Genomic DNA, 72,089 nt, shown 5'->3' with positions numbered 1-72,089 from the left:
GAGACTTTTAGCTCAAAGTCCGTTTTCGTGGAATCATCCGACATCGACACTCGCTGCATGCTCTCGGCTTGCGGCGCCGTAAGAAGTTGTCTGAGTCCTGACAAGGCTGGTTATGAAAGTGGATTTTGCGGGATTTTTTCTTTTTTTTTTTCAAATTAAGTAAAAGAAAAAATGAGGCCATTTCTTCAGTTAAATGAACTCGCGAGCACGAGCTGTCCTTGCGCTTCGTGCGACTGTTTGCATGTATTTGTCAGGCAGTAAGGGACGGTATTTAAGAATTAAGGTAGCTGTAAAAGTTCAGCTTTGTCAATGTCACGGGGATTTTGTTGTGTGTGGCCAAATTGGACAAAATATTTGACGAGTTGGTAACTTTGCTCAAACATCAAACTGCTCTTAGAGTGCCAAGACGAGCATTTCAAGCGGGATTTCTAAAGCAAGAAACCATAACGATTAAAGCAAAATTTTCCAGTGCAAATCAGAAGAATTGAATTTAAAAAAATGGCCAATTGTTTCAAGCTGCAATCCATTCCTATTCTAACCATCTGCAGCCAAAGATTATAAATACTAGTTTCGGTGCACTAGTAAAGTTCATTTTTTAACAAAACTTGGGAATTATTTTAACGTTTTTCATCGATACAAATATATTTCTCGGCTATTCAAAGACACGCTGTCACTTGAAGCAGGAATTAGATTTTTGCGGTGCTCAGGTAAATAAACATCCTTGGCTACTGTCAAAGAATTTTACAAGCTGTGCGTTTGCGTCTAATTTCCTTCACCTGTAACCTTTGCGCGATTAGTTACTGAATTATTCCAACAAGATTAAATTTTTCTAGAATTCAGTTTGACGTCTTCTGAGATCACATATTTTCTGACGTTGTAGCAAATAACCACATTTCGTCGCTTGTCTGAGCACGAAATTAGCAAATTCAAAGTTGAGAATAACATATACCAGCCTTAAATACTCACACTTTTTCACTTTTAAGCCGGTCACTCCCATATCCAAATTTACTGTTGTAATGTGATCCTAACTTTTGGGCCAGCAGTAGACCAAGACCAGTAGGATGTTTTGTCATAGCTCTTCAACAGTTCTTCCCAATAGTGCTGTTTTATTATTGGGGAAAGATTTCTTCCTTGATTTTCAAATCTCCTGCCAACAAAGAAGATATAAAAGTTTCTGTTCCGGCCGCCTTTGATCAATATGTTAATAACAGATCATTAAACGGTGTTGTTTTTTTAAAACCATTAGATAAATATAGAACATGAATGTTATAAATAATTTTGCTTCAGGAATTTTACAATAGTTGTTTCCTCCAAAATTTCCGTTGTGTGTAGATTGAAGACCAAGGGATCATTTCCGCAGTCTCAAAAGTGGGGCGTCCCGGCCTAGCTATTAGTAATTTTACAGTGTCAAGTTCCTGTTGTGCATTTTCAGTTAGGTTACAGATATACCCGTCCCTAACATTATGAGGTTTTTTGTTTGGTTTTACTTTCCAATCTCGCTATTTCCGAAGTTGACTTTTGTTACTTTCCGCCACTTTGCCAGCTAAGTGTTTGTCTCGACCTACCGGTTTTGGCAAGGTACTCATCGGTGGCTGTTTGTCAGCCGCTTCCCACAAGTATACCCTGTCAGCAGTGCTTTCTTCGCGTCTGGTGGAGAAACAACTGCTCGTAGATCTTACCAGCCTTACCACAAAGGATCAAATGCCATACCGGTTCAGTTAAACTATCGTTTTCATTCTGCTTCACTTTCAAGATGCAAAAACAAAACCTTGATTCTGTGGAACCAGTAAAATGGGTGCAAAAAAAAAATCTCCTTTTTGGTCTGAGAAAATTTCTATATTATTCTTTAGGCGACTTTTAGCCGGTGCAATGTCGTTATCCCCCTTGAAAACTGTAGGGAATTAGTCAGTTCAAGGGGATTTGGTCAAAGAATAAAGCTATATAACAAAAATGGAAATATAAGCCTGGATAAAATGATTTAGTGGACATAGTAAACCCAATATTTTGAAGTCAGGGATATTAGGGTCAGGGTTTATTCACAACACTTAACTCAAACACAGTTCATGGATATAACGGATTTTGAACTTTGTACTTTCTCAATTTAGCGTATAGATAGATAGATATATACTTTATTGATACTTTACTTTGCAGCCAGAGGCTGGTACATGTTAATGCCTGTCATCTTGACAATTCAGTTTAGTGTCATAAGCATTGTGGGGATGTATGAGTCATAGATACGTTAAATACGTATTTCAATATAATTTTTGGTACCAGTGAAATTGAAAAAATAACCCAGCTTTGTGTTAGTCAGTCTCAACACTTTTAAGTGTTAATTCATTTTTTCGCTTACTAAAATTAGACACATGAAAATGTTTGACTAAACAGAGGTCAGAGATTCTAAATGTAGAGAAACACGCTCTGGTAATAACGAACATATGCCAGCTAGATTTAGTAATTCCTGTGCCACTAAACCATAATAACTGTAATATCGTATGTGTTAAGATATACTGACCTCGTGTTTTGCAATACTAGCGCACAGTCAAGGGAGAGTCCTGGCCAGCGAGTATAACCAAAAACGACGGTTTCGTAAAACCGAGGGAGTTTGAGTTATAGTTTGCCTAGTATAGCAGTGCTCGTATATTTCTAAAATTATGCCAATAATTATCCTGGTTTTTGTGAATTATGGTCATTTTAGCAAAAGATACAGAAATTATGCTTTTTATTTTCTTTAAATTTGGTAAAAACACCTCAATTAATAATAATAATAATAACAATAATAATAATAATAATAATAATAATAATAATAACAATAATAATAATAATTTGTAATAATAATAATTTGTATGAGTTTTAGAGTTTTAGACTTTCAGACATCTAGACTATGACTTTTATATATGTATATATATTTTATTGATTTATTCACGTGCTATTTTAAGTTTCGCTTGGCTCACAGGTTACGCTACGCGCCGTGTGGTGCTTTCTGAGACTGTGCATACAGATAGTTTTACTGCGCATAATAAATTAAAAATTGCGTTGAGTCCTGTGGAAAGAGTCCTGGGTCACTTTATGTAGGAATGTGACAACAAGAAGACAAAAATTGGGTATTTGGTCTAAAATATTATGTAGCGGGACGCTTGGGGCTAAGAAATAATAATGATCGAAACGGTGAGAAACAGAAAATAATTATGTATTTTTCGTTTCATCATGCAAAAGGATAGAAAATTTGATCGGGAAACTCATGAGATTGACTCTGAAATAAGCTTATTGCTTGCAGTCTGCGCCTAATAGCTTTTCTTCACCAACCCTAGCCCTACCCTGCTCCCCTCCCCTCCCCAGCACTCACAGACGCAAAACTTTAGGGGTACCCCATGCAAAAAGAGAGCATGGTCCAATAAAGGAAGGCAACCAGTGTGACGGACACAACGCAAAGAACGGGGAACTCGGCTGGAGAGCTGTCCTTACTGGTATAAGCAGTCACGCGGCACATAGTTTACAGTCCGCGCATGCAAGTTATGTAAAACGTTTGCCGGTATGGCACGCCAATATCGCCTGGATCTTGGATTCAAGTCGACCAACTAAAACCGATTTAAGATCGCCAGCTTAACTTTAAGAGTGTCTGCTAAGAATACCAGAATAGAATCATTTTGGTTGGCTGCAGTGCCCACTTGGTAGCAATTGAAAAACGGAACCGCACCACAGGAAAACATTTTATTTTAAATTTTTTATTCGGATTAGTAAATATTCAAGAATACAATTTTTACAATTACAGAAAGGGAAAAAAGTCTTAATACTAGCACATAGAGTTCGAGAGTCTTCAATGCAGCTAAACGTGGGAAATGAAATATAGGGTTTTTCCTAACTCGCTCTCAGATGTCCGCAGTGGCAATTATAGAAACACATTATTCTTGCTTGAACTCAAGGAAAGTTGAAAGTGGATATATACTATTTGAGAAATCAGGAGTGTGAAATTTCAGTTGACTTAAACAGGAATTGTGGCAATCAAAAATCATAAATATTTTACTTTTTGCAAAAGCCGAATTTTTCCTTTTGCGTCTGATTTTTCCATCACCTTTTGCGATTAGTTAAATTGCGTTACTCTAACAAGATTACTTGTTTGCCTTCTTGTAAGATCACATAACTTATTTCTGTGTAGACAGTGTTATAGCGAATAACTGCATTTGGTCGCTTGTTTGACTACAAAATTAACAAATTGAAAGTTGAGAATAACGTTTAACAGCCTTTTGTCGAGCCGTTAATTAATTGTTATATACTCTCACTCTCTGCATTTTAAACCATTTCTCTCCCCATATCCAAATCAGTTCTATTGTAACGTGATCCTAAGTTTTCTGTCAGTAGATGTGAATTCCACACCCTGGTCATTGAAGTGAAAGCTCTTCAGTGGTTCTTTCTAAAAGTGCAGATTCTTTAATAAGGAATGTCCTATTTCCTATGCTTCTTTTGACCAGTTTTGTAAGAGAAGAAGGTACATTAACAACTTCTTGTTCCAGATGATCTCAACACTTTAATTTTTCACTACTAAAGTCAGGCTGCAATCAGTTTTATGTTAGATCATTTAACGTCGTAGCTCAAGATAAGTCACAGACGTTTTCCTCATTTAATATACAAAGCTTCTTTCCGATATCCTGTAGATAAGCATTTCCCGGATATTTTCAAAATATTCAAAGAAACATGAATGGTGTAATAATTTTTGCTTCACTAAACTCACTTAATTGTAACGCTTAACGGGATGCTGGGGATATTTAAGGAAAATGTTGTATCCTTAGCGAATTAATAAGGATTTTAGCGGTCAATTTCTAGGAGGGTATGGAAGCCCAATATTCTGAGGCGGCATCAAGTTCAGGAAATTTCAAGAATGCTTACTGATCGCACAATAAAGTGAACTCAACGATGTTATTGATTTTGGACTTTGTACAGGGGATCACTTTGTCACGGTTTACAGCTCATAATTTACTAGTGAGCACTCACGGAGAGTTCAGCATGTATAAAGAGGTGAGAGTCTTCTTGTCAGTCGTTTTAAAACAGAGGCTAACCCTATCTGAGGGAGAGGGGTAGATTCTGCCAACGCTGACTTTTAACGTTTATAATCTTTGTAGTGAGCAAGCGACATTAAACTTTCAGTTGGGACTTTTTTTCGGGTATTTATCTTGGAATGTCAATTTGATGATACTGTACCATAAAACTAAATTTTGCCCCCATGCACCCCTCCCATAACCCTGAGTTACATTGCTCAATCTTTTTTTGCAATCAATACAGTCAGCTTTGCAATTTATCACACACTTTTTATTTTATCGGGTTTTCAATTTGAATCTACATGCAAGGCACTTACATATAGAAGGAGAACAATCCTTATGAGGACGCTTTGAAAGTTCCATCCGTTCCTTCCTACGTAAAGTCACCGCATCCAGACTCAGTGAACACGAGTTTTCGTCAGTCCAATGAAGACTAAGAGAAACTAAAGGGAAGGAACAACTTCTTGCCCGAACAATGAGGATCGAAATGTACCAATCACAGTCGAACATCGTGATATAAATGGTGCCGCGTAACCAGTCGACCGTCATGGCCTGATGCAGACTAGCAGTAAGCAGTCGAAACGTCGCGATTTAAATCTTAGAGTCATCGTGAGACAAACGATAATACACTTATTATTATTGTATCCAACCTCTCCCTCCGTAATCTTTGCACGTTACGAGCGGCCTCAAAGCGGTTTGCAAACTTCCCTTGGTCCCTAATATGATTTGAGGCTGGGATAGAAGGGAATATCAGGTACAATACTTACAGTGGCTTGAAAAGCCAACTGCAAGGCATCACCCTCATCAGCCGTGGCTGATAAAGATTATGACCTTTAGTAGAGTCAAAAACAGTATAATGTATGTTCAGTTGATGTTTTATCCAGCAGAAGGAACACTGCATCGGGAAAAGCCATATTATTTAGAGTAATATAGGCTAAGAGCCCTGATAGCTCTCCGTCACTCCACTCCCCTCGATCAAACACCCAATATTCAAAGGGTTACCTCCAGTAAAAAGGAGAATGCTCCAATATAGCGTCGCCCAATAAGAGGATCGAAGACAACGGTACTCTGGAGAATATCCACACACTCAAGGAACCACTGATACAAGTGATACAAGTGCCGGCAAATAGTTTACAGTCTATACATGCAAGTTATTCCAAACGTTTGCCGGCACGGCTTTAAAATTATCATGCACGTGTCATGTGGATCGCGCATTCAAGTGGATCAACTAGAGACTGATTTAAAATCGCCTTAAATTAGTCTGTGGCCTCTAAGAATACCAGAATAATTAAATAAAATTATCACGGCTCGGACCGGTCGTCGGCAGCATCCCACACTTGATTACAATTGAAAAACGGAACCGTGCAACAAGAAAACATTTCTCAGTCATTAATAGCTTTTATTAAAATAGTCACACCGGTAGGTTTTAATTCACAGATTCAAAAGAACCTGTTCAGGAAACATGACTTTTAAATTTTAACTCTTCGGGAGGAAAGCAATGTAACGATAAATTGTTAGATGATCTCAGGGCGCCTTTCTGACAAATTTCTCTAGGGCAGTTTGAATCTTTGGAACCAAGATTTTTTCTTCAGTTTTTGCTACAATGATGTTCCCTGAAAGTGCTCATGGTAAAGAATGAACAAAAGCCTAAATCAAGCTCAATAAATAAAATGTCTGTCGAATGGCTCTCGCCTCAAATTAGTGTTCTGTGTGAGTTCAAGGTTGGCAAATTTCTCAAGTGTGACTTACGTGATTTTAGAAGACGTTTCTAGATTTGCGGGTCTTTTTCTTTAATCTTCAAATGTGGTCATCAAAATTTTAGAACGAAGTGAGGATTACGTTGCCGAGATCAATGAAGGATTTGAGCGCTAAGTATCACCAAACAAACTTAAGATTTTTTTCATATTTTAAGCCAATAAAAAGACATATTCCCATTAACGAAGGATACAAAAGAAGAATGCTCCAGTTGTGTCTTTATTGCAGAAGTTGTTCTGTAAGATGGTTTGTTCATCCTCGCGGATTCATTTGATGATATCGTAGTTAAGAAATATTGTAGTTAAGAAATTTGCTGAATAAAGCCTATTCAGTTTGGCGTCGATAGTCAAATTTCTACCACATTTTTCACAATGACAAAAAAACGATTAAACTCCTGCAGTGGGACAATTTTAAGCTGGCAAATTTTCGACCTTTTACTAAGCACAGATAAGGGTTTCAGAAAACGTAATTTGTCTTCAATTTATTTGAACGGAACTCGCTCCAGCTCTTTCTGTTATTAATCGCTATCGGCAAATTAGAGACTGGCTAAGCAAGGTTTAAGTAATGTTTAAAAAAAGAGCAGGAGTGTTTTATCGGGTTTAAAACCACGAGGCCTATTTTAAGTGACGGTAGTTTAAAAAATGTTTCTAGATTTTACGTTTCCTTTTCTTTAATCCTGAGCTCACTTGACTCGTTTAAAGTGAGGATTAAATCTTACCGAGATTTACAATGAAATTTCAACCAGATAATATTACTCTATTAAAGTACCATGGGAAAAAACGAAAATAAAGCAATGTTTTTCGACCTATTTTTCGTGTGTGATGTTCCTGTCTTAATTTGCTTAATTCCAGTTCCTTTGAGGAGATTATTAGTTTAACGATGAGGGTTGCCATTATGGTCACAGGAAGTCTGTTCTGTCGCACTTTGTAATAATCATCGCACTTTGTAATACCTGTCGCACTTTGTAATAAAACTGTCAAACTTTGTAATACCTGTCGCACTTTGTAATAACACTTGTCACACTTTGTAATAAAATAGCTGTCGCACTTTGTAATAACAAGTTGTCGCACTTTGTAATAAATGAAGCTGTCACACTTTGTAATAACAAGTTGTCGCACTTTGTAATAAGCTTTCAAATTTCCTTTGAATAGGATATTTGGTAGAAAATATATGACTTAACTAATCCCCCCGGGGCACAAATACGTTCTTCCTTGATATTTTACTCTGCATACTTAACTGAGGGGACGAACCCGTTCTACTCCACGCTTCTCCCAATTGTTATTTTGGAGATCACATAGCTTGTTTAGCAACGATGGAGTGTAATAACTGAACAGAGGGGAAATAGCTCCAGGTAAAAATAAAAAGATGAGCGAGAGGGTTGAGTCCAAGGGTAAGCAAGGGAGACGGAGGCTTCAAGTGACTCGCTACTTGTTCTATATGAGGTTTTTTTTTGGGAGGGTAGTCACAAGATTTTAAATAGGTGCTACAATCGTGGCTAAAAGTCGGGATACCTTGGACGCCATTACAAGACAAATACCACAGTTCTTCGAAATTTACACGCAACGCAGTATAAATAGCCGATAGCTCTGCGCAGTAGATGCAAGCACGGTAAATAATCGAATTTATAGTTGTATCGTTCTTCGCTTGGTGTGTGCTGAGGTATTAGTAGATGGGAGTTGCAGTGAGGGGTGGGCCAAGAAAGAAAAGACTGGATAGGTTCTATCTATATACTGAATATCTGATGCATTATATCCTCAAGCTTGGAGGAATGGTCCTCGTGCCTTTTTGATGAAGAAACTCATTTTCTCACTGTTGCCTCTGGATCAAAATCCAGAACTGATGAACCCTTCAGTGAAATTCCCATGAGATCTGCAAGGGTTTCTCCACCAAGGGAGGAATGTGAATCATTCTTGAATCTGTTTTGGGCTGATTATGCCCTTTCCAAGCTGAGCAGCGGAGATATGAAGAACCAATACGATTTCTACCAAGTGGAGTCCATCTTCGAGATCATCTTTCTCGCGTTTCTTTGTTAGAAGGGTGGTCCACAGATCTGGGTATGCTTACCCCTTGAACTGAGTATTAACCAGAACCTTCAAAAGGATCCACTGGGGTGGAATGGATGCAATGTGACAGCCTTTCTCTTCGAGCATTAGTCGAAACCATTGTGTGAGATGTACAAATGCCTCCTGCCCTAGATCGATGAAGTCACTTTGAAGTGTGGGCATAGTAGTTAGACTAGCATGTCTTTAACCACTTGGTTGGGAGCAGAGAAAAACGTTTTGCCCGGGATTTGCACGAGAACACCAAATCTCTCCTTCTGTCCTGCGCCAGCTGAGCATCATCACAGGTTGCTTTCCAGTTTCTTCCTCTCTAAAACCCCAAGGAGACAAGCCCTTTTTATTTTCATCCGCAGGAGATGCCATTATATTTCAAATTCGGATCTTTATTTAAGATCTTAAGACCGGTTAATAAATACCTTTTTTGACACCTGAATTAAGCTATCATTTACAAATTAAACATGCAATAGGGTCATTTGCACGGTAAATTAGACTAGTACCGAGTCAATGGAGCGGCTTAACAAAACCGATTTTTAAAAGTCTTTACTCATGATGAGAAAGTCACGATACATCGTAGTCAAGATCTAGACAATTAACGGTTGCGAGAATCGTGGAGGATAAGGAGTTTTTCCTTTTTCATCCCCTCAGTTTAGTGTGGAAAGTAAAATACAAAAGAAGAACATATTTGTACCCTAGGTGATTAGTTAGTTCACTTATTTTCCACCAAACATCTTATTCAAAAGTAATTTAAAAGCTTATTACAAAGTGCGACAACTTGTTATTACAAAGTGTGACAGCTTCATTTATTACAAAGTGCGACAGGTATTACAAAGTGTGACAGTTTTATTACAAAGTGCGACAGGTATTACAAAGTGCGATGATTATTACAAAGTGCGACAGAACAAAGTCTCTTAATACTTTTTCAGCTGTCTGATACGGTGAACGAACTCGGTAAGAGGGAAATGATTCCTCAAGCTGTATGTCTCCAAATACTAAACATCAAACAGTTTTAATTTCATAAAATGAATAAAGGACAAATTCCACCTATTGATCCCTTCATTTCCAGGCTAATGGCTCATTTTTGACGATTTATATACTTTATACCTTTCTTTGGAAAGCATCTTTTAAGTCGTTCACATAAAGTCCCTTTTCGTCTTTCCGCCTGAAGATTTATCACAGTTGATGTAACGAGTTTCATTTCCTGTCTTCCCATACGATTTTAAGATCAGTAGTTTTATCTTCAGACAGTGCTCGAATTTTAGACAAACTGCATGTATCCATTATTTGATAAGATAAAATTTAAACTACTTATAATAATATCAAGTATTTGACAATATACGGCTTGGGGAACCTTTTTCCTTTTTCGGATTTTTTGTTGGCTTGGTCGGGAAGAATTAGAAAGCATACGATCTGGGATGAAAAATTCTTTAAAAAAAAGGAAATAACGACAAATAAATTAATTCATGGTGATGCCAGACTTGATATGCATATACTGCTTCCCCTCCATTTGACTTTAGTTATGACCAAAATATACAAACAAACATGCTGGGCTCGAGTCTCTATAAGTGAGATTTGATTTCATCCTGAGAGGCTTGAAAAAAACACCTCGCCTATAAAATTAACAAATAATCCCTTTGCCCATCGACAACTAATTTAAGGACGATATATAGAAGCTTGACTCCCAACAGAATGCTCCTGAAAGCTTACTTCACTATTTTGTACATAGAATTTCACCTATCCATGGCATTCAGAAGTACAGGAAATTTTTTAAGGTAGATTGATCAAATACCCGAAAGAGGAACTGATAGGAATGATATTTCAAAACGCCGAATCCGGCAATTTTCTGTGGCCGGATTCACAGTTACAGGCCCTCCGTTGCTCTCATGCTGTCTGAATTTGGCTTAAAAAATTAAGATAGCGATTTATAACAAACAGATCAGTCATTGTGTCGCTCTTCGCTCCGACAACTAAAACAGTCCATCAACGAGTTCTTTCATTTCAAAGTTTACTCAGAATCTCTCCTCAGATCTGAGTTTTGTGACAGGTCCAAAATTTGCTGGCTTCGCCTTTAGTTGTAAAAGGGACTATATTACATGGATTTTGCAGTCTTTTTCCTGTCAAACTTGTGGGAAGACTATGACTATCATCAACATCAAAAGGAAGCTTAGTAAGTTTAGCTCAATAAGTTTAGCTGTCGGTAAAAAAAATAGAAAATTCGATAACTGCTGCCTTTCATCACTTACAATGATATCTTTTACTATTGTATCCCTATCGAAAATAGTAACTCACAGTCGAATCCAATACCTGTGATTTCGCATTTGCCGCTATCGGTTTACTTTAAAATGGGGGTCGCCCGCGAGCTTTCAACTTTGTCTGGCTTTTGAAGCAAACGTATTATGCGACTGCACCTTTCCTAACACAAATTATATCTCAAATCTGATAATGGAATTTAAGGCTCATCAGTCTTCTTCTGATACAAAGTGCCAAATAAACTTCGTAAATAGTGTCGTTCACATACAGCCTCTCGTTCCAGGTGCCATCAATTTCACTGTTTTGTACGAATTTCTACAATTGTATGCTCTGTAAGGGTGGCTGCTAAGACAATGTCCCCGATGAAAGCCGTGATGGCTCAGTTCATGACGATCTGCCGTGACCACTATTTTGAGAGCAGTATCATTGGCATCAATCCACTGTGAAATATTTTCGTTCGAAATTTGCTTCCAAAAACGTCTCAACTCACAAACTTAGTAACACTCCGATGCACTGTGACGTGCTGCAAACATGTCTCGACCCGCTCGCATTGAAAGCTACATGAACTCAGAGCTGAGCATGCGCACCAATATTTGTTTTCAACTTCTCTGACTTCATTAGTCTCCTTTGGTAACAATTTTGGATTGCGTCCAACTTGAATCTCTTTCACGTACACCAGACTCCATCAGCGCTGTAAATCTCATCATCCCAAAGTAGCTATTTCCTATTTTTCAAGTAAAGGATTCTTGGCAGACATGTTGGGTGAGGCGAAAAATTCCGGATTTCCTGAAGGCAGTCTGTTTCCCTTCTTAAATCCTCGTGTGCAGTTTGTAAGTACTTAATTCTTTAAAAAGGAACATTTGACAGATGTTGTTGACAAGAAGGACGAAAGAGTAATATTGCTTTGTTGGCGCATTCCTTGGACATTAATGATAAACGTGTTTTGGCATATGCGTGCCGTGAGTTACGTCTCTGGATAAAATCCTTAAGTGCAACTGATGAAAGTTACTTTCATGTGGCATTTTTTAAAACCCTAGAGATACAATTCCGACGGTAGAACCCACAGTGGCATACTTCACATGCTAGTGACGAGAGGGTGCAAATGTAGCAAATTAGTTAGACCCCACAAAAAGTCCTATTAGGCTTAACTGGAACCCAAATCTCAGCCCAACGTAACTAAAAAAGTGCACTCTTCGCAACAATTTTCATATACAATGGAACCCCGCTCAACGGGCACCCGGATAATACGGACACTTTGATATGTCCCCTTGGTGTCCGCATCAACCGGGTTTCACTGCAAAGGAATTTTGGTCACCAGAACATTTGTATCTCCGTCTCCCCCCCCCCCCCCCCCACCCTTGCCCAAAAAAATTCAAAAAAATTACCACAATCTCTATAATTTCAAAGCCAGAAGCCTTCAGAACTAGTACTGCTCGTCAATATTGCACTTGTGTTCCCCACTCCGGGTGTTATAACCGCGAAGAAGCTACTATCAGTTAAGACAGTCCACGGAACTGCGATATTATCAGTTTTTCTATTTTTCTGACGATTTCATTAAGATTAGCTAACACAGACACAAAACGCAGAATGTTCTTTCTGAAAAGGTCAGCTTGGCCAGTACAGTAATTTTTTTTTTTAATTCCTGGTTTCGGTTATCTGAGAATCTATCTTTAAAAGGATAGGAGGCTCCTGTAAGGACTTAACTGTTTGACTTCACGCCTGACCACCTAGACCGTTCTTGTTCTTTGTTTGTTGACTTTATTTACAGTTTTTTAAGTGCTTAATTGGGGTTATCATTTCGTTGGCTTGTTGTTGTTGTTTTTCTTCATGTGTGTTTTCATGCTTTGGGGCCAGGTGCTCTATTTGTCTAGAAACTCGCGCAGTTTAGTCGGCATGGACATGTTTTTCATTAGCGTGTTTTGTGTTCTGGCTCTGATTGGGCTTTGGGCCCTTAGTTGTCTGGCTAAATTTTGTTGGTTGAAAAGGTGCATTGAGTCTCTTATTGACTTCGGGCCCTTCCTAGGGTATATTCGTTTGTCGAGAAGTCACGTTATGTCTCTGATTAGCTTCGGGCATCTGTCAGAGTGTGTGTGGTTTATTTTAACTTGCTCAAAACGCATGGAGGCTGATTGGCTTCGGGCCATTTTCTCAGGGTATTTTCGTTTTCTGAGAAGGTACATTGAGTCTGATTGGCTTTGGAATTGTTTTCAGAACGTTTTGCTCGTTGCGAACGTCTTGAGTCTCTGGTTGTCTTCGGAACCTTGTCGGAGTGTTGTTGATTTTGGTGAAAAAGCTTTTGGGCTCTGATTAGCCTCCGGCCCTTTCCAGAATGTTTTTGGTTTTGATAAAAGTAATTGGTCTTTATTTGGCTTCGGACTCTCGCTATCAGAATGTTGTTTGTTTTCCTGAAAACGCAGTGTTTCTCTGATTGGCTCCAGGCCCTTGTCAGACATTTTTGTTTTGATAGAGATGGCATTGAATCTGATTGGCATTGGACCCATTTCAGAAACGTTTTGCTTGTTGAGAACATTCTGAGTCTCACTTTGGACCTCTACCAGAGGGCTCGTGCTTGATGGAAACACATTGACGTTTTGATTGGCTGCAGCCTTAGGTCAGAGCTCAGCATTTTCTCACCAAGTTGGTTCCAAACCTTTCTCACGGTATATTTTTACTATCAGATCGACCTTTACCGGTATGCGTTTTATGTCAAAGCGTGCTACGTCTTTGTAAGGCTCAACGTAGCTATTTGCCTTTGTTTCCTTTTATTGTGATTTTAGAGCGAGATTTTGTCTCAGGTCTGTGGTGTTTTTAGAGTTCGCTCTTGATATGAGACCCTTTTCTTTCTGGGGTAATGTTTGATTGCTGGCTGCCCTCCTTCGACTCTACGTAGGCTCTGACCAGATTGCAGCTGTACGAAGACGTATAATCAAGCTGGAGGCTAACAAGATGCGTTACTGTTCAATAAACCAGAAGTTTGAATTCCGTTAAAAAACGCTCTTCAGTTTAATAACCCTGGTGAAAACATTCACAATCCCTTTTCTCGCTGTCCGCTCTCCTTTCAGGCTCCATAAGCTCTGACCAGATTGCAGGCCTAAGAGGACGTATAACCTGGGGTGCTTGCCATTTACGCAAACCACCCGGATAGAAATTTTCGGCATAAAAACGAAATGATTTAGCTTGTCTTAACAGAAGATGGATAACGTGCAAAATGTATGACCATCAGCTGTAAATCCCAAAAGGAGTAATAAAAATGCATCACTTTGACCAGAAGCCCATTATTTCAGAAGTACTCCAAATGGAATGATGCTTACCATTTGATTTTCCAACTGGAATTTCCGTGTTTTCCATGTAAATGGTAAGCACCCCAAGTTAGAGGTTAACAGGTAGAGCCCAACTGTGGACACCGAGTGCTTTCTTATATTGACCTAAAAGCCACCGCGTCGACTGAAAAGCACGAACACTCCCACACTTTTCACCAGTTTATTTGGCGATGAAACAAACTATGTCGGCCCCTCCAGAACAATCGAAAAAATATTTGGTGGCCCTCCTTGGCGACAAAGCGGTTGTCGACATCTTGACAATAGGGAGTTTAAGAAACGAGGACAGCAACGGTAATGAGAACGTCATTTAAAAATATAACTTCTCGTTTTTGTAACTCTTTCGTAATCATTTAAATTTGTTTGACTTGGAAAATGCTGGCGAACTCTCCAGGAACTAAATTGGTATCTAGAACGTCAAAGTAAGCAAAAATAAAGAAGATTTTGCGTCACACGCTCCCGTTCTCGACAAAACCTAAAATTTGGTCATTTCACGTTGTTGTTTTTCAGAGGAAGGGAAATAAATGTACCAAAATGTAAAACGCACGTGCAGAGCGATTGTTTTTGCTCATTACCGTCCTCGTTTCTTAAACTCCCTAATAGTGGACAAGACGTTGAGGTTGGATGGAGAGTTATCCTACAAGCGCGATGGTTATAAGCGGCACCCCCTATAGGCGCCCACACCCCAAGTAGCTACGGTGTTATTACTGCGGTTCCTCACGACCAGGCCACTTGCAATATCGTTGCTTTAAGAAGGAGAAAGATGAGGCCAGAGAAATACTCCGGCTTCAAGCGCATGCTCCGAGAAGAAGCAAATCCCGAGGATCTTAGACCGTCATTTTCTGTTGTCATATTTTTGCTCTTTTTGTCTTCTAATTTTGTTGCAATTTTGGATGTATTATGCACTACGTTTCTTTTATTTCAGAGTTTCTCCTGTTCCACTTTTTCGTCATTTTTGGGTTTTCGTTTTTTTGGCGCTCATATTGTAACAATTCTACTTCAGTTACTTCATTTTTTATTTTAAGTCTATTTCGCTTTACACTTTTGCCTACATAAAATATACTACTTCAAAAGTGAAAAGTTTTAATTTTAACAAACCCTTATTGTTAATTAACTAGTTATAGCGAAATGTTTTTAAAACTTCAACATCAAAGAACACAAAATGCCCCGAGGATGAGCACTGTTGTATTCGCAACAATACAATGTATTCAATAAACGTGTGGCTAAGTCTATTTTGCTTTACATTTTTGCCTACATAAAATATACTACTTCCAAAGTGGAATGTTTTAATTTTAACAAACCCTTATTGTTAATTAACTAGTTATAGCGAAATGTTTTTAAAACTTCAACATCAAAGAACACAAAATGCCATGAGGATGAGCATTGTTGTATTCGCAACAATACAATGTATTCGATAAACCTGTCTGAGTCTATTTTGCTTTACACTGGTTCCTACGTAAAATATACTACTTGAAAAGTGAAACGTTTTAATTTTAACAAACCCCTATTGTTAATTAACTAGTTATAGCGAAATGTTTTTAAAACTTCAACATCAAAGAACACAAAATGCCCCGAGGATGAGCATTGTTGTATTCGCAACAATACAATGTATTCAATAAACCTGTGTTTAGTAAAATGCAATATATCTTTTTACTTTATGTATTATGCACTAGGTTTCTTTTATTTGAGAGTTTCTCCTGTTCCACCTTTTCTTCATGTCGGGTTTTCGTTTTTTTTTCGCGCCTATACTGTTCCAATGTTTTCAGTAAACCTGTGTCTAAGTCTATTGTGCTTTACACTTTTGCCTACATAAATTATACTACCTCAAAAGTGAAAAGTTTTAATTTTAACAAATCCTTATTATTAATTAACTAGTTTAATAGCGAAATGTTTTAAAACTTCAACATCAAAGAACACAAAATGCCCCGAGGATGAGCATTGTTGTATTCGCAACAATACAATGTATTCAATAAACCTGTGTCTAAGTCTATTTTGCTTTACCTTTTTGCCTACATAAAATATACTACTTCCAAAGTGAAATGTTTTAAATAAATTTTAACAAGCCCTTATTGTTAATTAACTAGTTATAGCGAAATGTTTTTAAAACTTTAACATCAAGGAACACAAAATGCCCCGAGGATGAGCATTGTTGTATTCGCAAAAATACAACGTATTCAATAAACCTGTGTTAAGTAAAATGCAATATGGTTCTTGTATATTTAATTTTTGACTTATTTTAATTCATCAACTATGAAAACTCTACAAAAATGAAAATCATAATCGAAACTCACCAGATGTGAGGAGATTGAGAGCGTTTACCCTTGTAACTATTAACACAGCTCGAGTGATGCAAGTTTTTTAAATTAGGCTTAATAAAAATGCTACTATCAAAATAAATAACTTACAACCTATTTAATTATTTGATTTCCTGTTCCTGATTTGATCACGTTACCAAAATTAAAATTGGTCTAATATAATAAAAAAAAAGATTTTTTTTCTTCTTACAACAAATACCAAATAAGCTGAAAGACGTAGCAGTGAATATGACATGTAATAATACAATTCTAAAGTTTTGATTGGCTTAGCGCCGGGCCATGAGATATCAAGCATCATGCCATGCCAAGAAATAGTGGCCATTAAATCGTCCTCTGGTCGTTCTTTGATGATGAAATCAGCAAGAGCAGCAATGTGTCTTGTTATTTTTTTAAATGAAGCCATTATTACAGTCACACTCGTTGGGTATGGGATAAGCTACCTATCGTCTCATATCCAATGGAAGTTCTTTAACTAACTTTAAGTACTATCCCAATACGACTCGGCAAAGGCATTGACAAAAGAGATCCTATTAAACTCACGATGAGAGAAAACTACAGGCAGTAGCATTGATATCCCAGTCACCAGTCAACAGCCAACGGACCAAAAGGGTTTCTTTGCGCCATATAATCACTTCAACAAATTCGGTGACCCTATGATCAGTTTGTCAGTTAAATTATTACAAAATCTATTATTTAGGAGTATCAACATAAGAAAAAATTATCATCCTTAAACAAGCTGGAGAAAATCACTATAGAAATAAATAAATTAATTAATTAATTAATGACTAAATTAATGAATTAATTAATTTTATCATTGCACTTAAATTGTCGCAATAAAATGAATTTTATTAGTCTTACAAAAAGTAGTTACCCAATTGGACCTCGCAAATTTTAAAGCTGACTGAATTTAACTTGAGCACATGGTGATCTTACTCATTCATTGTATCCAATGTTATTCAACCTTAATTTCATTTTTAAGAGTAACGATCTTGCAGTATAAGTAATTAGCAAAGTTCTTGTCTTTCACGCCCTACTAATGATGACATTGTTCTAATTTCGAAGACTTGTCCATTTCCTTTTGGCAAATGGTGTTTTTGCTGGTTCATCGGATGGAACATCCTGTTCGATTTGTCATGCTGTCGATTAATTATTGATTGCATTCATAAGTCACCGATATTCTCGCGTGTCAAAAAAAATTAAATCCTTTTTAAAATCGAAAAAAAAAAAAAAAAAAAAGAAAAAGAAAAGAAATGGAAAGCCACGTGCACAATTTTGGCTTTATTACTTCATCAGAACAACTGAACAATGATAGCATTGTCCAAATTTTTTTTAATACAAAATTTCTAAAACAAATCACGTAAGGCTAGCTCTTTATTTATTTTCTTGTATTCTTTTTTCTCACCAGGTTATCCAAAAAAAATGCCAAGACACTATCGGCAGATGGCATTCTTCTCTTAAAAAAAATAAAGACCAAACACTTGCAGAGGTCGAAACACATCTCGAAAGACTCGGATGCCAGCAAAGTAAACTCGACGAACTGAACTGCTGCTGAGAGGGCAAAATCGAACGCATGGAATAGGGACAAGTACAAAGTATCACTGCAAATAGCGGTTTGAAGGCAGTTGTTAAGAGATGAAAGAAAAGCTTTCAGATCAGAACTTGTTAATTTTATCAATAGTGCTGAAGCATGTACACCACGTTTTCATACCACTAGCTCGAAAAGATCGGTCTGCAACGGAACACTAGGGCAAAGAAAGGAATGTGTTTACCGCTGTACTGTGAACCGGTATGGCTGGGGTATAAGCCCATTACTAGAATTTTGGAGCAATTGTTGTGCAGATTCTCGCACGTGATAAAAATGGCAGGTTCAGTGTTCAGTACTAGACGTTGTCCCAAAATATAAAAGACATTTCCAGCCTTAGCATTGCTGTTTAAAGAACATATTAACTTAAAATAGCCTGGTTAACTATGAAACAAAGTTATCTCGTTATCACTATTACATTGTCATTTATTTCTTTTCATACCAAGCAAGCATTTATTGCATGATTTCCGTATTCGTCTGCTTAAACACTATCGAAATCAGCGCACAGGCCAGCTGAGTGGACTTCGTCTTTCGTACGTTTTTGGTAACATTCAAGTTCCCATGTGCGATCTACTCACGGCACATTCGTCAAAACATCTAGAAGGTCTTGGGGACCAGAAATCCAGATGCAAATATTTGTCAAATTAAAACAGACTGTCCCTGATGTGTTTAACCACGATCGACAATTATAATCCTCCCCCATCGCTACAATGGCATACTTCCCTTTCCGTCAAGGTCGGCCAACAAGTTCTCCGTTTAATGTCTGTTCAATCCTTACACACCTCGCCCTTCTAAGATCAAATTTTTGTTTTTATATGGTATCAGCACTAAGGTCTCTTTGTCAAAACCTTTCGAGGTTGAGCCGTTCGTTAGAGAAAAGGACTAACGCTCGAAAAAACAACGCATTCGTCTCCACTTCCCCACAGTCGACCCACCACAGTTTCTTTTGAAAATAATCCTCTTCTCTCTTTGTCAATGTGTTAATTGTAACGTATACATGTTATTAAAAATATTATTTCTTAATTCATTAATATAAAAGATCACTGGAAGATTTACTGACCAATGGTGAATATTTCATAGAGCACAATTCCGTATGACCACCTGTGGATTAGAAAGGCAAATGAAAGTTTTTCTCTGTCCGCTTCTTAAAGTGAGTGCGAAGTAAAAAATAACTTATGGTTATTTGAAAGGCCTTTCAAAGTAACGAATAATGGCATTTTCGTCTCTGAAATATCCTCCCTTGATCCAGAGGTATTCAAGTTTCTGTTCGGAACTGATGACGTCACAAATAGTTACAGTACAAATATATATCTCAAAATCAAGAATATCTCGAAAAATGTTGGAGTGATGCTGCCCAAACTTGGCACTAGTAATGTACCTCAAGTAAGACACAAAATGACACCAACTTTGCTTTCGGGTCTATTTTATGCTAGAAGTTCTCATTTTTTGCCTTAATCAGATATCATTTACTCCCAATGAGCTGGTGAGGTGGAGACGCAGGGCAATATGGACACTTCGTGCGTTTCAAGTAGGACTGTCTGCCTCTCCTTTACTGGTCGAAAATGGAGACTGGTTTGGTTCACAGCAAAAAGGGACTGGGGCCGAGAGTAATAACATGGAAACGTCAAAATGGTCGTCATTTTGTTTCTTACCTGGCGTACATTATTGGTGCCAAGTTTGAACAGAAGCACTCCAAATTTCCCGAGATATTCTTGATTTTGTGATTTATTTTTGTACGAAATTATTTATGACGTCACTAGTTTTTGAACGAGATATTTCAGAGACGAAAACGCCACTACAGTATTAGACACTTTGAAAGGCTTTTCAAATAAGCATGCTTATTTTTCACTTCATAAGGGGTTTATAAAATAAGGCATTTTTGATACAGTACCTTCAGGTTTCCTTTTGGGGGAATTAATAGCACAACAAATACAGCACGCCCAAAATGTAGAATTTGTAAAACAAGTGCTTCTGTATTATATAGGAAACCGAAAATTGTGTTGAGGTCATTTGAAAGGAATTTACGTTTATTTATAATGCATCCAATTAGGGTTCCGTGGATAAAAGGTCAACACGCAAGTCCCTAGGACTAGACGTGTCCCACGAAAATTTCCCGCAAAGTGACACTGACCGAAATTTCTAAGGGATAAATTTTTCCTTCACTTCGAACCTGTTTCAGTGAATTCGTGGGACAAACCAATCTCTGGAAATAGCCCCAAGAGTTAATCGAGGTGCTGGTTATCGTTAACCTTGCCATGGCAACAATGGTGCTGCAAATTTAGTGTTGGAAGGGCCTCGACCGTACACTATCCTTTGTTTTAATATCCACCGCCCTACATTTGAATATCTTAACAGGAACGTTTCTATTGGTCAGTTGCTTTACACATTTCAAAATCTATTATGGTCTGTGCGCGGTCAAGGCCAAAAATGCTAACAAAAATATATAACAAAGACGTTTGTCTGGCTCATAACCATCCTTTTATTCAGTAACTATATGCCTCAACAAGTCTTTGGATAAGATCTGCCGCAAAGCTATAAGTGTAGAAACAATATGCCAGGCCACAGCATGAACAGATAAGCAAATAGTGTATCAATTGAGAGTTCTACGCTACAGCGAGTGCACAGGAGAAGACAGGAAATGCAAACTCCTGGAGATAAACGTTTCTCTCGATTAAAAATAAAAATAGAACGATTTCCTGACCGATCAGAGTTTTTTTAAAATAGTTCCTGCTGTTAAAACAGCAACAAACAGAGGGATCACCTTTGTGTTAAACTACCTAAACAGGAAAAGTAACTTCATCCTAAGTAATCAGAAGTAATTTTTACTCTAAGCTGAATGAAAAACTGGCATTTATCTAGAGGCCAGGAAAAAGAGGACGTAGTGATAAATGAAGGTAGACGAGACGCCTGCATGCGTGTCAGTAATGAGTTTCGCGTTCTGTTAATTGAAAATGCTACTTACCTACGATCGGTGACAAGTTCTTATAGTCTGCAGTGACTTAAGCGCAGCTCCACTTTTGCGACGCCAGGAAATAAAATTAACCAGCAAATTCCCAACAGTACACTGAGATAAAACTTTATATCCGGAAAAGTGAGACGTTTTTCTGATCTTATCCCTTCCTTTGTGGTATTGTACAGTTAGAGAGAAGTCAACCTTTTCTACTAAGGCATCTGCCTTAAAAGAAACGAGAAAAGTAACCTGGACGGCCCGAGGAGATCAAATTAATCACGACGTAATTCAAGACAGACCCGGTAGATACAGAAACGTGGGGAAAAATGTCAATATATGAAAATGCAATTTTGCGAAACCAGTCTAGATCATCAGATTATAAGGAACTCAGATATTGAAAGGTAACACTTGGTATTCTTTGCTGAGTGTAAAAGCAGTAAACAACTAACAATTATTTACTGACATCTATGGACACTTGTTTTAGTAGATACCAAACAAGTGCATAGCTAGTCCCATAGTGACTCATTTATTTCTGACCATATTCAAAACAACTCGCGCGTTAAGTCTAGGTCGATTTCCTAAGGAGAATAGCAAATACTATCCCGAGTTTGAATTGTCAAGCAATCAGTGCGCGCAAAAACCTATATCTTTTGTCGAGTCAGTTGGTCTATGCTAATGGAACTATCTGCATGAGGATGGCTTACGTGAAGCAGTCTAGGGAGTCACTCTGACTCTCTCTCAAGTTCAAAAATCAGGTTATGTAATACTGAGACTTTTAGCTCAAAGTCCGTTTTCATGGAATCATCCGACATCGACACTCGCTGCATGCTCTCGGCTTGCGGCGCCGTAAGAAGTTGTCTGAGTCCTGGCAAGGCTGGTTATGAAAGTGGATTTTGCGGGATTTTTTCTTTTTTTTTTTCAAATTAAGTAAAAGAAAAAATGAGGCCATTTCTTCAGTTAAATGAACTCGCGAGCACGAGCTGTCCTTGCGCTTCGTGCGACTGTTTGCATGTATTTGTCAGGCAGTAAGGGACGGTATTTAAGAAGTAAGGTAGCTGTAAAAGTTCAGCTTTGTCAATGTCACGGGGATTTTGTTGTGTGTGGCCAAATTGGACAAAATATTTGACGAGTTGGTAACTTTGCTCAAACATCAAACTGCTCTTAGAGTGCCAAGACGAGCATTTCAAGCGGGATTTCTAAAGCAAGAAACCATAACGATTAAAGCAAAATTTTCCAGTGCAAATCAGAAGAATTGAATTTAAAAAAATGGCCAATTGTTTCAAGCTGCAATCCATTCCTATTCTAACCATCTGCAGCCAAAGATTATAAATACTAGTTTCGGTGCACTAGTAAAGTTCATTTTTTAACAAAACTTGGGAATTATTTTAACGTTTTTCATCGATACAAATATATTTCTCGGCTATTCAAAGACACGCTGTCACTTGAAGCAGGAATTAGATTTTTGCGGTGCTCAGGTAAATAAACATCCTTGGCCACTGTTAAAGAATTTTACAAGCTGTGCGTTTGCGTCTAATTTCCTCTACCTGTAACCTTTGCGCGATTAGTTACTGAATTATTCCAACAAGATTAAATTTTTCTAGAATTCAGTTTGACGTCTTCTGAGATCACATATTTTCTGACGTTGTAGCAAATAACCACATTTCGTCGCTTGTCTGAGCACGAAATTAGCAAATTCAAAGTTGAGAATAACATATACCAGCCTTAAATACTCACACTTTTTCACTTTTAAGCCGGTCACTCCCATATCCAAATTTACTGTTGTAATGTGATCCTAACTTTTGGGTCAGCAGTAGACCAAGACCAGTAGGATGTTTTGTCATAGCTCTTCAACAGTTCTTCCCAATAGTGCTGTTTTATTATTGCGGAAAGATTTCTTCCTTGATTTTCAAATCTCTTGCCAACAAAGAAGATATAAAAGTTTCTGTTCCGGCTGCCTTTGATCAATATGTAAATAACAGATCATTAAACGGTGTTGTTTTTTAAAACCATTAAATAAATATAGAACATGAATGTTATAAATAATTTTGCTTCAGGAATTTTTCAATAGTTGTTTCCTCCAAAATTTCCGTTGTGTGTAGATTGAAGACCAAGGGATCATTTCCGCAGTCTCAAAAGTGGGGCGTTCCGGCCTAGCTATTAGTAATTTTACAGTGTCAAGTTCCTGTCGTGCATTTTCAGTTAGGTTACAGATATACACTTCCCTAACATTTTGAGGTTTTTTGTTTGGTTTTACTTTCCAATCTCGCTATTTCCGAAGTTGACGTTTGTTACTTTCCGCCACTTTGCCAGCTAAGTGTTTGTCTCGACCTACCGGTTTTGGCAAGGTACTCATCGGTGGCTGTTTGTCAGCCGCTTCCCACAAGTATACCCTGTCAGCAGTGCTTTCTTCGCGTCTGGTGGAGAAACAACTGGTCATAGATCTTACCAGCCTTACCACAAAGGATCAAATGCCATACCGGTTCAGTTAAACTATCGTTTTCATTCTGCTTCACTTTCAAGATGCAAAAACAAAACCTTGATTCTGTGGAACCAGTAAAATGGGTGCAAAAAAAAATCTCCTTTTTGGTCTGAGAAAATTTCGATATTATTCTTTAGGCGGCTTTTAGCCGGTGCAATTTCGTTATCCCTCTTGAAAACTGTAGGGAATTAGTCAGTTCAAGGGGATTTGGTCAAAGAATAAAGCTATATAACAAAAATGGAAATATAAGCCTGGATAAAATGATTTAGTGGACATGGTAAACCCAATATTTTGAAGTCAAGGATATTAGGGTCAGGGTTTATTCACATCACTTAACTCAAACACAGTTCATGGATATAACGGATTTTGGACTTTGTACTTTCTCAATTTAGCGTATAGATAGGTAGATATATACTTTATTGATACTATACTTTGCAGCCAGAGGCTGGTACATGTTAATGCCTGTCATCTTGACAATTCAGTTCAGTGTCATAAACATTGTGTGGATCAGTGTATGAGTCATAGATACGTTAAATATGTATTTCAATATAGTTTTTGGTACCAGTGAAATTGAAAAAATAACCCAGCTTTGTGTTAGTCAGTCTCAACACTTTTAAGTGTTAATTCATTTTTTCCCTTACTAAAATTAGACACATGAAAATGTTTGACTAAACAGAGGTCAGAGATTCTAAAAGCAGAGAAACACGCTCGAGTAATAACTAACATATGCCAGCTAGATTTAGTAATTCCTGTGCCACTAAACCGTAATATCATATGTGTTAAGATATACTGACCTCGTGATTTGCAATACTAGCGCACAGTCACGGGAGAGTCCTGGCCAGCGAGTATAACCAAGAACGACGGTTTCGTAAAACCGAGGGAGTTTGAGTTATAGTTTGCATAGTATAGCAGTGCTCGTATATTTCTAAAATTATGCCAATAATTATCCTGGTTTTTGTAAACTATGGATACAGAAATTATGCTTTTTCTTTTCTTTAAATTTGGTAAAAACACCTCAATTAATAATAATAATAATAATAATAATAATAATAATAATAATAATAATAATAATAATAACAACAACAACAACAATAATAATAATAATAATAATAATAATAATAATAATAATAATAATAATAATAAATTAAAAATTGAGTCCTGTGGAAAGAGTCCTGGGTCACTTCCCGTAGGAATGTGAGTTGATAAGCAGACAAAAAATTGGGTACTTTTGGTTAAAATATTATGTAGCTAAGAAACAATAATGATCGAAACGGTTAGAAACAGAAGATAATTATGTATTTTTCGTTTCATCACGCAAGAGGATAGAAAATTTTATCGGGAAACTCAAAAGATTGACTCTGATATAAGCTTATTGCTTGCAGGTCTGCGCGTTATAGCTTTTCTTCACCAACCCTAACCCTACCCTGCTCCCCTCCCCTCCCCAGTACTCACAGACACAAAACTTTACGGATACCCCCTGCAAAAAGAGAGTGCTCTTAAAGAGTATCTTACAATAAAGGAAGGCAACCAGTGTGACGGACACATCGCGAAGAACGGGGAGCTCGGCTGAAGAGCTGTCCTTATTGGTATAAGCAGTCACGCGGCACATAGTTTACAGCCTGCGCATGCAAGTTATGTAAAACGTTTGCCGGTATGGCACGCCAATATCGCCCTGATCTTGGATTCAAGTCGACCAACTAAAACCGATTTAAGATCGCCAGCTTAACTTAAGAGTGTCTGCTAAGAATACCAAAATAGAATCATTTTGGTTGGCTGCAGTGCCCACTTGGTAGCAATTCAAAACCGGAACTGCACCACAGGAAACATTTCCTTTTAATTTTTTTATTCGGATTATTAAATATTCAAGAATACAATTTTTACAATTACAGAAAGGGAAAAAAGACTTAATACTAGCTCATAGAGTTCGAGAGTCTTCAATGCAGCTAAACGTGGGAAATGAAATATAGGGTTTTTCCTAGCTCGCTCTCAGATGTCCGCAGTGGCAATTATAGAAACACATTATTCTTGCTTGAACTCAAGGAAAGTTGAAAGTGGATCTATACTATTTGAGAAATCAGGAGTGTGAAATTTCAGTTGTCTTAAACAGCAATTGTGGCAATCAGGTACATAAATATTTTACTTTTTGCCAAAGCCGAATTTTCCATCACCTGTAAAACCTTGGGCGATTAGTTATTGCATTACTCTAACAAGATTATTTGTCTAGGACTCAGTTTGCCGTCTTGTAAGATCACATAACTGATTTCTGTGTAGACAGTGTTTTAGCGAATATCTGCATTTGGTCCCTTGTTTGACTACAAAATTAACAAATTGAAAGTTGAGAATTTTAACAGCCTTTTGTCGAGCCGTTAATTAATTGTTATATACTCTCACTCTCTGCATTTTAAACCATTTCTCTCCCCACATCCAAATTAGTTCTCTTGTAACGTGATCTCAAGTTTTCCGTCAGCAGATATTCATGAATGCACACTCTGGTCATTGAAGTAAAACCTCTTCAGTGGTTCTTTTAAAACGTGCAGATTCTTTAACAGGGAATTTAATATTTCCTATGTTTGGTTTGACCAGTTTTGTTAGAGAAGAAGGTACATTAACAACTTCTTGTTCCAGACGATCTCAAGAACTTTATTTTTTCACTTCTGAAACCAGGCTGCAATCAGTTTTATGTTAGATCATTTAACGTCGTAGCTCAAGATAAGTCACAGACTTTTTCCTCGTTATACAAAGCTTCTTTCCGATATCTTGTAGATAAGCATTTCCCGGATATTTTCAAGATATTCAAAGAAATATGAATGGTGTAATAATTTTTGCTTCATTAAACTCACTTAATTGTAACGCTTAACGGGATGCTGAGGATATTTAAAGAAAATGTTGTATCCTAAGCGAATTAATAAGGATTTTAGTGGTCAATTTCTAGGAGGGTATGGAAACCCAATTTTCTGAAGCGGCATCAAGTTCAGGAATTTTCTAGAATGCTTACTGATCACATAATGACGAAGTGAGCTCACCGATATTATGGATTTTGGACTTTGTACAGGGGATCACCTTGTCACGGTTTACAGCTCATAATTTACTAGTGAGCACTCACGGAGAGTTCAGCATGTATAATAAGTAGGAGTTTAAAACCCGACGAGAGAGTTTTTTTGTCAGTCGTTTTAAAAGAGAGGCTAACCCTATCTGGGGGAGAGGGGTGGATTCTGCCAACGCTGACTTTTAACGTTTATAATCTTTGTAATTTGTGAGCAAGCGACACTAAACTTACAGTTCTGACTTTTTTTTTCGGGTATTTATCTTGGAATATCAGTTTGATGATACTGTACCATACTGATGATACTGTTCCTGAATTTTGCCACCCACCCAACCCCTCCCATAACCCTGAGTTACAGTGTTTAATCTTGTTTTGCAATCAATGCCGTCAGCTTCGCAATTTATCACACAATTTATTTTATCGGGTTTTCAATTTGTATCTAAATGCAGGGCACTTACATAAAGAAGGAGAACGATCCTTATAAGGACGCTTTGAAAGTTCCATCCGTTCCTTCCTACGTAAAGTCACCGAACCCAGACTCAGTAATAATGTTGTTTAGTTAAAATCCTTTTTGCAGAGAACACGAGATTTCGTCAGTCCAATGAAGACTAAGAGAAACTAAAGGGAGGGAACAACTTCTCGCCCAAACAATGGGGATCGAAATGTACCAATCACAGCCGACCATTGTGACATAAATGGTGCCGCGTAACCAGTCGACCTCATGGCCTGATGCAGACTAGCAGTAAGCAGTCGGAACGTCGCGATTTAAATCTTAGAGTCATCGTGAGACAAACGATAATACACTTATTATTATTGTATCCAACCTCTCCCTCTGTAATCTTTGCTACCTTACGAGCGGCCTCAAAGCGGTTTGCAAACTTCCCTTGGTCTCTAATATGATATGAGGCTGTAATAGAAGAGAATATCAAACAGTACTTACAGTGGCTTGAACTGCCAACTGCAAGACATCACCCTCATCAGCCGTGGCTGATAAAGATTATGACCTTTAAGAGAGTCAAAAACAGTATGCTGTATATCTAGTTGCTGTTTTATCCAGCAGAAGAACACTGCATCGGAAAAAACCCATATAATTTAGTATATTTCAGGCTTAGCGCGTTATAGCTCCCACCACTCCACTCCCCTCGAGGGATCAAACACCCACAAATTCAAAGAGTTACCTCCAGTAAAAAGGAGAATGCTCCAATATAGCGTCGCCCAATAAGAAGATCGAAGACAACGATACTCTGGAGAATATCCACACACTCAGGGATCCACTGATATAAGGGATATAAGTGCCGGCAAATAGTTTACAGTCTACGCATGCAAGTTATTCCAAACGTATGCCGGCATGACTTTAAAATTGTCATGCACGGGTCATGTGGATCGCGCATTCAAGTGGATCAACTAGAAACTGATTTTTAAATCGCCTTAACTTAGTCTGTGCCTCTAAGAATACCAGAATAAATAAATAAAATTATCCCGGCTCGGGCCGGTCGTCGGCCGAGCATCCCGCACTTAAGTACTATTGAAAAACGGAACCGTGCAACAAGAAAACATTTCTCAGTCATTAATAGCTTTTATTGAAATAGTCACACAGATCCAAAAGAACCTCTTCAGGAAACATCACTTTTAAATTTTAACTTTTCGGGGAGGAAAGCAATGTAACGATAAATTGTTAGATGATGTCGATCTCAGGGCGCCTTTCTGACAAATTTCTCTAGGACAGTTTGAATCTTTGGAACCAAGATTTTTTCTTCCGTTTTTGGCACAATGATGTTCCCTGAAAGTGCTCATGGTAGAGAATGAACAAAAGCCTAAATCGAGCTCAATAAAAAAAAAATGTCTGTCGAATGGCTCTCGCCTCAAATCAGTGTTCTGTGTGAGTTCGAGGTTGGCAAATTTCTCAAGTGTGACTTACATGATTTTAGAAGACGTTTCTAGATTTGCGGGTCTTTTTCTTTAATCTTCAGATGTAGTCATCAAAATTTTAGAAAAGTGAGGATTACGTTTCCCAGATCAATAAAGGATTTGAGCGCTAAGTATCACCAAACAAACTTAAGATTTTTTTCATATTTTAAGCCAATAAAAAGACATATCCCCATTAACGAACTTCAAGGCGGGATACAAAAGAAGAATGCTCCGGTTGTGTCTTAATTGCAGAAGTTGTTCTGTAAGATGGTTTGTTCATCCTTGCGGATTCATTTGATTATATCGTAGTTAAGAAATATTGTAGTTAAGAAATTTGCTGAATAAAGCCTGTTCAGTTTGGTGTCGATAGTCAAATTTCTACCGCATCTTTCACAATGACAAAAAACGATTAAACTCCTGCAGTGGGACAATTTTAAGCTGGCAAATTTTAGACCTTTTACTAAGCACAGATAAGGGTTTCAGAAAACGTAATTTGTCTTCAATTTGTTTGAACGGAATTCGCTGCAGCTCTTTCTGTTATTAATCGCTATCGGCAAATTAGAGACTGTCTAAGCAAGGTTTAAAGGCTGGTTTCCATATGATCGCGGATCGCCGATCGCAGATCGCAGATCGCAATAAGGTCTGCGATCGTCTGCGATCCTGCGATCGTGATCGCAGACGATCGCAGAAGATAGAACCATGTTCTATCTAAAGGCTGGTTTCCATATGATCGCGGATCGCAGATCGCCAATCGCAATAAGGTCTGCGATCGTCTGCGATCATATGGAAACTACTGCGATTGTCTGCGATCCTGCGATCGTGATCGCAGACGATCGCAGAAGATAGAACCATGTTCTATCTCCTGCGATCGTCTGCGATCAATTGCGATTGTTTGCGATCTGCGATCCGCGATCATCTGGAAACCAGCCTTTAGATAGAACATGGTTCTATCTTCTGCGATCGTCTGCGATCACGATCGCAGGATCGCAGACGATCGCAGAAGTAGTTTCCATATGATCGCAGACGATCGCAGACCTTATTGCGATCTGCAATCTGCGATCATATGCGGAAACCAGCCTTAAGTAATGTTTAAAAAAAGAGCAGGAGTGTTTTATCGGGTTTAAAACCACGAGGCGCAGCCGAGTGGTTTTAGACCCGAAAAAACACGTGCTGCGAGTTTTTTGAACGGCTTCAAAAACATTCCTGGAAAAGCGTGTGTCAATAGAGTTCATAACAATTATGCTTTTGGGAACCTTGGAAACTAGCATACGAGATAAACACCGCATACTAATGAAGAGTGTTTTATTAGCTGAACACCGCATACTTATAAGGAGGAGGTTTATCGATATAAAGTCACTGTACCTGATGTATTATCGACCATTTGACAGCTCAATGGGCTTATGAATTATTAATGAATTTTGAAGCTTAATTAATAATGTTGATAATCAATTGCGATAATAAGAAAGATAAATGCGGAATAGCACCAAACGTCGGGAATCCAGCCATAGACTCACTTGTAAGATTCTTGCATTTTAAAATTGTCTTTTGAAAGTTCCTATAATTCTGAGCGCCATGGACAGGTGAGATTCTAAATACAAATGATATTTGAAATAAGATTTCAGGAATAATGGGACCTCGAATGGTTTTATATGCCATCCACAAATTAGTTCTAAATGGACATATACGCCATAATTTTATACGGTAGAAACATTTGTCTTGTCTTTGAGGTTGAAAATCCTGAACTGTACATGCAACTAAGAGACTTAAATTTCATAGCCTCTCCGGGTCAAACTGAAAAAGATGAGGAACAGCGCATGTGTGGCAGTTCAGGCACCACCACGAGTTTCTCAGGTCAGCCTCCGATTCAGTGATGTAATAGGGAATCCGGGATAACAAGCATTACGGATTTTTAGAAATAAGGGGACATGGGATATATGGGATATGTCCCTCCCTATATAGCGCTAATTGTTCAGTTTACTTTCCAATTCAGTGTTCATTTAAGTCAGTTGGGTTTTACCATATCCCTCCATCAAAAGATGGAGCCAAAATCTTCATCCCGACCAAACTTTAGCCTGGTACTCGTGAAAGTGATTATCGAAAGTCCGTGTGCATAGTCTGCTGTTTTTAACCAGCATCCCGACAAAAAATAATACAGACTGACTCTCCCACAGCCCTACATCAAATGAAAGCATATCCCTCTCAATCTCCACTTATATTTTCATCCGGCTTCAACCGCAAGATCCATCCCTGACACTTCAAAACGTTTATTGTATGAAACCTGTAATTTTAATTGTTATTGGATTTTTTTCCTTTTTTGGTGTAAAAGAAATATGGCATAATTCTTCGACGACTTTGAGCCGGTACAACTTATTTATCTTTTCTTAAAAATTTATAGGAAATTAGTCATTTAAACGGATTTAGTGGAGACTTTCAGACTAGTGCTATAACCCTGGAAAAAGGGATTTTAGTTGACATCAGTAAAACTAAATATTTTGATTAGCGACTTAGGGCCAGGGATTTTTTTTCGCTTCGAGAACGCATAGCACACCGCACGGAATAAACACAGCGATATAGTGAATGTTGCACTTTTTCATTCTATTGTAAGGTACAATTTCGCTGAATCTTGCTTCTTGTTATTTTAGTTTGTGTCATTTAGTGCTCGATGCGGTTCGAAGTACATAAAAAACCAGCTACTCACTTGACCATCTGACCTATACACATGATATACTAGAAGTACGTGACTCGCAAAACCTCGCGAAGCTGGGGCTGGGTGGAAAGCCCTCTTTACACGTATTGTAGCATCAAACGAGGAGATTAAAAGGCGCATAAGATTTTTTCAGTTATGAGCATAGTGTCTTCGTAGTTCCACGGGCTAGTTTGCGGTTGAAAATCTATTTCTGTCGCGACGTAATGTACAACGGGCGTGCAGCGCTGTCGTGTTCGATGAATTTATTTCCCACGGAAAATTATTTACTGCGGCCACAAAGCGTGTAATTTCTTTAATGCACTATTTCACAAAAAAAGATTTCTAAAAGAAAGGGAAAAGATTCTGGAGAGATAGTTCTGTATCCAGTGAATATTGATGAACATTGCAGTTGAAATTTGATCATGCACGCATATGTTTTTCGGTGTATGCAAATTTTGCTCCAGACAACGCCAGACAGTCTGACGTCATTGTGCGGACACCTTCAAAGATATAAACATATATATATATATATAAATATATTTTTCGCTCGAATTCGCGCGGCTTAGCTCCGCTCGGGCCGGCTCGGCCCGACAAATTTAATAACCTCGCTACGCTCGGGCCTTCGGCCCTCGCTTCGCGAGGAATAATGGAGTTTGGACTTTCTCCTTCTACGCTCTGTGGTGATCCGTTATACTTTCATTTCGCTTGGACTCAAGGCTCATCTTGACAGCTCAGTACGGTGTTAGTATAACTAACATACTTGGGTTAGGGATATGTCAAATACCCGCTACAATGTATTCCTCAGTTAGTCCCAGCTTTGCTCTAGTTTTTCAACACCTGAGTTAGAGAAAAATGAGTCAGTGGTTGGTCCGTGATTCAGCTCACTTTTAACTATGTGGAGTATACTGTATTCGAGTTAAATCAAGAATTATTTATTAATAAACCTCCACTAGCCGCAAGCACAAGTATAAGCATAAGTTTAGGTGAAAACGAACGCGACGTAAGCACAAGCACAAGAAAAGGAAAAAAAAAGATCCTTGTGCTTGGATTGTGCCGTTATGAACTAAATCCAGGGGAAAGAGGTGTTTCATAAGTAATCAACCTTTACAGCATAGTAAGCTTCATTGCGATATGAGCGGCCCTCCAAGCTGGTTTGCTTGGTTTCTTAACTCTTTTGATTATACCGAGCAAACAAGAGAGTTTTATCTAATTAGAGGTAGACAACCAGTACTATAAAATACTCGGAGAGAACGCAGAGCTCTCAGGGGAGAATATAAGGCAGAAGTGTGCAGTTGTGGGGCATAGTTGACAGTCTGTGCATGCAAGTTATGCGAAACGTTTGTCGGTATGGCTTCGATAAGGTAATACACGTGCCATCATCATGCGTCTAAGAACACTGGAATAAAATTATGGAGGTTGACTACAGTATCCACGTCTAATTGAAAAACGGAACCGCGTTACTAGAAAACACTTCTCAATTCTCTACTTTCATTTGAACAGTCACACCGGTCGGTGTTTATTCATAGGTTGAAAACTGAGCGCCACTCAAGTGAACATGACCTAACTTTTGACTCTTGAGAAACAATATTTAAAAGGATAATCTTTAGGTACGGTAATGCCGACCCGGGTTCAATCAATCAACTGTGCCGGGAGCCGCTAGCAGCGATGATCTTGTGAGACACTGGGTCCTCTTGGCAGTCTGCATGGAGGAGAATTTCAAGAATTTTGGGCAAACGTGAATTACTCTTTCAGTATTCATGAGTCCAAGGTAGACAAGTTCCCCAAGTGTCATCATTTTTGAAAGGCCTATTTTAAGTGACGGTATTTTAGAAAACGTTTCTAGATTTTGCGGTTCCTTTTCTTTAATCCTGAGCTCTAGTCGTTTAAAGTGAGGATTAAATCTTACCGAGATTTACAATGAAATTTCAACCAGATAATATTACTCTATTAAAGTACCATGGGAAAAAACGAAAATAAAGCAATGTTTTTCGACCTATTTTTCGTGTGTGATGTTCCTATCTTAATTTGCTTAATTCCAGTTCCTTTGAGGAGATTATTAGTTTAACGATGAGGGTTGCCATTATGGTCACAGGAAGTCTCTTAATACTTTTTCAGCTGTCTGATACGGTGAACGAACTCGGTAAGAGGGAAATGATTCCTCAAGCTGTATGTCTCCAAATACTAAACATCAAACAGTTTTAATTTCATAAAATGAATAAAAGACAAATTCCACCTATTGATCCCTTCATTTCCAGGCTAATGGCTCATTTTTGACGATTTATATACTTTATACCTTTCTTTGGAAAGCATCTTTTAAGTCGTTCGCATAAAGTCCCTTTTCTCTTTCCGCCTGAAGATTTATCACAGTTGATGTAACGAGTTTCATTTCCTGTCTTCCCATACGATTTTTAGATCAGCAGTTTTATCTTCAGACAGTGCTCAAATTTTAGACAAACTGTATCCATTATTTGATGAGATAAAATTTAAACTGCTTATAATAGTATCAAGTATTTGACAATATACGGCTTGGAGAATCTTTTTCCTTTTTCGGATTTTTTGTTGCCTTGGTGGGGAAGAAATAGAAAGCATACGATCCGGGATGAGAAATTTAAAAAAAAAAGGAAATAACGACAGATAAATTCATGGTGATGCCAGACTTGATATGCAAATACTGCTTCCCCTCCATTTGACTTTAGTTATGACCAAGAACAAACATGCTGGGCTCGAGTCTCAATAAGTGAGATTTGATTTAATCCTGAGAGGCTTAAAAAAAATACCTCGCCTATAAAATTAAGACCGACTCATATAATCCCTTTGCCCATTAACAACTAATTTGAGGACCATATATAGAAGCTTGACTCCCAATACAATGCTCCTGAAAGCTTACTTCACTATTTTGTACATAGAATTTCACCTATCCATGGCATTCAGAAGTACTGGATTTTTTTAAGGTAGGTTGATCAAATACCTGAAAGAGGAACTGATAGGAATGATATTTCAAAACGCCGAATCCGGCAATTTTCTGTGGCCGGATTCACAGTTACAGGCCCTCCGTTGCTCTCATGCTGTCTGAATTTGGCTTAAAAATTTAAGATAGCGATTTATAACAAACAGATCAGTCATTGTGTCGCTCTTCGCTCCGACAACTAAAACAGTCCATCAACGAGTTCTTTCATTTCAAAGTTTACTCAGAATCTCTCCTCAGATCCGAGTTTTGTGACAGGTCCAAAATTTGCTGGCTTCGCCTTTAGTTGTAAAAGGGACTATATTACATGGATTTTGCAGTCTTTTTCCTGTCAAACTTGTGGAAAGACTATGACTATCATCAACTTCAAAAGGAAGCTTAGTAAGTTTAGCTCAATAAGTTTAGCTGTCGGTTAAAAATAGAAAATTCGATAACTGCTGCCTTTCATCACCTACAATGATATCTTTTACTATTGTATCCGTATCGAAAATAGTAACTCAGGGTCGAATCCAATACCTGTGATTTCGCATTTGCTGCTATCGGTTTACTTTAAAATGGGGATCGCCCGCGAGCTTTCAACTTTGTCTGGCTTTTGAAGCAAACGTATTAAAATTTAAAAATGCGACTGCACCTTTCCTAACACAAATTATATCTCAAATCTGATAATGAAATTTAATAAGGCTCATCAGTCTTCTTCTGATACAAAGTGCCAAATAAACTTCGTAAATAATGTCGTTCACATACAGCCTCTCGTTCCAGGTGCCATCAATTTCACTGTTTTGTACGAATTTTCTACAATTGTATGCTTTGTAAGGGTGGCTGCTAAGAGAATGTCCCCGATGAAAGCATGGCTCAGTTCATGACGATCTGCCGTAACCACTATATTGAAAGCAGTATCATTGGCATCAATCCACTGTGAAATATATTCGTTCGAAATTTGCTTCCAAAAAAGTCTTAACTCACAAACTTAGTAACACTCCGATACACTGTGACGTGCTGCAAACATGTCTCGACCTGCTCGCATTGAAAACTACATGAACTCAGAGCTGAGCATGCGCACCAATATTTGTTTTCAACTTCTCTGACTTCATTAGTCTCCTTTGGCCACAATTTTGGATTACTTCCAACTTGAATCTCTTTCATGTACACCAGACTCCATCAGCGCTGTAAATCTCATCATCCCAAAGTAGCTATTTCCTACTTTCAAGTAAAGGATTCTTGGCAGGCATGTTGGGTGAGGCGAAAAATTCCGGATTTCCTGAAGGCAGTCTGTTTCCCTTCTTAAATCCTCGTGTGCAGTTTGTAAGTACTTAATTCTTTAAAAAGGAACCATTTGACAGATGTTGTTGACAAGAAGGACGAAAGAGTAATATTGCTTTGTTGGCGCATTCCTTGGACATTAATGATAAACGTGTTTTGGCATATGCGTGCCGTGAGTTACGTCTCTGGATAACATCCTTAAGTGCAACTGATGAAAGTTACTTTCAGGTGGCATTTTTTAAAACCCTAGAGATACAATTCCGACGGTAGAACCGACAGTGGCATACTTCACATGCTAGTGACGAGAGGGTGCAAATGTAGCAAATTAGTTAGACCCCACAAAAAGTCCTATTAGGCTTAACTGGAACCCAAATCTCAGCCCAACGTAACTAAAAAAGTGCACTCTTCGCAACAATTTTCATATACAATGGAACCCCGCTCAACGGGCACCCGGATAATACGGACACTTTGATATGTCCCCTTGGTGTCCGCATTAACCGGGTTTCACTGCAAAGGAATTTTGGTCACCAGAACATTTGTATCTCCGTCTTCCCCCCCCCCCCCCCCCCCACCCTTGCCCAAAAAAATTACCACAATCTCTATAATTTCAAAGCCAGAAGCCTTCAGAACTAGTACTGCTCGTCAATATTGCACTTGTGTTCCCCACTCCGGGTGTTATAACCGCGAAGAAGCTACTATCAGTTAAGACAGTCCACGGAACTGCGATATTATCAGTTTTTCTATTTTTCTGACGATTTCATTAAGATTAGCTAACACAGACACAAAACGCAGAATGTTCTTTCTGAAAAGGTCAGTTTGGCCAGTACAGTAATTTTTGATTTTTGATTCCTGGTTTCGGTTATCTGAGAATCTATCTTTAAAAGGATAGGAGGCTCCTGTAAGGACTTAACTGTTTGACTTCACGCCTGACCACCTAGACCGTTCTTGTTCTTTGTTTGTTGACTTTATTTACAGTTTTTTAAGTGCTTAATTGGGGTTATAATTTCGTTAGCTTGTTGTTGTTGTTTTTCTTCATGCGTGTTTTCATGCTTTGGGGCCAGGTGCTCTATTTGTCTAGAAACTCGCGCAGTTAAGTCGGCATGGACATGTTTTTCATTAGCGTGTTTTGTGTTCTGGCTCTGATTGGGCTTTGGGCCCTTAGTTGTCTGGCTAAATTTTGTTGGTTGAAAAGGTGCATTGAGTCTCTTATTGACTTCGGGCCCTTCCTAGGGTATATTCGTTTGTCGAGAAGTCACGTTATGTCTCTGATTAGCTTCGGGCATCTGTCAGAGTGTGTGTGGTTTATTTTAACTTGCTCAAAACGCATGGAGGCTGATTGGCTTCGGGCCATTTTCTCAGGGTATTTTCGTTTTCTGAGAAGGTACATTGAGTCTGATTGGCTTTGGAATTGTTTTCAGAACGTTTTGCTCGTTGCGAACGTCTTGAGTCTCTGGTTGTCTTCGGAACCTTGTCGGAGTGTTGTTGATTTTGGTGAAAAAGCTTTTGGGCTCTGATTAGCCTCCGGCCCTTTCCAGAATGTTTTTGGTTTTGATAAAAGTAATTGGTCTTTATTTGGCTTCGGACTCTCGCTATCAGAATGTTGTTTGGTTTTCCTGAAAACGCAGTGTTTCTCTGATTGGCTCCAGGCCCTTGTCAGACATTTTTGTTTTGATAGAGATGGCATTGAATCTGATTGGCATTGGATCCGTTTCAGAAACGTTTTGCTTGTTGAGAACATTCTGAGTCTCACTTTGGACCTCTACCAGAGGGCTCGTGCTTGATGGAAACACATTGACGTTTTGATTGGCTGCAGCCTTAGGTCAGAGCTCAGCATTTTCTCACCAAGTTGGCTCCAAACCTTTCTCACCGTGCATTTTTACTATCAGATCGACCTTTACTGGTATGCGTTTTATGTCAAAGCGTGCTACGTCTTTGTAAGGCTCAACGTAGCTATTTGCCTTTGTTTCCTTTTATTGTGATTTTAGAGCGAGATTTTGTCTTGTTTGTGGTGTTTTTAGAGTTCGCTCTTGATATGAGACCCTTTTCTTTCTGGGGTAATTTTTGATTGCTGGCTGCCCTCCTTCGACTCTACGCAGGCTCTGACCAGATTGCAGCTGTACGAGGACGTATAATCAAGCTGGAGGCTAACAAGATGCGTTACTGTTCAATGTACCAGAAGTTTGGATTCCGTTAAATAACCCTGGTGAAAACATTCACAATCCCTTTTCTCGCTGTCCGCTCTCCTATCAGGCTCCATAAGCTTTGACCAGATTGCAGCCCTAAGAGGACGTATAACCTGGGGTGCTTACCATTTACGCAAACCACCCGGATGGAAATTTTCGGCATTAAAACGAAATGATTTAGCTTGTCTTAACAGAAGATGGATAACATGCAAAATATATGAACATCAGCTGTAAATCCCAAAAGGAGTAATAAAAATGCATCACTTTGACCAGAAGCCCATTATTTCAGAAGTACTCCAAATGGAATGATGCTTACCATTTGATTTTCCAAATGGAATTTCCGGGTTTTCCATGTAAATGGTAAGCACCCCAAGTTAGAGGTTAACAGGTAGCGCCCAACTGTGGACACCGAGTGCTCTCTTATATTGACCTAAAAGCCACCGCGTCGGCTGAAAAGCACGAACACTCCTACACTTTTCACCAGTTTATTTGGCGATGCAACAAACGATGTCGGAACAATCGAAAAAATATTTGGTGGCCCTCCTTGGCGACAAAGCGGTTGTCGACATCTTGACAATAGGGAGTTTAAGAAACGAGGACGGCAACGGTAATGAGAACGTCATTTAAAAATATAACTTCTCGTTTTTGTAACTCTGTCGCAATCATTTAAATTTGTTTAACTTGGAAATTGCTGGCGAACTCTCCAGGAAATAAATTAGTATGAAGGACGTCAAAGTAAGGAAAAATAAAGAAGATTTTGCGTCATACGCTCCCGTTCTCGAGAAAACCTAAAATTTGGTCGTTTCACGTTGTTGTTTTTCAGAGGACGGTAAAGAAATGTACCAAAATGTAAAACGCACGTGCAGAGCGATTGTTTTTGCTCATTAAGCCCATTGTTTTGTGGCGTTCTCGTTATCGTTGCCGCCTCGTTTCTTAAACTCCCTAGTAGTGGACAAGACGTTGAGGTTGGATGGAGAGTTATCCTACTAGCGCGATGGTTATAAGCGGCACCCCTATAGGCGCCCACACCTCAAGTAGCTACGGTGTTATTACTGCGGTTCTTCACGACCAGGCCACTTGCAATATCGTTGCTTTAAGAAGGAACAAGATGAGGTCAGAGAAATACTCCGGTTTCAAGGGCACGCTCCGAGAAGAAGCCAATCCCGAGGATCTTAGACCGTCATTTTCTGTTGTCATAGTTTTGCTCTTTTTGTCTTCTAATTTTGTTGCAATATAGGATGTATAATGCACTACGTTTCTTTTATTTGAGAGTTTCTCCTGTTCCACCTTTTCGTCATTTTTGGGTTTTGGTTTTTTTGGCGCCCATATTGTAACAATTCTACTCCAGTTACTTCATTTTTTATTTTAAGTCTATTTTGCTTTACACTTTTGCCTACATAAAATATACTACTTCCAAAGTGAAATGTTTTAATTTTAACAAACCCTTATTGTTAATTAACTAGTTATAGCGAAATGTTTTTAAAACTTCAACATCAAAGAACACAAAATGCCCCGAGGATGAGCATTGTTGTATTCGCAACAATACGATGTATTCAATAAACCTGTGTTTGGTAAAATGCAATATGGTTCTTGTATTTTTTTTTTTACTTTATGTATTATGCACTAGGTTTCTTTTATTTGAGAGTTTCTCCTGTTCCACCTTTTCGTCATGTCGGGTTTTCTTTTTTTTTCGCGCCCATACTGTTCCAATGTATTCAATAAACCTGTGTCTAAGTCTATTTTGCTTTACACTTTTGTCTACATAAATTATACTACCTCAAAAGTGAAAAGTTTTAATTTTAAAAAAACCCTTATTATTAATTAACTAGTTTAATAGCGAAATGTTTTAAAACTTCAACATCAAAGAACACAAAATGCCCCGAGGATGAACATTGTTGTATTCGCAACAATATGATGTTTTCAATAAACCTGTCAGTCTAAGTCTATTTTGCTTTACCCTTTTGCCTACATAAAATATACTTCTTCCAAAGTGAAATGTTTTAATTTTAACAAACCCTTATTGTCAATTAACCAGTTATTGCGAAATGTTTTTAAACTTTCAACATCAAAGAACACAAAATGCCCCGAGGATGAGCATTGTTGTATTCGCAACAATATAATGTTTTCAATAAACCTGTGTCTAAGTCTTTTTTTCCTTAGACTTTTGCCTACATAAAATATACTACTTCAAAAGTGAAAAGTTTTAATTTTAACAAACCCTTATTGTTAATTAACCAGTTATAGCGAAATGTACTACTTCAAAAGTAAAAAGTTTTAATTTTAACAAACCCTTATTTTTAATTTACCAGTTATAGCGAAATATTTTTAAAACTTTAACATCAAAGAACACAAAATGCCCCGAGGATGAGCATTGTTGTATTCGCAACAATAAATCTGTGTTAAGTAAAGTGCAAAATGGTTCTTGTATTTTTAATCTTTGACTTACTTTAATTCATCAACTATGAAAACTCTAGAAAAATGAAAATCATAATCGAAACTCACCAGATGTGAGGAGATTGAGAGCGTTTACCCTTATAACTATTAACACAGCTCGAGTGATGCAAGTTTTTAAATTAAGCTTAATAAAAATGCTTCTATCAAATAAAAATAACTTACAACCTGTTTAATTATTTGATTACCTGTTCCTGATTTGATCACGTTACCAAAATTAAAATTGGTCTTATATAATTAAAAAAAGAGGATTTTTTTCTTCTTACAACACATAAGCGAACCTGAAGTTCGGCTTTTAAAACATACCTAAGCTGAAAGACGAAGCAGTGAATATTACATGTAATAATACAATGCTAGAGTTCTGATTGGCTTAGCGCCGGGCCATGAGATATCAAGCATCATGCCAGGCCAAGAAATAGTGGCCATTAAATCCTCTTCTGGTCGTTCTTTGATGATGAAATCAGCAAGAACAGCAATGTGTCTTGTTATTTTTTAAATGAAGCCATTATTATAGTCACACTCGTTGGGTATGGGATAAGCTACCTATCGTCTCATATCCAATGGAAGTTCGTTAACTAACTTTAAGTATCATCTCAATACGACTCGGCAAAGGCATTGACAAAAGAGATCCTATTAAACTCACGATGAGAGAAAACTTCAGGCAGTAGCATTGATATCCCAGTCACCAGTCAACAGCCAACGGACCAAAAGGGTTTCTTTGCACCATATAATCTCTTCAACAAATTCGGTGACCCTATGATCAGTTTGTCAGTGAAATTATTACAAAATCTATTATTTAGGAGTAGCAACATAAGAAAAAATTATCATCCTTAAACAAGCTGGAGGAAATCACTATATAAATAAATAAATTAATTAATTAATTAATAAATGACTAAATTAATGAATAAATTAGTTTTATCAACACACTTAAATTGTCGCAATAAAATGATTTTTATTAGTCTTACAAATAGTAGTTACCGAATTGGACCTCGCAAATTTTAGAGCTGACCGAATTTAACGTGTGCACATGGTGATCTTACTCATTCATTGTATCCTATGTTATTCAACCTTAATTTCATTTTTAAGAGTAACGATCTTGCAGTATAAGTAATTAGCAAAGTTCTTGTCTTTCACGCCCTACTAGTGATGACGTTGTTCTAATTTCGAAGACTTGTCCATTTCCTTTTGGCAAATGGTGTTTTTGCTGGTTCACCGGATGGAACATCCTGTTCGTCAGCCGCTGCGCATGCTCCAACGTCCTCAACCTTTGAGTATTTGACTGTATTATACTGCGACATGTCAAGGAGGCTAAGGTACAACTAAAAATGGAAACAATTGCTACGGATTAGATTAGTTTCGATCATTAGTCCCTGGTTTTGAATATTCAAACAAACGCCTGGACCCCGTTACATAAAGGATCTTGAGATAAGTTCAAGCATAATTAAGATTAAAAGAGGCAAGTAAACGTTACTGTATCAGTCTTTGCCCCAGCAAAATTGTGTAACAAACACAAAATGTGACTACCTACAACTTTCTCAAAAGGTTTACCTTAAGCTTGATTTTGACCCGTATCTGCTTTCATAACCATCAAATGATTGTTAAAATGAATTTAATATATATTAAACTAATCTTCTCTCACTAGGGTACTTTCCTGAGACGTGATTGTAACATTACATAGCCACTGAATAGCAAAGAACTGACACAAGTATTTTGTTCTTCCTACAGACAAATCAAGAGCCAAATGATTGATGCAAAGTTTATTCTTCTGGAAAATATTAACAAACGATCAGATTACAACGTAAAGATTATTTGCAGATTGCCCTGCGGTAAAGACAACATTCCGATTCTTCTTGGATCTAAGTAGTTTTTGCAGTTCAAAGTTCTAGATTTTCCTTTGAATAGTTCAATCAATCAATCAATCCATCCATCCTTAGATTCATGGTGGGTCCCTGTGGTAACCAAACTTTCAACAGTAGCCTTATAAATCGCTTTTAATGATTTTGTACTTTTAAGAGTTTTATCATAAACATTAAAGGTAATTTTGTTAGTCTTCACAATATTTTCTCGCAAATACGTCATTTTCTGTGTTTTATCGCAAGGCATTTGTGAAAATGTTACAAAAAGGAACGCTGCTGTGGTTTCTGTCAGTTTTAAAGTAATTAAAAAAAATCCGTCGACGTTTATGCGGATAGAAAGTCCTCTTTTCATGCATCCCTTCCCGTGGAACAACCACAGGCTTTTTGTTTCGCGTTAAATTCAGCGAAACAAATTTCATGATAAAATGCTTGGAACTTTCATGTCGATGAGGAGTTTTGGGATTCAGGAAAAGTGCTCACATTTGAAGTTTTAAGTTAAACAGTGATAACTTTGTTTTATTTTAACCAATTCCCTTCAAATTTTGCTCAGGAGTACAAAAGGATGTGTTAAGCGTGTGTGCAAAATATTTTATAATTTTGAAGCCTTCCAAGTGGGAAATTTATCATGTAAAGGACAGAGGCCACGTTCACACAGCGTTAGTGCTTGTCACACTTTAACATACATGATTTACAGCGTAATAACTCTTCCTGAAAAGGCTTTGGAATGGGAATTTCACTCGGGCCTTATAAATTAGTTATTGAACTCAGTGCTGAGTGCAAAAAACCTTCAATGGTATATCGTTTCACTTCTAAATTTTAGAGAATGGTTAGAGTAAAAAGTTGATCAATCATGTTACGAAAAGGACCCACTATTTTCATGAATTGCTGAGTCACAATTAAAAGATATATTGAGTTACCTCCGTTACATGCAGACCTTACAACAATCTATCATGCAGTATAATTAATTTTCTATCCGACAAAAAAGTGCTTGCAAAAAACACAACTAAAGAGTTTGATCCGTAGGCAAGAAGTTCGTTACAATAAGGACCATTTTGTAAAAAACCTATAAATATAAAAACTAATTGTTACTTTAGTTAGCGAAATGTTGTCTGCAACATTAACCTTACTATATCTTATGTTTGTCTACGCTGTAACACCTATAAATAAGTCGATACAGCCAAAATTATCAACAAAAGCCATATAGATTTGACAGTTTTTACTTGAAAATGCTGTAACTCAAGTATGTTAAAGCTCAAAGTCATCCTTAAGCAAAGCTTGTCGAAAAAAAAAAGTGTGCTTATCTTTAGAAATAAAAGCGTCACTGGTAGATTCGCCATTTTTAAATTGACGGGTTACAAAAAGGACCTATTAGAGAGCATGTGATGTTTAAAACAAAGGTTAGTTTCCTCTAAAATTGATTCAGTTATCGTATCGTTTTAATCTCATAACAAAAACATAAGAAAATGACAAATCTTTGAACATCTTAAAATAATTTTTAAAAGGCTTGCACCTGTTCGAATTTTAACGACGCTTTCTGACAGGGGTAACTACGGATCGCCAGATTTAAAAAAAATATTAATTTTCCCGGATTTTAAATTCAGAGAGAAATTGAACTGGATTTGCGAATACTGCAAATGCAGTGGATTGCAGATTTTTCAGTCCCAGATTGTGTTTTTTTGTCGATTATGAAGCCGGTTTGGATCGTGGATCTATATATTTGTGTTGTTTTTGTCACGGCCGAGACGTTGTTTTGGTTATTGATTACCTTTTGTGTTAGCCCCTAAGATATTTTGCTAAAGCACACAATCCAGTGTATAATCTGTAATCTATAATGCCTAACCCAAAGTCACACAGTCATTTTCCCGTTAATGTGACTGCCGCATAAATGGTCAGGAATGAGACGATGTTTCTTGGCTTTGTCGTATCAATGTAGCGTTCCACTGTAGTCTTAGAGTGTGAGTAGTCTCTCGGGGGGAGGACGCGAATAACTAAGCAAAATAATTCAGGGCGGGTTGCGCGAGCGTGAGGCAAAGCGGGTAGCTCCCGGCGCGCATGCTCTTCACGGTTTTGCCCCACGCACGCGCGACCCGCCTCGAATTACCGTGTAGCACGAAAATTTTGCGGGAGTTTTATTTTGCGGATTGGCGATTTTTTGTGGTTTGCGGGAACAAATTTTTGCGGTTCGAGATGACTGAAATTTTTGCTGGGAACTAATTTTTGCGATGCTCTGGTTCAAGCAGCAGAATATTTAAGTGGAAGAATAAGAAAGCAGTATGAATGTTTGAATTACCGTAGCTGAAACCTTTCTATGCATACAGAGGGGCTTTCGAGTGAAAGATGTACTTTGAGACCTAACTGGGAGCGGCCTACTAAAATGCAAAACTATGCCCTATTGTAACGCAATGAGAAAGACTCAGTCGATAATAATAACACTCTTGTTCAGTTGAACTTCTGCATTTCTGTGCAGGCCACCGCAGAAGCGCCAATAGAACATGGTTGATCTGCTGCACGATTTAAGTCTGTGCGTTCCTTCAGATGACCCATTCGTGCCAATCTAATGTACTGAATTGCTTTACTCTTGACAGCTCTAGTTGCTTTATCCAATGGAAAATCATGTTAATGTTTCTTGTTTAAGTCCAATGTATATCGCTCCAGTGGCATAAGTCTACTAAAGAGGAGTTTTAAATTTGACTGAAGGGAGTTAATTTTTGCGGCGTTTTATTTTGCGGGTGTTTTTGTCTGCGGGAACTAATTTTTGCGGATTAAGGTCAATCCGCAAAATCCGCAAAAATTAGAACCCGCAAAATTTTCATGCTACACGGTATTCTTTCCCGTGGGTTTTCAAGCAAAGGAGAGATTGTTCACAGTCTAATGTAGTGTCAGTCTTACTTGGGTAAAAAACGAGAAAAAAATGATAGCGTTATCGTTGCGTGACTGATGAGATATTAATTAATAAAAACAGAACTATATAACACAAATTTTTCTTGGAAGGTGATAATTAACAATTATTCCATTCGCGCGCGTTGGATATGAGATGGTAAATAGCCAACGAGGCGCGAAGCGCCGAGTTGGCTATAACCAATCTCATATCCAACAAGCGCGAATGGAATAATTGTTTTATTAAATTCTCCCCGTTTGGATATTGATGTTGAAGTTAAAAGAATTTTATTTTAAGTAAATATTTCTTTTAAATTAAAACGACCGGATGTTGAGGCAACTTCCGAACAAAGCGCGCGAAACTTAATGATCACATGACACGCGCAGCTCATTGCGAACGGAGTTGAATGCAAAATCCAAAGCGAAGAAGATCGGACACAGTCGGACATCTCAAATTCAAGAAACGTTCAAGTGTACGAGTAACAACCTTTCTGAGGCAAGCATTCAAGTGCTTTTGAAGTTCCAGCTAATCGAGAAGCGTAATAGTTGTGCACATTTGGGCAAATGTTTTGCTGTGTGGTGCCGAGCGAAGGAAGGGATCAAGGACGGCTTTTTTATGCTGAACTGAATTCCTCGAAGACGTTTTAAAACACTTAGGGCAAGCCGAGTCCAAGTGTCGAGGTACAACCTCACTGAGACAAGCATTCAGTGCAAGTTTTTAAACTTCAAGCTTATCGAGAAGCGTAAGAACTGTGCACATTTGTGCAAATGTTTTGTTGAGTGGTGCCGAGCGATGGAAACGAACATTATGGCCGCCGCTCGTACAGATTTCATGGATGAACTTTTGTAACTGGAGTCCTCGTAAATGCATAGAAACAGAAAGGCAGGCATTAAGCTCTTCTTAAGAAATTTCTTCGATCGGTTTTAACCTCTTACCGCCAGGATTTGCAAGTCATCCTAAAATTTTTCAAGGTAACCAGTTTTTATTGTTGTTGTTGTTATGTGATCTAAATCGTAAAATCGTGAAATTTTTCTGATTTTAAAGGAAACTTCGGAGATACGTACCATTAAATAGTGTCATGCCGAACTTTGTGGCTTTTATTGTTGTCATTGTCTGGTATTTCTTTTCTTTTTTTTTTTTTTCGCTTTCGCTTTCCCGCCGAAAAACGTTTTTAGCTTAGCGACACCTGGGGCAATCGTTTTCCATATAAGGTCAAACTACGGTATATGAGTTGATAACAGGGATTTAGTGAACCAATCAGAACGCTAGAAATGCAATATCCGAGGCTGAGAATTTAATAATTAACAATATCAGCATAAAAAAAAAAAAGAAAAAGAAAATCGATCCGCCATCCACCGTCTGCATCCGCCTGGCTGTATCCTTGTTTTACAAAGACCCGTTTAATTCTTTGCTTGGCGTTTGGCGTTGTGCAAAAAGACTTCTTCTGAAGTTAAGCCATATTAGAATGTCATTGTACAAAAAGACTTCTTATATATTTTAAATGAAAGGAAACAGTTTCATGTAGGGTTGCTTTTCTGAGTCAGTTAACATTGTATTGTGAAGGGGAAACAACTTGAAAGTGCACGCTTTTCTTTCGTAAATTGTTGCCAAACTTTCAAGTTATCGCTTTTTTTTCCTACTAGCATAGACGAACAGGCTATAACAGCCTGACTTTCTAAATCCCTCTAGCTATTCAATAGATGGGTTACGTCCAATGAACAAAGGAAAAGTAATACACGGAACGAGGCTAACCCTAATTCAGGAGAGAATTAGGAAAGTCAGTTAAATGAAAAGGAAGATGATGGTAAATGACATTACAAGTCCGAATTAATTCAAAGAAAGGACCATTGTTTCAATGACTATTCCGTTTGAGAAACAAGCAAGTTGTTCTTCTACCACATGTCAGAATTTGTCGGGAAGATGAGTCAACTATTTGAATACGAAAAACACCATATCCTTTAACTTGCTCTACCAGACCTAAAAGGGGCGCCTTTTAGTTGCTGATAGAGTGATCTAGCCGGTCCGTTCGCGATAGATAATAAGTACTCTCTGTTTAACTTCGTTAGAGTGTCTTTGTTCATTTTAACCAGAGCCTGACTGGCTTCATTTTACATTATCTAGTTGAGTTTTAAAGTGCCACATTAAATCTGGGGCAGACGAAATACGTTGCAGTTTAGTAATTATAAGTCACCTTCGTGTGAAGCAATTTGTCGTGGAATCTCGTTGGAGTTCACCTCTAGTTTGTTATCTCAGAAGTAAAAGTTATGAGTCTAATGAAAACTTTTTGTTGGAGAATATGTTATTAAATTCCAACTCAAGAGTAAATGCAATGGATGCCTTAAGTTTAACAGAGAAAAGTCAAACAAAGATAAGGAAAAAAGCGTAGATGACAGACGAAGAGGGTAGAAAACTGCGATGCAGTATGAAGCCCAAGCTCGAAGTTGTTATTAGGGAGCTTAAGCAACGACGACGGTGACGGCAACGACAACGCCGCAAAACAATAGGTTTAATGAGCAAAAACAATCGCTCTGCACGTGCGTTTTACAACTTGGTACATTTCTTTGCCGTGCTCTGCAAAACAACAACGTGAAATGACCACATTTTAGGATTTTTTGGAGAACGTGAACGCACGACGGTGAATTTTTCATTTTCTTTCTTAACTTGTACGCCAGTCTTATCAATTTGGTTCTGGATAGTTCGCCATTTTTGTAAAAGTTGAGCGAGTTGAAATAATCGCGAAGTAGCGCAAATGAAATAAAGATATATTTTCAGGAGACGTTTTCGTTGCCGTTGCCGTCGTCGTTGCTTAAGCTCCCTATTCTCACTGAAGGAACGTTTATTTTTCTGCTTCTTTTTGATTGTTTTTAATCAGTGCGTGACATTTAGCAATCTCCTTTAACAAGAACAAGGTAGAATTGCAATGAAGGATTTACTCTCGTTACTTTTATAACCTTTAGGCGGGAACCCTCAAATTTTAGGCTCATGTGATGCCTTGCACTGTTATTCGAGGCGATATGCACTTGCTTACAACAATAATCAGCATATCTTTCATTGAGAGTTACAGTAGTCGAAATGATTTTATTCTCAAATTTTCAATGTGATTCCCAAACGATCTGGACGAAACAAAGTAAGGAGAGCAATATAAAATTTGCAAAGACCATTAATTTTCTATCAATTGAAAATGAACGCTCTTTATCTGACTTCGGCGACGACATGCCACCATTATCAAACGTGACTACAAGAGAAATTATGAATTAAGCGAAATAATATAACAACACATTATAATAACTTTAGTAAAAAAAGATTGCATAAACTTAATGCGATCAAGCCATTGTTATTTACCAATACCATCTTATACATAAGTCACCGCACCGAGTTTCCGCGGTGATATAAAAACACCTGTTCGCACCCAATTCATAATAAGAGAAAGCGCACGTTGGTTGCAGCTATAAACGATAAAAATACAAAAAAGAAAATTAACTTTGAATTAAACAAAACTATTTTTCTCACAGTAGGGGGTAGGGGGGCACTGACTGATTTACATTGTCAGGGGAGCTCTTAACAAAAAACGGATGGTCACTTTATTTTTTAATATATCCCTAGTAAAATTGCGGTATACTTTTCAATTCCCAACAACAAAACAAGTACGTTATAATCTGTTAAGTTTCTAAAACAATATTACTTGAATACTTTTCATCGAAAGTAAAATTATCTTGTAACAGAGTGTTAATTGAGACCTGTATAGTCAGTAATGCGACTTATGCAGGACTTGTTCGCGATCATTGGGTTAGTCTATTCGAGAAGTACTGAAGACCTGGCAAGTGTAAAGCAGACCATAAAGTCCCATTACTCGCATTTTTACTTATAAACAGTGCAACACTTTTATGGTAGTTTGTTGCAAAATTCCGTCGTAGTCTAAAGTCTCTATTATGTTACCTAAACATTGTAAGCAAAATAAGAACTTTGTGTTGGTTACTTTTGAGAATATATTAAATTTCCACTAAAGTAATGTAATCGACGATTCTAGCTTCAGGAGGGAAAATTCCAATAAAGATAAGAGAAAGAAAATAAGAAATGTTCCTTAAAAAAAAAAGAAACAAAAGAAAAAACATTTCAAGGAGAAACAAACAAAGTTACGAAAAGTAACAACCAAGGTTACGAAAAGGAACATTTAAGGTTACTGAAAGGACCACAAATTATTGCCGGTTACAAAAAGTACCATCTAAAGTTACCAGAAGGAACATGATTTCCTTTTGGTAACCTTACATGTTACAAGAGGGACCATGTTGCAAAAAGCAACGTTACAAAAGGGAAAAATGTTACAGAAAGGACCTCGCATCGTTACGATAGGGCCCGATAAATCTAACCATCCATCCATCCATCCTTCCATCCATCCATCCATCCATCCATCCATCCATCCATCCATCCATCCATCCATTCATCCATCCATCCATCAATCAATCGACGAATCAATCAATCAATCAATCAATCAATCAATCAATCAATCAATCAATCAATCAATCAATCAATCAATCGATCGATCGATCGATCGATCGATCGATCGATCGATCGATCGATCAATCAATCAGTCAATCAATTTCTTAAAAAAAACTGATGGACTGATGAACTGATAGGTAAAATTAGTACTATGCAATAAGTGAGCTAAATCCCTTCAACGTCCGTATTGATGAATATGGAGTGCCGTAGAAGATTGAGACATCATATGTCATACGGGCAAAATGGAGGATAAATGAATGATGATTAACTTATTGCAACAAACCTTTTCCTCGATATATGATATCATTCTTTGGCGGAGTTTTTCAAAATGTGGGCGAAAGTCGGGGTTGCTCTGCCAGCACTTCGACATTAAAGCGTAGCTAAAACAAACCATTTACCTTATTTAAAAAGTGTTATAACCACTTCTTTTGCAACTATGCATGCGTTCTGCGCATCTCGGGAAGGTACGAGAAACCCTAATTTCTTTTCGATCGTGCCGACTGTTGTAAAATTAAGGGTCAATTTGGCAGAGTATTCGATACATTGTGTTTTATTTTAAAGCTTTTCAGAAATATTGTTAGTTGATCATGTCCAGAAAATGCTTATTACCTGTTAATGATATAAAATCAACTTCTCCTGCATAGTCACAAGCCCTGCATAAATAGCTCTGTTTTAGAAGGGACCGTCCTTAATTGATATAGAACTCTCTTGAACTTTCAGGAACTAAAAATAACAAATTAACTTACTTGCTGTGATTCTAACTGTGGAGAAACAACTCACCAGGGCCCAGTTTATCGATGCACGATTAAACTAATCCAGGTTAATTACTAATCAATTAAGACTTTTCCAAAATACTTTTTCTTTGCTCTTCAGTTTGACTTAACGTTTGGAAGCATTTCCAACTAGAGAGACGACAACCTTGTTTAACTTTTAAATCCTTAAGTGGATTTGCGTTAATCGGCTTTCGAACAACTTGGTGCTGGAAAATTACATCAGTTAATTATTTTAGAGAGAAGTTACAATACGCCAATATAAACCCCACCAAAAGACTAGAGCTGAAGGAGTAACTCCAGCAATCCTCTTCAAAGGGATGTATTACCAAGTTAAAAAGAGTTCTAAATTAACAGTAGAAGCTTACAGGGTGTCGTCGATATGTGGGGGTTTCGGCATGCGGTAGCCATTTTTGATTTCTGCAATTGTTTTGGCCTCGGACCAACCAGGATATGGAATTCCCCCTATTAAGTGTCAAAAGTCAGGTAAACCTGTTAATTATCACTGTTCCTTGGATATAAACCTAACCGCAATAACGTTGTCAAATAAAAAAGATATTTAGGATTTAGCTATCCATCATTGCTTGCAGCAGTTGTACAGTAATTGCTAGTGTAACTAAGGTAAATTGCTTTGCTTGTATTTTGAAGCGTTTTGAGGCCATTTCTTAGGTTCTGACGATCAAACTGCCTCCAAACCGCTATCAAGGGGAGCGGGGATGGCGCAGTGGCGAGAGCACTCGCCTCCCACCAATTTGGGCCGGGTTCGATTCACGGACTTGGCGTCATATGTGGGTTTGGTCTTGGTTCTCGTCCTTTCTCCGAGGGGTTTTTGTCCGGGTGATCCGGTTTTTCTCTCTCCTCTAGAAACCAACATTTCTAAATTCCCATTCGCTCTGGATAGTGTCCCCAATTGATGCTCTGCGCTAAATACATTGGCACTCAAATAAAGTGATTTATTTTTATGTTAGTTGAAATGAGATTTGGAAGAAAACGATTCAAAACGTCTCAAAATACCGGCCAATCGAATTTCTTATATGTTAGTTACACGAGTATAATACAGCCATAACCGTGTGGATTAGCACTGAGTGCTGCAATTACGTTATGATGATCAAGCTATTTTAATTTTTTTATTTTTATACCACAACGTTTTGGGAATTACATCATTGTAAGTGCAATCAGATCTTCATCGTCAGCTTTAACCTTTTTACACATGTTCACGAAGTCATGACATACAGCTATTTCAATTAACGTTGTCGGATCAAAGTACAAAGCTACTAGACAAGACCTCAAGATTCTGTGGATTTTTTTTATGAATAATTTCATCAAAATCAGCTATGCCTCGTCCGTCCAGTGAAGATATACGATAGCGAGCCATTTGGATTAAAGAAATGTTAGGATATCAAATGGATGAGCTGGCAGCCTCCTTGAAGATGTCTTTTAACTTTAAGCTTTGATCCGACAACGTTAATTGAACAAGATGCCTATACTGGCATTTACGCGAGATGCATTTATTCCAACTGTATGCTTCACAGATTAATAAAACTATCCTTGCGAATGGAATAGTTTGAGTCACGACGATCGCGTTACGTTGTTGCCCTTGTGTTACGCGACTTAGACTTTCACCGGAAATTTCTGAAATTCCATTACGATAACGTAAGCTCCTCAATGACCTCTTTTTAGTCTCGCATCGTGGTCTAAGACTGTCAAACAAAGCACGATTCCTTCGCCAGGAATTCTCCAATTTCCACCGTTTTAAAGGTCGAGTGCTTCTTAGAAGTTATTCTTTCGATTTACCATTTCAAAATTGTTTATTTTCCGTTTTAAAACGAGTCCACAACATGTTAACAATATGGCGCCACCAATTTAATCCAAGATTGATGAATAAATCAAATGATGCTTTGACGCCACACAAGTAGGGGTGAGTGGGTCCCCTCTCTCGCGATATACGCGACAAGAATGGATTTTGATTGGCCTGCTTTTGTTGAAGACAATCAGAACAATACATCCCGAGTAGGAGAGGGGAGAGTTTAATGAATAACTTAATGTACCGATTTGTGGCTACGACGAAGAAAAAGAAATCGTCCCGTTTTTAGACATGGTATTCCCCCTCAGGGCATCCCGCATAAATAGCTGTATACCAGAAATACTAATCGATGACATCAATGGCATCAATAGAAAATCGGTGGGTAATCAGCCGATTTGTTATAGAAAATTTTTAGCTATCGATTGGTTATTGATTGCATTCATAAGTCACCGATATTCTCGCATGGCAAAAAAAAATTAAATCCTTTTTACCAAGTATATTCGAAAATCAAAAAAAAAATAATAATAATAATAAAAAGAAAAATTTTGGCTTTATTAGTTCATCAGAACAACTGAACAATGATAGCATTGTCCAATTCTTTTTTTACAAAATTTCTAAAACAGATCACGTAAGGCTAGCTCTTTATTTATTTTTTTGTATTCTTTATTCTCACCAGGTCATTCAAAAAATGCCAAGACACTATCGGCAGATGGCATTCTTTTCTTAAAAAAATAAAGACCAAACACTTGCAGAAGTGGAAACACACCGCGAAAGACTTGGATGCCAGCAATGTAAACTCACGAACTGCTGCTGAGAGGGCAAAATCGAACGCATGGAATAGGGACAAGTACAAAATATCACTGCAAATTGCAGTTTGAAGGCAGTCGTTAAAAGATAAAAGAATAGCTTTCAGATCAGAACTAATTTTAATTCATTAATTTTAAAATTTTTTCAATAGCCGTGCTGAAGCATGTACACCACGTTTTCATACCACTAGCTCGGAAAGATCGGTCTGCAACGGAACACTAGGGCAAGGAAAGGAATGTCTTTACCGCTCTACTGTGAACCGGTATGGTGGGGGGTATAAGCCCATTACTAGAATTTTGGAACAATTTTTGTGCAGATTCTCGCACATGATAAAAATGGCAGGTTCAGTGTTCATTACTAGACGTTGTCCCAAGATTTAAAAGAGACTTCCAGCCTTAGCATTGCTGTTTACAGAACATATTAACTTAAAATAGCCTGGTTTACTATAAAACAAAGTTATCTCGTTATCACTATAACATTGTCATTTATTTCTTTTCATACCAACAAGAAAGCATTTATTGCATGATTTCCGTATTCACGGTATGCTTAAACACAATCGAAATCAGAGTACTGGCTAGCTGAGTGGACTTCGTCTTTCGTACGTTTTTGGGAACAAGTTCCCATGTGCGATCTACTCACATTCGTCAAAACATCTAGAAGGTCTTGGGGACCAGAATCCTAAATGCAAATATTTGTCAAATTAAAACAGACTGTCCCTGATGTGTTTAACCATCGACGATTACAATCCTCTCCAATCGCTACAATGGCATACTCCCCTTTCCGTCAATCTCCGCCAACAAGTTCTCCACTTAATGTCTGTTCAATCCTTACACACCTTGCCCTTTTTAGATCAAATTTTTGTTTTTATATGGTATCAGTGATAAGGTCTCTTTGTCAAAACCTTTCGAGGTTGAGCCGTTCGTTAGAGAAAAGGACTAACGTTCGAAAAGTCAGCATTCGAATCTCTTTACGGTGGTCAAATTAACTTATCAACTCTGTCGAAAAAACAAAGCATTCGTTTCCACTTCCCCACAGTCGACCCACCACAGTTTCTTTTGAAAATAATCCTCTAATCTCTTTGTCAATATGTAAATTGTAACGTATACATGTTATTACAAATATTATTTCTTAATTCATTAATATAAAAGATCACTGGAAGATTTACTGACCAATGGTGAATATTTCATAGAGCACAATTCCGTATGACCACCTGTGGATTACAAAGGCAATTGGAAGTTTTTCCCTGTCCGCTTTTAAAGTAACGAGTAATGGCATTTTCGTTTCTGAAATATCCTCCCTTGATCCCACATAAGGTATTCAAGTTTTTGTTCAGATGACGTCACAAATAGTTTTAGTACAAATATAAATCTCAAAATCAAGAATATCTCGGAAAATATTGGAGTGACGCTGCCCAAACTTGGCACTAGTAATGTACCTCAAGTAAGACACACTGAATGACACCAACTTTGCTTTCGGGTCTATTTTATGCTAGACGTTCTCATTTTTTTTGCCTTAATCAGACATCATTTACTCCCAATGAGCTGGTGAGGAGACGTAGGGCAATACGGACACTTCGTGCGTTTCAAGTAGGACTGTCTGCCTCTCCTTTACTGGTCGAAAATGGAGACTGGTTTGGTTCACAGCAGAAAGGGACTAGGGCCGAGAGTAATAACATGGAAACGTCAAAATGGTCGTCATTTTGTTTCTTACCTAGCGTACATTATTGGTGCCAAGTTTGAACAGAAGCACTCCAAATTTCCCGAGATATTCTTGATTTTGTGATTTATTTTTGTACGAAATTATTTATGACGTCACTAGTTTTTGAACGAGGGAAGATATTTCAGAAACGAAAACTCCACTACAGTATTAGACACTTTGAAAGGCTTTTCAAATAAGTATACTTATTTTTTACTTCATAAGGGGTTTATAAAATAAGGCAGTTTTGATACACTACCTTTAGGTTTTCTTCTTGGGGAATTAATAGCACAACAAATACAGCATGCCCATAATGTAGAATTTGTAAAACAAGTGCTTCATTGCAAAATCAGGAATCAAATTGTTGTAACAACGTATAACAAAAACGCTGCCAATTTGAACCGTTGATAACAATGACGTGAACGCCATCTGGTATCTAAGTTTTTGTTTTTGGTCTTACGACGACATATGACCTTCACTCTGCTAAGACAAATTAACAAATTAAAACGAAAGCTTCGACCACACGGGCCGCAGCGTTCTATGCTTTCGTGCAAACTGACTCTACCGTAAACTGAGAACTGGCAACCCAAAAAAGACGACTGCATCTCTCTTCGGCTCCCTGGAGTCTCTCCAGAAATTGCGAATTCAATGGACTTCTGTATTATAGTTTTTTTGGCCTTCTAGACCACAGAAGATGTCTCCGTTCACAAGGAAACACTTTGTGGGCCTTTGCGCACGCTTCGAATAGCGGGACTGGTATAACTGTCCTTCTAGTACCCACATAGGCTTAACTATCACTCCCACCTCCCAACATCTAAACATAAGAAAATGCCTTGTTTGTGACGGTTAGTTAATTGGCAAATGATTTTGAGAAAGTTAACATAAGCTTATAACAAACGATTTATACTTTTTCCTGCTATTAGATTTTACGACATAGTGCGCTTTCAAACATACTGTATACTATATATATATACTCAATTCAGAGGGATGACCAGATTCTACCACTAACGGCACCACGGCATTTCAGTACCGGTGAATTCGTTTGGTTGCCCTACAGCATAGCAACAGTTGCTTGCTAGAGCTACTAAATAAAGGAATGTAAGTTTTCTACTTACACATCACTTTTACTTGAGAGGGATGCAGGGTTTCCGAATAGTATTTCGGGTGCGGTCCATTTAATTGGGATACAGCCCTGCAGAGGCAGCCAGAATTTATAAGAAACAGAGCATTGCTGTTCTTGTAACATCAATTGAAAGACATATTTTGTATCTACTATGGCGATAGCCAGGGCAATAATTCATTTTGTCCTCTTTTACTGAGAGTGACTTGATTATTGAGGACTCTGGTGATTAAATATGCGAGGCGGGTGGCTATTTGATGGCCCTGGAGGCTATGACTATTGGAACTACGTGAAAAAAGTAATGCAGAAGAAGTATTAAATCCATATATTAAAAATCAGCATCAGGAAAAAAAATGTTTTATGAAGATTATCAAACTATCGACAAAAATTTCAAATTTTGGAAGATTTTTTTAACATTTGTTTACAGGTCACAGAGGCCCACACATGAAATCGTGAAGGTCCAACTGTTCTCCGTTTGAATCTAAACTGAATTGGAATAGTAAAGTGTCATTGTGCTAAAATTTATCAGTCCCTCTTGATAAACCAGGACAGGAGCACCTAAATGAAAAACGCAAGAAAAAGACTTTACAAACAAATGTTTTCCCTTTCAGAAACCCGTAGCTACTTTCTGAGACATCTAGAACAACACCGTCACGACCCCTCTAACAAAACGCAATAACTGACATGTTTTCAATAATTCGTTGTTGCGTCACTTGCCTGTTGGACTTTTTAAGGAGGTGTGACCGTTAATAAAATTCCCGTATCTTGATTGGCTAACTTGTAAAAAAAAATTGTTGGGTGGCCACGGTAAGGCTCGTCGCACTGTAAATATAAGAGGAGAAAACTCGACTAAGTATTCAACGAACACACACTAAAAATGTAATATTCTATGGTCCATTATATTATAATATCCCATGTTTTGAGATATCGTAATTATCAGTGTCATGCAGTCTTGCGGGGAGTCCAGTAACTATAAAAAAGGTTCTAAAAACCGGCAAGTGAGGGGGAGACTGATCAATAAAAACAGTTCAAAATTATATTTTGAAACTCAAAACTCTTCTTTGCAAACTTTGTGAACTTTTTTTTACCATAATCGGATTTCCTGAATTTTTATTTGCCTTCAAATTAAAGCTCTTGCAATCGGCTGAAAGCACGATAAAGTCCTTTTTGAGAAGTCTTCGAAGGGCGTTATTGTCCTTGCCTATTGCCGCGGCAATCTCACTGAAGAGGAAAACTCTTATGCTCTTAGAACCCTAGTTTTCGTCCGTTTGGTTACGATTTGGAGGAACTAAAGGCCCGTTAAAACGGTTTCAACGTTTGCTTCAACACGCGTTCAACACTTTGTTGAACCAAATGTCGGAGGCATTTGAACAGGTCGTTCAACATTGTTGAAAGAGCACAAAAATGTTGAAAGCTTGTTGAAAGTGTGTTGAATCAAGTTTAAACTGCTTTAAACTTTCATTCAACATCGCTTCAACATTTCTTTTGTTCTTGAAAATGTTGAATGGCGTTGAAACCGTTTGAACACTCCGTTCGTCCAACATTTGCCAGACATCCGTTCAACAAAATGTTGGGCAAATGTTGAAACCGTTTAAACGGGCCTTAATGTGTGTGAATAGTGTCGTCAGTCATAATTGAAGGCAATGTTTATAGGTATAATAAAAACTATCGGGATGATGCAAGCAATCCACAATGAACTTTACTGACGGTATTTGCAACCCAAAAGGCGGTTTGAATAGTTCCTTCCTAACGACCATTTGGGTGCTTTGGGTCTAAACTATGGTCAACAAACGGGTTTTTCGATTGTGGGTTAAGGGGTAGCCCAAGCCAAAAGGAGAATGCTCCTATCAGTTGCGTGGTCCAATAGGTGAAAGACAACCAGAACTGGAGAACACGCCCCGGAGAACAAAGAGCTCTGCAAAATGGCCACTGAAATAAGATAGACTGAGTCTGTAGTTACGGCAGTCTATGCATGCAATTTATGCAAAACGTTTGCCGGTATGGCTTTTATAATGTAATGCATGTACCGCTTTGATTGTGGTTTCAAGTGGATCAACTACTAAAACCGTTTTATGATCGCCTTAACTCTGTGAGTGCCTCCAAACGGACTACCAGGATAGCATCATGCATAGCTCTACTGCAGTATCCACTCGGTAGCAATTGAAAAACGGGAACCGCACCATAGGAAAATAGCATCACATAGCTCTACTAGAGTATCCACTTGGTAGCAGTTGAAAAACGGAACTGTACCACCGGAAAACACTTCTCGATTATTAACAGCTCATATTGAAATAGTCTGCACTCTGGTAGGTTTAAACCATAGATTCAAACCTAAGCACCTCTTAAAAGGACACACCCCAACTGTTAGTTTAGCCTGTCTTTAAAGCAGTTTCAAGTGCGTTCAGCCTTGCTGTTGGCCTTTATTCTCGCCACAACGATCAAGCTTCGATGATCATAGTCGTATTTTCAATTCCCAGTCATGGAAAACCATGAACTGCGGTCTACATCAAGTACAGCAACCAAATATTCAAGCAAATTAAATGAATTTGTCTCAACTGTTCTTTGTAAAATGAAGGCAAACAAATTCCTCAAGAGTGATCAGCATTTAAAGTCAGCGATAATTTGAGAAGAAGTTTCTAGATTTTGCGGGTCTTTCTTCTGTGAGGATTATCTTGCTGAGATTATTAATTAAACAATGAAATTTCATCCCGATAGCGGCCGATACAAAGGATCGTTAAGCACTATTAAAGTATTGATGTGTTGAATTCAATGACAACAAATTTTGATTTAAGATTTGTTTTCTTTTTTAAGCCGAAAGACTCCATGTCGCCTTTTATGGAAAAAGTAAAAAAACTATGCTCCAGTTGTACCTGTAGAAGTCGCTAAGGTGGCTTGCTCCTCCTTTGGGAATCCACTTTTTGCGTTGACTCCGAGTCATAGCAGAGACACAAGAACGACAAAATGGCTGTGATAGATCGAACAGAAGCCGACAAATTCTAGACCCGCGGATTCAAATTCCTCCAGAGTGTAGGCTGTGAGTCAAAGCCGACACTAGGGATTTTTTTTAGGAAACCGAAAATTGTGTTGAAGTCATTTGAAAGGAATTTACGTTTATTTATAATGCATCCAATTAGGGTTCCGTGGATAAAAGGTCAGCACGCAAATCCCTAGGACTAGACGTGTCCCACGAAAATTTCCCGCAAAGTGACACTGACCGAAATTTCAAAGGGATAATTTTTCCTTCGCTTCGAACCTGTTTCAGTGAATTCGTGGGACAAACCAATCTCTGGAAATAGCCCCAACAGTAAATCGAGGAACTGGTTATCGTTAACCTTGCCATGGCAACAATGGTGCTACAAATTTAGTGTTGGAAGGGCCGCGACCGTACACTATCCTTTGTTTTAATATCCACCGCCCTACATTTGAATATCTTAACAGGAACGTTTCTATTGGTCAGTTGCTTTAACACATTTCAAAATCTATTATGGTCTGTGCGCGGTCAAGGCCAAAAATGCTAACAAAAACATACACAAAGACGTTTGTCTGGCTCATAACCATCCTTTTATTCAATAGCTATATGCCTCAACAAGTCTTTGGGTAAGATCTGCCGCAAAGCTATAAGTGTAGAAACAATATGCCTGGCCACAGCATGAACAGCAAAACAATGCAAATAGTGTATCAATTGAGAGTTCTACGCTACAGCGAGTGCACGGGAGAAGACAGGAAATGCAAACTCCTGGAGATAAACGTTTCTCTCGATTAAAAATGAAAAATAAAAATAGAACGATTTCCTGACCGATCAGAGTTTTTTTAAATAGTTCCTGCTGTTAAAACAGCAACAAACAGAGGGATCACCTTTGTGTTAAACCACCTAAACAGGAAAAGTAACTTCATCCTAAGTAATCAGAAGTAATTTTTACTCTAAGCTGAATGAAAAACTGGCACTTAGAGGCCAGGAAAAAGAGGACGTAGTGATAAATGAAGGTAGACGAGACGCCTGCGTGCGTGTCAGTAATGAGTTTCGCGTTCTGTTAATTGAAAATGCTACTTACCTACGATCGGTTACAAGTTCTTATAGTCTGCAGTGACTTAAGCGCAGCTCCACTTTTGCGACGCCAGGAAATAAAATTAACCAGCAAATTACCAACAGTACACTGAGATAAAAACTTCATATCCGGAAAAGTGAGACGTTTTTCTGATCTTATCCCTTCCTTTGTGGTATTGTACAGTTAGAGAGAAGTCAACCTTTTCTACTAAGGCATCTGCCTTAAAAGAAACGAGAAAAGTAACCTGGATGGCCCGAGGAGATCAAATTAATCACGACGTAATTCAAGACAGACCCGGTAGATACAGAAACGTGGGGAAAAATGTCAATATATGAAAATGCAATTTTGCGAAACCAGTCTAGATCATCAGATTATAAGGAACTCAGATATTGAAAGGTAACACTTGGTATTCTTTGCTGAGTGTAAAAGCAGTAAACAACTAACAATTATTTACTGACATCTATGGACACTTGTTTTAGTAGATACCAAACAAGTGCATAGCTAGTCCCATAGTGACCCATTTATTTCTGACCATATTCAAAACAACTCGCGCGTTAAGTCTAGGTCGATTTCCTAAGGAGAATAGCAAATGCTATCCCGAGTTTGAATCGTCAAGCAATCAGTGCGCGCAAAAACCTATATCTTTTGTCGAGTCAGTTGGTCTATGCTAATGAAACTATCTGCATGAGGATGGCTTACGTGAAGCAGTCTAGGGAGTCACTCTGACTCTCTCTCAAGTTCAAAAATCAGGTTATGTAATACTGAGACTTTTAGCTCAAAGTCCGTTTTCGTGGAATCATCCGACATCGACACTCGCTGCATGCTCTCGGCTAGCGGCGCCGTAAGAAGTTGTCTGAGTCCTGGCAAGGCTGGTTATGAAAGTGGATTTTGCGGGATTTTTTCTTTTTTTTTTTCAAATTAAGTAAAAGAAAAAATGAGGCCATTTCTTCAGTTAAATGAACTCGCGAGCACGAGCTGTCCTTGCGCTTCGTGCGACTGTTTGCATGTATTTGTCAGGCAGTAAGGGACGGTATTTAAGAAGTAAGGTAGCTGTAGAAGTTCAGCTTTGTCAATGTCACGGGGATTTTGTTGTGTGTGGCCAAATTGGACAAAATATTTGACGAGTTGGTAACTTTGCTCAAACATCAAACTGCTCTTAGAGTGCCAAGACGAGCATTTCAAGCGGGATTTCTAAAGCAAGAAACCATAACGATTAAAGCAAAATTTTCCAGTGCAAATCAGAAGAATTGAATTTAAAAAAATGGCCAATTGTTTCAAGCTGCAATCCATTCCTATTCTAACCATCTGCAGCCAAAGATTATAAATACTAGTTTCGGTGCACTAGTAAAGTTCATTTTTTAACAAAACTTGGGAATTATTTTAACGTTTTTCATCGATACAAATATATTTCTCGGCTATTCAAAGACACGCTGTCACTTGAAGCAGGAATTAGATTTTTGCGGTGCTCAGGTAAATAAACATCCTTGGCCACTGTTAAAGAATTTTACAAGCTGTGCGTTTGCGTCTAATTTCCTTCACCTGTAACCTTTGCGCGATTAGTTACTGAATTATTCCAACAAGATTAAATTTTTCTAGAATTCAGTTTGACGTCTTCTGAGATCACATATTTTCTGACGTTGTAGCAAATAACCACATTTCGTCGCTTGTCTGAGCACGAAATTAGCAAATTCAAAGTTGAGAATAACATATACCAGCCTTAAATACTCACACTTTTTCACTTTTAAGCCGGTCACTCCCATATCCAAATTTACTGTTGTAATGTGATCCTAACTTTTGGGCCAGCAGTAGACCAAGACCAGTAGGATGTTTTGTCATAGCTCTTCAACAGTTCTTCCCAATAGTGCTGTTTTATTATTGGGGAAAGATTTCTTCCTTGATTTTCAAATCTCCTGCCAACAAAGAAGATATAAAAGTTTCTGTTCCGGCCGCCTTTGATCAATATGTTAATAACAGATCATTAAACGGTGTTGTTTTTTTAAAACCATTAGATAAATATAGAACATGAATGTTATAAATAATTTTGCTTCAGGAATTTTTCAATAGTTGTTTCCTCCAAAATTTCCGTTGTGTGTAGATTGAAGACCAAGGGATCATTTCCGCAGTCTCAAAAGTGGGGCGTCCCGGCCTAGCTATTAGTAATTTTACAGTGTCAAGTTCCTGTTGTGCATTTTCTGTTAGGTTACAGATATACCCGTCCCTAATATTATGAGGTTTTTTGTTTGGTTTTACTTTCCAATCTCGCTATTTCCGAAGTTGACTTTTGTTACTTTCCGCCACTTTGCCAGCTAAGTGTTTGTCTCGACCTACCGGTTTTGGCAAGGTACTCATCGGTGGCTGTTTGTCAGCCGCTTCCCACAAGTATACCCTGTCAGCAGTGCTTTCTTCGCGTCTGGTGGAGAAACAACTGCTCGTAGATCTTACCAGCCTTATCACAAAGGATCAAATGCCATACCGGTTCAGTTAAACTATCGTTTTCATTCTGCTTCACTTTCAAGATGCAAAAACAAAACCTTGATTCTGTGGAACCAGTAAAATGGGTGCAAAAATAAATCTCCTTTTTGGTCTGAGAAAATTTCTATATTATTCTTTAGGCGACTTTTAGCCGGTGCAATGTCGTTATCCCCCTTGAAATAGTCAGTTGAAGGGGATTTGGTCAAAGAATAAAGCTATATAACAAAAATGGAAATATAAGCCTGGATAAAATGATTTAGTGGACATGGTAAACCCAATATTTTGAAGTCAGGGATATTAGGGTCAGGGTTTATTCACAACACTTAACTCAAACACAGTTCATGGATATAACGGATTTTGAACTTTGTACTTTCTCAATTTAGCGTATAGATAGATAGATATATACTTTATTGATACTATACTTTGCAGCCAGAGGCTGGCACATGTTAATGCCTGTCATCTTGACAATTCAGTTCAGTGTCATAAGCATTGTGGGGATGTATGAGTCATAGATACGTTAAATACGTATTTCAATATAATTTTTGGTACCAGTGAAATTGAAAAAATAACCCAGCTTTGTGTTAGTCAGTCTCAACACTTTTAAGTGTTAATTCATTTTTTCGCTTACTAAAATTAGACACATGAAAATGTTTGACTAAACAGAGGTCAGAGATTCTAAATGTAGAGAAACACGCTCTGGTAATAACGAACATATGCCAGCTAGATTTAGTAATTCCTGTGCCACTAAACCATAATAACTGTAATATCGTATGTGTTAAGATATACTGACCTCGTGTTTTGCAATACTAGCGCACAGTCAAGGGAGAGTCCTGGCCAGCGAGTATAACCAAAAACGACGGTTTCGTAAAACCGAGGGAGTTTGAGTTATAGTTTGCCTAGTATAGCAGTGCTCGTATATTTCTAAAATTATGCCAATAATTATCCTGGTTTTTGTGAATTATGGTCATTTTAGCAAAAGATACAGAAATTATGCTTTTTATTTTCTTTAAATTTGGTAAAAACACCTCATTTAATAATAATAATAATAATAATAATAATAATAATAATAATAATGATAATAATTTGTAATAATAATAATTTGTATGAGTTTTAGAGTTTTAGACTTTCAGACATCTAGACTATGACTTTTATATATGTATATATATTTTATTGATTTATTCACGTGCTATTTTAAGTTTCGCTTGGCTCACAGGTTACGCTACGCGCCGTGTGGTGCTTTCTGAGACTGTGCGTACAGATAGTTTTACTGCGCATAATAAATTAAAAATTGCGTTGAGTCCTGTGGAAAGAGTCCTGGGTCACTTTATGTAGGAATGTGACAACAAGAAGACAAAAATTGGGTATTTGGTCTAAAACGCTTGGGGCTAAGAAATAATAATGATCGAAACGGTGAGAAACAGAAAATAATTATGTATTTTTCGTTTCATCATGCAAAAGGATAGAGAATTTGATCGGGAAACTCATGAGATTGACTCTGAAATAAGCTTATTGCTTGTAGTCTGCGCCTAATAGCTTTTCTTCACCAACCCTAGCCCTACCCTGCTCCCCTCCCCTCCCCAGCACTCACAGACGCAAAACTTTAGGGGTACCACATGCAAAAAGAGAGTATGGTCCAATAAAGGAAGGCAACCAGTGTGACGGACACAACGCAAAGAACGGGGAACTCGGCTGGAGAGCTGTCCTTACTGGTATAAGCAGTCACGCGGCACATAGTTTACAGTCCGCGCATGCAAGTTATGTAAAACGTTTGCCGGTATGGCACGCCAATATCGCCTGGATCTTGGATTCAAGTCGACCAACTAAAACCGATTTAAGATCGCCAGCTTAACTTTAAGAGTGTCTGCTAAGAATACCAGAATAGAATCATTTTGGTTGGCTGCAGTGCCCACTTGGTAGCAATTGAAAAACGGAACCGCACCACAGGAAAACATTTTATTTTAAATTTTTTATTCGGATTAGTAAATATTCAAGAATACAATTTTTACAATTACAGAAAGGGAAAAAAGTCTTAATACTAGCACATAGAGTTCGAGAGTCTTCAATGCAGCTAAACGTGGGAAATGAAATATAGGGTTTTTCCTAGCTCGCTCTCAGATGTCCGCAGTGGCAATTATAGAAACACATTATTCTTGCTTGAACTCAAGGAAAGTTGAAAGTGGATATATACTATTTGAGAAATCAGGAGTGTGAAATTTCAGTTGACTTAAACAGGAATTGTGGCAATCAAAAATCATAAATATTTTACTTTTTGCAAAAGCCGAATTTTTCCTTTTGCGTCTGATTTTTCCATCACCTTTTGCGATTAGTTAAATTGCGTTACTCTAACAAGATTACTTGTTTGCCTTCTTGTAAGATCACATAACTTATTTCTGTGTAGACAGTGTTATAGCGAATAACTGCATTTGGTCGCTTGTTTGACTACAAAATTAACAAATTGAAAGTTGAGAATAACGTTTAACAGCCTTTTGTCGAGCCGTTAATTAATTGTTATATACTCTCACTCTCTGCATTTTAAACCATTTCTCTCCCCATATCCAAATCAGTTCTCTTGTAACGTGATCCTAAGTTTTCTGTCAGTAGATGTGAATTCCACACCCTGGTCATTGAAGTGAAAGCTCTTCAGTGGTTCTTTCTAAAAGTGCAGATTCTTTAATAAGGAATGTCCTATTTCCTATGTTTCTTTTGACCAGTTTTGTAAGAGAAGAAGGTACATTAACAACTTCTTGTTCCAGATGATCTCAACACTTTAATTTTTCACTACTAAAGTCAGGCTGCAATCAGTTTTATGTTAGATCATTTAACGTCGTAGCTCAAGATAAGTCACAGACGTTTTCCTCATTTAATATACAAAGCTTCTTTCCGATATCCTGTAGATAAGCATTTCCCGGATATTTTCAAAATATTCAGAGAAACATGAATGGTGTAATAATTTTTGCTTCACTAAACTCACTTAATTGTAACGCTTAACGGGATGCTGGGGATATTTAAGGAAAATGTTGTATCCGTAGCGAATTAATAAGGATTTTAGCGGTCAATTTCTAGGAGGGTATGGAAGCCCAATATTCTGAAGCGGCATCAAGTTCAGGAAATTTCAAGAATGCTTACTGATCGCACAATAAAGTGAACTCAACGATGTTATTGATTTTGGACTTTGTACAGGGGATCACTTTGTCACGGTTTACAGCTCATAATTTACTAGTGAGCACTCACGGAGAGTTCAGCATGTATAAAGAGGTGAGAGTCTTCTTGTCAGTCGTTTTAAAACAGAGGCTAACCCTATCTGAGGGAGAGGGGTGGATTCTGCCAACGCTGACTTTTAACGTTTATAATCTTTGTAGTGAGCAAGCGACATTAAAATTTCAGTTGGGACTTTTTTTCGGGTATTTATCTTGGAATGTCAATTTGATGATACTGTACCATAAAACTGAATTTTGCCCCCATGCACCCCTCCCATAACCCTGAGTTACATCGCTCAATCTTTTTTTGCAATCAATACAGTCAGCTTTGCAATTTATCACACACTTTTTATTTTATCGGGTTTTCAATTTGTATCTACATGCAAGGCACTTACATATAGAAGGAGAACAATCCTTTTGAGGACGCTTTGAAAGTTCCATCCGTTCCTTCCTACGTAAAGTCACCGCATCCAGACTCAGTGAACACGAGTTTTCGTCAGTCCAATGAAGACTAAGAGAAACTAAAGGGAAGGAACAACTTCTTGCCCGAACAATGAGGATCGAAATGTACCAATCACAGTCGAACATCGTGATATAAATGGTGCCGCGTAACCAGTCGACCGTCATGGCCTGATGCAGACTAGCAGTAAGCAGTCGAAACGTCGCGATTTAAATCTTAGAGTCATCGTGAGACAAACGATAATACACTTATTATTATTGTATCCAACCTCTCCCTCCGTAATCTTTGCACGTTACGAGCGGCCTCAAAGCGGTTTGCAAACTTCCCTTGGTCCCTAATACGATTTGAGGCTGGGATAGAAGGGAATATCAGATACAATACTTACAGTGGCTTGAAAAGCCAACTGCAAGGCATCACCCTCATCAGCCGTGGCTGATAAAGATTATGACCTTTAGTAGAGTCAAAAACAGTATAATGTATGTCCAGTTGATGTTTTATCCAGCAGAAGGAACACTGCATCGGGAAAAGCCATATTATTTAGAGTAATATAGGCTAAGAGCCCTGATAGCTCTCCGTCACTCCACTCCCCTCGATCAAACACCCAATATTCAAAGGGTTACCTCCAGTAAAAAGGAGAATGCTCCAATATAGCGTCGCCCAATAAGAGGATCGAAGACAACGGTACTCTGGAGAATATCCACACACTCAAGGAACCACTGATACAAGTGATACAAGTGCCGGCAAATAGTTTACAGTCTATACATGCAAGTTATTCCAAACGTTTGCCGGCACGGCTTTAAAATTATCATGCACGTGTCATGTGGATCGCGCATTCAAGTGGATCAACTAGAAACTGATTTAAAATCGCCTTAAATTAGTCTGTGGCCTCTAAGAATACCAGAATAATTAAATAAAATTATCACGGCTCGGACCGGTCGTCGGCAGCATCCCACACTTGATTACAATTGAAAAACGGAACCGTGCAACAAGAAAACATTTCTCAGTCATTAATAGCTTTTATTAAAATAGTCACACCGGTAGGTTTTAATTCACAGATTCAAAAGAACCTGTTCAGGAAACATGACTTTTAAATTTTAACTCTTCGGGAGGAAAGCAATGTAACGATAAATTGTTAGATGATCTCAGGGCGCCTTTCTGACAAATTTCTCTAGGGCAGTTTGAATCTTTGGAACCAAGATTTTTTCTTCAGTTTTTGCTACAATGATGTTCCCTGAAAGTGCTCATGGTAAAGAATGAACAAAAGCCTAAATCGAGCTCAATAAATAAAGTGTCTGTCGAATGGCTCTCGCCTCAAATTAGTGTTCTGTGTGAGTTCAAGGTTGGCAAATTTCTCAAGTGTGACTTACATGATTTTAGAAGACGTTTCTAGATTTGCGGGTCTTTTTCTTTAATCTTCAAATGTGGTCATCAAAATTTTAGAACGAAGTGAGGATTACGTTGCCGAGATCAATAAAGGATTTGAGCGCTAAGTATCACCAAACAAACTTAAGATTTTTTTCATATTTTAAGCCAATAAAAAGACATATTCCCATTAACGGAGGATACAAAAGAAGAATGCTCCAGTTGTGTCTTTATTGCAGAAGTTGTTCTGTAAGATGGTTTGTTCATCCTTGCGGATTCATTTGATGATATCGTAGTTAAGAAATATTGTAGTTAAGAAATTTGCTGAATAAAGCCTATTCAGTTTGGCGTCGATAGTCAAATTTCTACCACATTTTTCACAATGACAAAAAAACGATTAAACTCCTGCAGTGGGACAATTTTAAGCTGGCAAATTTTCGACCTTTTACTAAGCACAGATAAGGGTTTCAGAAAACGTAATTTGTCTTCAATTTATTTGAACGGAATTCGCTCCAGCTCTTTCTGTTATTAATCGCTATCGGCAAATTAGAGACTGGCTAAGCAAGGTTTAAGTAATGTTTAAAAAAAGAGCAGGAGTGTTTTATCGGGTTTAAAACCACGAGGCCTATTTTAAGTGACGGTAGTTTAGAAAATGTTTCTAGATTTTACGTTTCCTTTTCTTTAATCCTGAGCTCACTTGACTCGTTTAAAGTGAGGATTAAATCTTACCGAGATTTACAATGAAATTTCAACCAGATAATATTACTCTATTAAAGTACCATGGGAAAAAACGAAAATAAAGCAATGTTTTTCGACCTATTTTTCGTGTGTGATGTTCCTGTCTTAATTTGCTTAATTCCAGTTCCTTTGAGGAGATTATTAGTTTAACGATGAGGGTTGCCATTATGGTCACAGGAAGTCTCTTAATACTTTTTTTAGCTGTCTGATACGGTGAACGAACTCGGTAAGAGGGAAATGATTCCTCAAGCTGTATGTCTCCAAATACTAAACATCAAACAGTTTTAATTTCATAAAATGAATAAAGGACAAATTCCACCTATTGATCCCTTCATTTCCAGGCTAATGGCTCATTTTTGACGATTTACATACTTTATACCTTTCTTTGGAAAGCATCTTTTAAGTCGTTCACATAAAGTCCCTTTTCGTCTTTCCGCCTGAAGATTTATCACAGTTGATGTAACGAGTTTCATTTCCTGTCTTCCCATACGATTTTAAGATCAGTAGTTTTATCTTCAGACAGTGCTCGAATTTTAGACAAACTGCATGTATCCATTATTTGATAAGATAAAATTTAAACTACTTATAATAATATCAAGTATTTGACAATATACGGCTTGGGGAACCTTTTTCCTTTTTCGGATTTTTTGTTGGCTTGGTCGGGAAGAATTAGAAAGCATACGATCTGGGATGAAAAATTCTTTAAAAAAAAAGGAAATAACGACAAATAAATTAATTCATGGTGATGCCAGACTTGATATGCATATACTGCTTCCCCTCCATTTGACTTTAGTTATGACCAAAATATACAAACAAACATGCTGGGCTCGAGTCTCTATAAGTGAGATTTGATTTCATCCTGAGAGGCTTGAAAAAAACACCTCGCCTATAAAATTAACAAATAATCCCTTTGCCCATCGACAACTAATTTAAGGACGATATATAGAAGCTTGACTCCCAACACAATGCTCCTGAAAGCTTACTTCACTATTTTGTACATAGAATTTCACCTATCCATGGCATTCAGAAGTACAGGAATTTTTTTAAGGTAGATTGATCAAATACCCGAAAGAGGAACTGATAGGAATGATATTTCAAAACGCCGAATCCGGCAATTTTCTGTGGCCGGATTCACAGTTACAGGCCCTCCGTTGCTCTCATGCTGTCTGAATTTGGCTTAAAAAATTAAGATAGCGATTTATAACAAACAGATCAGTCATTGTGTCGCTCTTCGCTCCGACAACTAAAACAGTCCATCAACGAGTTCTTTCATTTCAAAGTTTACTCAGAATCTCTCCTCAGATCTGAGTTTTGTGACAGGTCCAAAATTTGCTGGCTTCGCCTTTAGTTGTAAAAGGGACTATATTACATGGATTTTGCAGTCTTTTTCCTGTCAAACTTGTGGGAAGACTATGACTATCATCAACATCAAAAGGAAGCTTAGTAAGTTTAGCTCAATAAGTTTAGCTGTCGGTAAAAAAAATAGAAAATTCGATAACTGCTGCCTTTCATCACTTACAATGATATCTTTTACTATTGTATCCCTATCGAAAATAGTAACTCACAGTCGAATCCAATACCTGTGATTTCGCATTTGCCGCTATTGGTTTACTTTAAAATGGGGGTCGCCCGCGAGCTTTCAACTTTGTCTGGCTTTTGAAGCAAACGTATTATGCGACTGCACCTTTCCTAACACAAATTATATCTCAAATCTGATAATGGAATTTAAGGCTCATCAGTCTTCTTCTGATACAAAGTGCCAAATAAACTTCGTAAATAGTGTCGTTCACATACAGCCTCTCGTTCCAGGTGCCATCAATTTCACTGTTTTGTACGAATTTCTACAATTGTATGCTCTGTAAGGGTGGCTGCTAAGACAATGTCCCCGATGAAAGCCGTGATGGCTCAGTTCATGACGATCTGCCGTGACCACTATTTTGAGAGCAGTATCATTGGCATCAATCCACTGTGAAATATTTTCGTTCGAAATTTGCTTCCAAAAACGTCTCAACTCACAAACTTAGTAACACTCCGATGCACTGTGACGTGCTGCAAACATGTCTCGACCCGCTCGCATTGAAAGCTACATGAACTCAGAGCTGAGCATGCGCACCAATATTTGTTTTCAACTTCTCTGACTTCATTAGTCTCCTTTGGTAACAATTTTGGATTGCGTCCAACTTGAATCTCTTTCACGTACACCAGACTCCATCAGCGCTGTAAATCTCATCATCCCAAAGTAGCTATTTCCTATTTTTCAAGTAAAGGATTCTTGGCAGACATGTTGGGTGAGGCGAAAAATTCCGGATTTCCTGAAGGCAGTCTGTTTCCCTTCTTAAATCCTCGTGTGCAGTTTGTAAGTACTTAATTCTTTAAAAAGGAACATTTGACAGATGTTGTTGACAAGAAGGACGAAAGAGTAATATTGCTTTGTTGGCGCATTCCTTGGACATTAATGATAAACGTGTTTTGGCATATGCGTGCCGTGAGTTACGTCTCTGGATAAAATCCTTAAGTGCAACTGATGAAAGTTACTTTCATGTGGCATTTTTTAAAACCCTGGAGATACAATTCCGACGGTAGAACCCACTGTGGCATACTTCACATGCTAGTGACGAGAGGATGCAAATGTAGCAAATTAGTTAGACCCCACAAAAAGTCCTATTAGGCTTAACTGGAATCCAAAACTCAGCCCAACGTAACTAAAAAAGTGCACTCTTCGCAACAATCTTCATATACAGTGAAACCCCGCTCAACGGGCACCCGGATAATACGGACACTTTGGTATGTTCCGTTGGTGTCCGCATTAACCGGGTTTCACTGCAAAGGAATTTCGGTCACCAGAACATTTGTATCTCCGTCTTCCCCCCCTCCACCCTTGCCCAAAAAAATTCAAAAAAATTACCACAATCTCTATAATTTCAAAGCCAGAAGCCTTCAGAACTAGTACTGCTCGTCAATATTGCACTTGTGTTCCCCACTCCGGGTGTTATAACCGTGAAGAAGCTACTATCAGTTAAGACAGTCCACGGAACTGCGATATTATCAGTTTTTCTATTTTTCTGACGATTTCATTAAGATTAGCTAACACAGACACAAAACGCAGAATGTTCTTTCTGAAAAGGTCAGCTTGGCCTGTACAGTAATTTTTTTTTTTAATTCCTGGTTTCGGTTATCTGAGAATCTATCTTTAAAAGGATAGGAGGCTCCTGCAAGGACTTAACTGTTTGACTTCACGCCTGACCACCTAGACCGTTCTTGTTCTTTGTTTGTTGACTTTATTTACAGTTTTTTAAGTGCTTAATTGGGGTATCATTTCGTTGGCTTGTTGTTGTTGTTTTTCTTCATGTGTGTTTTCATGCTTTGGGGCCATGTGCTCTATTTGTCTAGAAACTCGCGCAGTTTAGTCGGCATGGACATGTTTTTCATTAGCGTGTTTTGTGTTCTGGCTCTGATTGGGCTTTGGGCCCTTAGTTGTCTGGCTAAATTTTGTTGGTTGAAAAGGTGCATTGAGTCTCTGATTGACTTCGGGCCCTTCCTAGGGTATATTCGTTTGTCGAGAAGTCACGTTATGTCTCTGATTAGCTTCGGGCATCTGTCAGAGTGTGTGTGGTTTATTTTAACTTGCTCAAAACGCAGGGAGGCTGATTGGCTTCGGGACATTTTCTCAGGGTATTTTCGTTTTCTGAGAAGGTACATTGAGTCTGATTGGCTTTGGAATTGTTTTCAGAACGTTTTGCTCGTTGCGAACGTCTTGAGTCTCTGGTTGTCTTCGGAACCTTGTCGGAGTGTTGTTGATTTTGGTGAAAAAGCTTTTGGGCTCTGATTAGCCTCCGGCCCTTTCCAGAATGTTTTTGGTTTTGATAAAAGTAATTGGTCTTTATTTGGCTTCGGACTCTCGCTATCAGAATGTTGTTTGGTTTTCCTGAAAACGCAGTGTTTCTCTGATTGGCTCCAGGCCCTTGTCAGACATTTTTGTTTTGATAGAGATGGCATTGAATCTGATTGGCATTGGACCCATTTCAGAAACGTTTTGCTTGTTGAGAACATTCTGAGTCTCACTTTGGACCTCTACCAGAGGGCTCGTGCTTGATGGAAACACATTGACGTTTTGATTGGCTGCAGCCTTAGGTCAGAGCTCAGCATTTTCTCACCA

The 72,089-nt window shown here is 38.0% G+C and overlaps 1 protein-coding gene across 1 annotated transcript; it reads right to left on the bottom strand.

Annotated features, from left to right (window-relative positions):
* Positions 1-40,839: 40,839 nt before the first annotated feature.
* On the bottom strand, positions 40,840-55,726 carry LOC146479447 (uncharacterized). The gene is made up of 5 exons (XM_085110198.1): positions 55,654-55,726; positions 54,013-54,053; positions 50,601-50,697; positions 49,746-49,842; positions 40,840-41,550 (listed from the first exon to the last, which is right to left on the bottom strand). Exons 3-5 carry the CDS (start codon positions 50,630-50,632, stop codon positions 41,389-41,391), a joined length of 291 nt encoding a protein of 96 aa, XP_084966324.1. The 5' UTR covers positions 50,633-50,697; positions 54,013-54,053; positions 55,654-55,726; the 3' UTR covers positions 40,840-41,388.
* Between the last annotated feature and the right edge of the window lie 16,363 nt (positions 55,727-72,089).

The sequence above is a fragment of the Pavona decussata genome, unplaced genomic scaffold, assembly GCF_977016875.1.
Source record: "Pavona decussata unplaced genomic scaffold, jaPavDecu1.1 SCAFFOLD_58, whole genome shotgun sequence".
Taxonomy (NCBI): Eukaryota; Metazoa; Cnidaria; class Anthozoa; order Scleractinia; family Agariciidae; genus Pavona; species Pavona decussata.
The sequence above is the reverse complement of the archived record's forward strand: the minus strand, read 5'-3'. Positions and strand labels throughout refer to the sequence as shown.

Coding starts and splice junctions, on each gene's coding strand:
- LOC146479447 (XM_085110198.1), bottom strand. CDS start 50,632: ATGCCGAAACCCCCACATATCGACGACACCCT. Junction 49,843..50,600: donor CCACATATCGACGACACCCT/GTAAGCTTCTAC, acceptor GGTTTGTTTTAG/CTACGCTTTAATGTCGAAGT. Junction 41,551..49,745: donor TATCATATATCGAGGAAAAG/GTTTGTTGCAAT, acceptor TTCCATTTTTAG/TTGTACCTTAGCCTCCTTGA.